The sequence below is a fragment of the Amblyraja radiata genome, chromosome 29, assembly GCF_010909765.2.
Source record: "Amblyraja radiata isolate CabotCenter1 chromosome 29, sAmbRad1.1.pri, whole genome shotgun sequence".
Classification (NCBI taxonomy): Eukaryota; Metazoa; Chordata; class Chondrichthyes; order Rajiformes; family Rajidae; genus Amblyraja; species Amblyraja radiata.
Genome location: NC_045984.1, coordinates 9247648 through 9319736, shown reverse-complemented (window position 1 = coordinate 9319736; position 72089 = coordinate 9247648). Strand labels below are relative to the sequence as shown.

The 72089-nt window shown below is 42.5% G+C and overlaps 1 protein-coding gene across 1 annotated transcript; it reads right to left on the bottom strand.

Annotated features, from left to right (window-relative positions):
* Positions 1–35753: 35753 nt before the first annotated feature.
* On the bottom strand, positions 35754–70172 carry LOC116989291 (basigin-like). The gene is made up of 9 exons (XM_033046517.1): positions 69973–70172; positions 56967–57314; positions 55650–55821; positions 52657–52745; positions 50206–50342; positions 48184–48457; positions 43458–43482; positions 43288–43370; positions 35754–37620 (listed from the first exon to the last, which is right to left on the bottom strand). The coding sequence occupies exons 1-8, from the start codon at positions 70043–70045 to the stop codon at positions 43310–43312; spliced, it is 1179 nt and encodes a 392-aa protein (XP_032902408.1). The 5' UTR covers positions 70046–70172; the 3' UTR covers positions 35754–37620; positions 43288–43309.
* Between the last annotated feature and the right edge of the window lie 1917 nt (positions 70173–72089).

Below are 72089 nucleotides of genomic sequence, written 5' to 3'. Positions count from 1 at the left end.
ACCACCAATCACTCACACACATTCACACACATTCACACACAGGCAAAGGTGGGTGAAGTGTCTTGCCCAAGGACACAACGACAGTATGCACTCCAAGCGGGATTCGAACCGGCTACCTTCCGGTCGCCAGCCGAACACTTAGCCCATTGTGCCATCCCTAATTGATTTTTGTCTGTCCAAATGCAGTTTGATCCTGTCTTTCAAAACCATTTAAAACCATGAGTACCGCTTATTTTTTATAATATAGGCATTTTTCTAGACATCAATATTCTTTTCCCTCAATTCCCTACCATTGAGCCAGCCTGTTACTTCATAACTAAAACCAAAGTAGGCATCAGCAATTGGAGATTATAGATGCATTTGTCCTCAAATCACTCAATGCATGGGATCCAATCCTGGAGAATTCAATGTTTAAGAAAGAACTGCAGATGCTGGAAAAATCGAAGGTAGAGAAAGATGCTGGAGAAACTCAACGGGTGAGGCGGTATCTATGGAGCGAAGGAATAGATTACCTTTTGGGTCGAAGACCCTTCTTCAGACTGATGTGGGGGTGGAGGGTTGGGAAGAAGAAAGGAAGAGGCGGAGACAGTAGGAGGGCTGGGAAGGGGAGGGGAAGGAGGTAGAAAGCAAGGACTACCTGAAATTGGAGAAGCCAATGTTCATACCGCTAGGGTGTAAACTACCTAAGCAAAATATGAGGTGCTGCTCCTCCAATTTGTGGTGGGACTCGTTCTGGCCATGAAGGAGGCCCAGGACAGAAAGGTCGGATTCGGAAAGTGAGGAGGAGTTGAAGTGCTGAGCCACCGGGAGATCAGGTTGGTTAATGCGAACAGTGCAGAGGTGCTGGGTGAAGTGATAGCCAAACCTGCACTTGGTCTCACAGATGTAGAGCAGCTGACACCTAGAGCAGCGGATGCAATAGACGAGGTTGGAGGAGGTGCAGGTGAACCTCTGCCTCACCTGGAAAGACTGCCAAGAGGGGGGAGGTAAAGTGACAAGTGTAGCATTTCCTGAGGTTGCAAGGGAAAGTACCAGGGGAGGGGGTGGTTTGAGTGGGAAGGGACAAACTGACCAGGGAGTTACGGAGGGAGCGGTCTCTGCAGAAAGCCGAAACGGGAGGAGTTGCGAAGATGTGGCCGGTGGTGGGATCCCGTTGGAGGTGGCAAAAATGTCGGAGGATTATCTGTTGTGCTTCACCCAACATTAACCAACCTGATCTCCCGGTGGCTCAGCACTTCAACTCCCTCTCCCATTCAGAATCCAACCTTTCTGTCCTGGGCCTCCTCCATGGCCAGAGTGAGTCCCACCTCAAATTGGAGGAGCAGCACCTCATATTTCGCTTGGGTAGTTTACCCCAGCGGTATGAACATTGACCTCCAATTTCAGGTTGTCCTTGTTTTTTCCCTCCTTCCCCTCCCCTTGCCAGCTCTCCCAAAGCCTACTGTTTTCGTCTCTTCCTTTCTTCTTCTCGCCCCCCCCCCCCCCCCCCCCAACCCCACATCAGTCCGAAGAATGGTCTCGACCCGAAACGACACCTATTCCTTCGCTCCATAGATGCTGCCTCACCCGTTGAGTTTCTCCAGCATTTTTGTCTACCCTGGAGAATTTAAGGGGATTTGGACAAGAGAATGGTTCTCTGGATAGTTCAAACCATTGGCCTTCAAAAAGCAATGGTGGTGCAGCAGTAGAGCTGCTGCCTCACAGTGCCAGAGACCCGGGTTCGATCCTGACTACAGGTGCGGTTTGGACAGAGTTTGTACGTTTTCCCCGTTTTCCCTGTGACCGTGTGGGTTTTTACTGCAAGTGCTCCGGTTTCCTCCCACTTTCCAAAGATGTTCAAAGGTTCAAAGGTTATTTTATTGGTCACATACACCTAGGTGTAGTGAAATTCTTGTTGCCAGTGCAGCACATAAAAAAAGAATACAAACATGACAATAATAAAGAACTTTAACATAAAAAACATCCCCCCACAATGGTTTCCATTATGAGGGAAGGCACTAAGTCCAGTCCCATCCCCATGTCCACCCATAGTCGGGCCTATTGAGGCCTCCACAGTCGCCTCTACGGAGGCCCGATGTTCCAGGCCGTTCTCGCCGGGTGATGGTGCTCCGGCGTCGGGAGAATCTTCTCAGCGGCTTGGGAAACCTGGAACGGCCGCTTCCTTACTCGAGACCGCGGCTTCCGAAGCCAACAAGGCCGCGCCGGATGGAGCTCCACTACTGCCGATCTCAGCGAGAGATCCCAGGCTCCCGATGTTAAAGTTCAGCGCCGCCGCCCGCGGCTGGCCGCTCCACAGACCCGCTGCTCCGCGATGTTTTTCTCGGCGGTCTCAGCTCCAGCACGGCGACCCGGGCAAGGCATCGCCCGCTCCGCACCGTGATAGCGCTCCAGCGCTGTGCTGCCGCCAAAGCCATGGTTCTGAGCGGTCCCCGACAGGAAACGCCGCTCCAGGCCCGCTGGTAGGCCGTGAGGACGGGTCGACAGTGCAGCCTGGAGAAAAGCTGCCTCTCCGACCAGGTAGGGACCCTGAAAGGTAGTTTCCCTCTTCCCTCCCCACCCCCCACATAAAAAAAACTAGAACTCCAGAACAAAAACATTTTAACTAACTAAAAATAAAAAAAAGAGTGAAAAACGAACAGCTGCAGGTTGGGCAGCCATACCATACAGGACGGCGCCCCCTAGCTCAGTATGTGTAGGTATGCAGGATAATTAGCCTCGGTAAAAATTGTAAATTGTCCATTGTGTGTGGGGTAGTGCTAGTGTACGGGGATCGCCGGTCAGTGTAGACGCTGAAGGGCCTGTTTCCGCGCTATATCTCTTAATTAAACTAAAAAACTAAACTACTTGAACAAACTTTCATGGTTACTGCCCCCTCCTTGATAGCTCTCTTACTGGAAAAAATGGCTCTCTGGCTAAAAAAAATGTTTTACCTCTGAGTAAACAAATTATAATTTCTGTTCAGTGAATCAACAGTTCACACTGTGAGCTGAAGTATTTGTACAACATTATATAGCCTATTCCTGGTCCTAGCTGTTTGTTCCTCGGTTTGATGCATTATCCGAAGCATTCAAGCGTGAAGTAGAAGTCAAACTCTGCCTCAGTAGTTCATGTGACGTGAACCCCAGTGATTTAGCACATGTTAATTATTAATTGCACGCAAAAATTCTCCTGCACTTACATTAGCCTCGTATTCTTTGTACTTGCTCCAACATACACTGTGTTCTTCAAAGGAAAACGCACCATGTTCTTAAATACAGATTCAGATTATTTTATTGTCGTATGCACCAAGAGGCAACAAAATTCTTTGTTCACAGAGTAAACGACACACATATAGTAATGATAAATACAACAAGAAATACAAAGACGAGTGCAAAACAGCAGAATGGAACAATCCTGAAAAATGCAAGATATAATAAAGTACAATAGTGGAATGAGGTAGAATTAAGAGTAAGAGTATGTGGCAGCACCTCTGGGAAGGCAGATTGGTTCAGGAGCCTGAGGGCATTGGGAAATAAGCTATTTTTAAGTCTGGATGTCTGGGCTTTCAAGCTCCTGCATAATAAGATCTCAGTGGAAAGCTGGGTGCTTTTGTGCACAAAGAATTGATCAGCAGTGCACTAATCATATCCTTGAGAGATATTGCTGTATTCAAATTGGAAAGTGCAATTAATAGCATCAATAAATGTATTGAAGCAGTCCTAGTCATAGTGTCATAGAGCATGAAAACAGGCCCTTTGGCCTAACTTGTCCACGACGACCAACATGCCTCAACCACACTAGTCCCACCTGCCAGCATTTGGCCCATATCTCTCTAAACCGATCCTATCCATGTACTTGTCCAAATGCTTTTTAAACTTTCTGATAGTACCTACCCAAACTACCTCCTGCAGCAGCTCATTCCATAAACCTACCACAATTTGTGTAAGAAAGTTGCCCCTCAGATTCCTATTAAATCATTTCCCCCTCACCTTAAACCTATGGTTTTTGATTTCCTACTCTGGGTAAAAGACTGTGCATTTACCCTATCTATTCCTCTCATGATCTTATACACCTCTAGAAGATCACCCATCATCCTCCTGTACTCCAACGAATAATGTCCTTGCCTGTGCAACCTCTCCCTATAGCCTCCAGTCCTGGCCTTGTAAATCTCCTCTGCAGCCTTTCCAGCTTACCAACATCTTTCCTATAATATTGACCAAAATTAAACAATGCACTAACTGTGGCCCCACCGATGTCTTATATAACAATTTTTACTCTTCCCTGCTGTTTTGCTCATGCACACTTTACAAAGCCAGGCCTAAGAGAGTTTTACCGTCCTCTGCTTACCCTCTCTAAATGGACACCCTCTTACAATTGTGCCTGTCATTTACAATTGTATTCAAGTTAAATTATAATGTGGTCTTCAAATGACAGTCCCTATGTTCCCATAAACAACTCCACAAGGGGGGCTCTTCTGAACAATTAACTCCTACAGAATGAAACTGATTTTTTTGTTTCTGATCAATGCCCTTTCATCAGAACTGGGAAGAGTTAGACAAGAGAAAATGTTAAGATGCAGAGAGAATGGAAGGGGAACTTATGGGAAGCCCTATAATAGGGTGAAAGGCAGAGAGATTAAATGACTAAAGGGGTGGTAGTACAATTTAAAAGTAGGTGGACAAGAAAACGATAATCAGAAAGAGTTGGCAATTGAGGAAGAAGAATATATAATGTGCGGTGCATGCTGGAAATCTGAAATAACACCATTAAATGTTGACCAAGCGCAAAGAGACTGGAGATGCTGGAATCTTGAAAAAAAAAACCCACAAAGCATTGGATGAACTCAATGGATCAAACACTATCTATGGAGGGAATACACAGATGACAATTCGGGTCAAGGCCCTTCAGCATTTTTTCTCTTTTATTGATCTCTGGATCAATATCGGGACAGGTGTCAGGGATTATGGGGAGATTGGAGGAACAGCACCTCATATTTTGCTTGGGCAATTTACACCTAGTGTAGAGGAACCAACGAGAGAGCAGGCTATTCTAGACTGGGTATTGAGTAATGAGGAAGGGTTAGTTAGCAGTCTTGTTGTGCGTGGCCCCTTGGGCAAGAGTGACCATAATATGGTTGAGTTCTTCATTAGGATGGAGAGTGACATCGTTAATTCAGAAACAAGGGTCTTGAACTTAAAGAAAGGTAACTTTGAGGGTATGAGACGTGAATTGGCCAAGATAGACTGGCGATTGATTCTTAATGGGTTGACGGTGGATATGCAATGGAAGGCATTTAAAGACTGCATGGATGAACTACAACAATTGTTCATCCCAGTTTGGCAACAAAAAAAAATCAGGGAAGGTATCAGGGAAGATGCAAATTCTTTTTTTTTAAATGCTGTTTTTTACTACATTTGCAGATGATTTCAAGGTAATCGTGGATAACAAGGGAAATCAGGGATAGTATCAAAACAAAAGATGAAGCGTACAAATTAGCCAGAAAAAGCAGCCTACCAGAGGACTGGGAGAAATTCAGAGACCAGCAGAGGAGGACAAAGGGCTTAATTAGGAAAGGGAAGATAGATTATGAAAGAAAACTGGCAGGGAACATAAAAACTGACTGCAAAAGCTTTTATAGCAAACGGATTTGAGTATAGGAGCAGGGAGGTTCTACTGCAGTTGTACAGGGTCTTGGTGAGACCACACCTGGAGTATTGCGTACAGTTTTGGTCTCCTAATCTGAGGAAAGACATTCTTGCCATAGAGGGAGTACAGAGAAGTTTCACCAGACTGATTCCTGGGATGTCAGGACTTTCATATGAAGAAAGACTGGATAGACTCGGTTTGCACTCGCTAGAATTTAGAAGATTGAGGGGGGATCTTATAGAAACTTACAAAATTCTTAAGGGGTTGGATAGGCTAGATGCAGGACAATTGTTCCCGATGTTGGGGAAGTCCAGAACAAGGGGTCACAGTTTAAGGATAAAGGGGAAATCTTTTAGGACCGAGATGAGGAAAACTTTTTTCACACAGAGAGTGGTGAATCTCTGGAATTCTCTCCTGCAGAAGGTAGTTGAGGCCAGTTCATTGGCTATATTTAAGAAGGAGTTAGATGTGGCCCTTGTGGCTAAAGGGATCAGGGGGTATGGAGAGAAGGCAGGTACAGGATACTGAGTTGGATGATCAGCCATGATCATATTGAATGGCGGTGCAGGCTCGAAAGGCCGAATGGCCTACTCCTGCACCTATTTTCTATGTTTCTATGGTATGAACATTGACTTCTCCAATTTCAGGTAGTCCTTGCTTGCTCCCTCCTTCCCCACCCCTTCCCAGCTCTCCCACAACCTACTGTCTCCACCTCTTCCTTTCTTTCTCCCGCCCCCCCCCCGACATCAATCTGAGGAAGGGTCTCACCCGAAACGTCGCCTATTCCTTCGCTCCATAGATGCTGCCTCACCCGCTGAGTTTCTCCAGCTTTTTTGCCTACCGTCAATTTTACAGTGTAACTTTATCCCAGTGGGCTAACATTGCAGATTAGCTTACTTTCACCATTCTAAAATGCAAATAACTCGACACTGTTGCAGTTATACAGCACCTTGGTCAGCAGGAAAAGTCCCAAGACACAACAGTATGATCGGGCAGAAAATGGCTCTGCACCAAAGATGGAGGTATTAGGAGGCATGATGAAGAGCTTGTTGAAAAGAAAGAATGATAGCCCTATGATAACATGATTATAATTTCTTTGCTCTGAAACCTAATTAGAGTGTAAAGGATGAAAGTTATCAACATATATTAAATGTTTCCTATGATCATTTTTCTCTTCCTTTTCTAAAGGCACTGCACTATTATAACTCGGGTATATGGTTTAAAGTTTTGGGAAGTTTTTAACTAAAATAGATTTTTACACATTAAAGGAACCCGCCTGAAGGCTCGGTGGACTGCAATGCAATCACTTATTTCAAGATGGCTAGAATACAAAAACAGGAATGTAATGCTAAGGCACGAAAAGGTGCTGGTCGGGCCACATTTGGAATATTGTGAGCAATTTTGCGCACCATATCTGAGGAAGGATCTGCTACCACTGAAGAGGGTCCAGATGAGGTTTATAAGAATGATCCCACGAATGAGTGGGTTAACTATTGATTAGTACGGGTGTTAGTGGTTATAGGGAGAAGGCAAGAGAATGGGGTTAGGAGGGAGAGATAGATCAGCCATGATTGAATGGCGGAGTAGACTTGATGGGCCGAATGGCCTAATTTTGTCCCATCACTTATGAACTCACAGCCATTCTGATACGTTTCACACCTACAGTCCGCACTGTTTATCTTCCAGTGAAGAGAGGGTCAATGAAAAGCAATTATATACTCGGAGCAGAGGTCGACTCTTTCTCTCTGTGCCTGTAGATAGATATCAGGCAGTCAATTTCAAGATTGTAGTGGAATTGACAGGATCACATTACAATCAGGATTGAAAGAGAGTCGAGGTCGAAAGGTGATAAAAAGCAAGAGACAATTAAAATCAAAGTACATTTATTCCTAGGTATTAAATAAAGAGGAGACACAATGAACTACAGATGCTGGTTTCTCAAAAAGACACAAAGTGCTGGAGTAATTCAGCAGGTCGGGCAGCATCTCTGGAAAACATGAATAAGACCCTGACCTGAAACGTTGCCTACCCACGTTCTTCAGAGATGCTGCCTGACCCGCTGACTTACTCCAGAACTTTATGTATTTTTTAGGTTTTAGAAACATAGAAACATAGAAAATAGGTGCAGGAGTAGGCCATTCGGCCCTTCGAGCCTGCACCGCCATTTGATATGATCATGGCTGATCATCCAACTCAGTATCCCATCCCTGCCTTCTCTCCATACCCCCTGATCCCTTTAGCCACAAGGGCCACATCTAACTCCCTCTTAAATATAGCCAATGAACTGGCCTCAACTACCTTCTGTGGCAGAGAATTCCACAGATTCACCACTCTCTGTGTAAAAAATGATTTTCTCATCTCAGTCCTAAAAGTCTTCCCTCTTATCCTTAAACTGTGACCCCTTGTTCTGGACTTCCCCAACATCGGTAATAATCTTCCTGCATCTAGCCTGTCCAACCCCTTAAGAATTTTGTAAGTTTCTATAAGATCCCCCCTCAGTCTTCTGAATTCCAACGTGTACAAGCCGAGTCTATCCATATTTTAAATAAACTTATTTAAACATTTTAAACTCATGAGTTTGTGCATATTTTATGTGCTTCAAATAGCTCAAGCAGCTGGCAACAGCACAAGGAGATTACAACTTATTATTAGAATTTGCAGTTGATTAGAAGTACACCACAGCAACTAAGATTTTTTTCAGGAGCTGTTTTCTGTTTATCAACAGTTTATACATTATGACACCTAAAATAGATGGATATGAGGAATTGGTTGAACTTGTGCCCACAGCTGTTTGCCGCTTTTGATAACCAGTACAATCAATGTTATTTTTCAAGGAAGCATGGCCCTAGTGACATGTAGATGTCTGCAGTAAGTATATATCAGGAGGATTATTCCCATCACCATCGGAGCAACCTGCAAAGTTAGCACAGCATTATTTTTGTAAGGAAGACCTAGCAATATCAATTCTACCTGGAGTAAACATGCCCTTGTAAGTTCCTGGAAAGGTCTGGATTCTGTATTTCATGCAGCAAGTGACTAACCCCCTTACATTCCAATCATAAAACACTTCAGATCCTCATTATTTCTTGCAGTATTTGTTTGCTGCAGTGATATCAGGTGAAGAACTCGCATTGTAAAAAAGACACAAAGTGCTGAAGTAACTCAGCGGGTAAGGTAGCATCTCTGGAAGAAATGATAGGCGTTTCGGGTCGGGATCCTTCTTCCGATCTTCAGTCTGAAGAAGAATCCCGACCTGAAACATCACCAATTCTCTTCTTCCAGAGATGCTGTCTTACCCACTGAGTTACTCCAGCACTTTTAAGTTTTTTTGTAAATCTGCATCAGAGGTTCTTTGTGACTACCTTTACTGCTCCGCTGTGAAATCACTTCTAAGGATGCCTATTTTTCCTCCTCTTTCTAACGGACATTCTGTGAGATCCTCTCTCACTCCCCCCCTCTGTGATTCCTACTGCTCTCCTGTTCTTTGACCATGTTGAGCCTGAAAAAGAATCCCCACCTGAAATGCTGCCTATCCAGGTCTTCCATAGATGCTCCAACACTACAGCATTTTTTTTTTGCAAACCAGCATCTGCAGTTCCTTGTGTTCATCATTATATAGTCATCTATTAGTTGTACAATTACTATTGGTAAATATAAGCAGTATCTGCTGATATAACTGTTAAGGAAATAAGATATCTTCACACTCTATGTGTGTGGCAGTCATTGGGAATGAACAAGTAGTTTGACCATGCTGACCTCCCTCCGTGTATCTTATGATCATGCACTCAAAGGGTTGTCGACAGGTTACCCGTTAAAAATGCTGAAGTGAAAATAAATAATCAAAAACAATTGGCGCAAAGACTTGTGAAAGATTAAGTGCTAACATGACAAAACATGCAACAATATGATCATAAAACATTTGCCATTCTGCGTCATTTCAGAGCTTGTGATATTGTCTGCTCTTAGCAACCCTGCACGTTAGGTTATAAAAACAGAAACTGTTCGAAGCACTTCACGGGTCAGGCAGCAGCTGTAGAAGGAGATAACGGAGATCCCTTGTCAGAGATGTTAACTCTTTGTCCAGGCGCGTTTAGTTTAGTTTAGTTTAGAGATACAGCATGGAAACAGGCCCTTCGGCCCACCGAGTCTGCACCGACCAGCGATCCCCGCACATTAACACTATCCTACACACACTAGGGTCAATTTTACATTTACACCAAGCCAATTAACCTACAAACCTGCACATCTTTGGAGTGTGGGAGGAAACCAAAGATCTCAGAGAAAACCCATGCAGGTCACGGGGCGAAAGTACAAACTCCGTACAGACAACACCCCTAGTCAGGATCGAACCCGGGTTTCTGGCGATGTAAGGCAGTAGCGCCACATGTTGAGTGTTTTTATTTCAGTTGTCCAGTTGCTGCAGGTCTAGTGTTATTTTCATTCACAGAATGTAAATTTCTGGTCCATGGATGAGATATGACATGCTGGCTGGTCTATGGGTCAATGATGTCTGTGTTAAATAAAAAGTTGTGCTCACTATACACAGGACTAATAGAAATTCCCAACAAATATAGGGGTCTTTGGCAGCTAATAATGCTTTGACTTTTGTCTTAAGTTTTAAATGGACGATGGATAAATAATTGGGAAGGCTCTATGCAAGATGAAGGATATAATCATTTGTCCAAATTTCTGTCTACAAATTAAATAAAAACTAATTAAAAAAAATTAGAAACTCAGACCTTATTCCTAAAACAATTACTCTATATTTTGATATTTTTTATTTGGTGGAATGATTTGATTAGATTAGTTCAATTTCAATGATACTTCAATGATTCTTTATTGTCACATGTACCTAGGTATAGTGAAATTCTTTGTTCTTTGCATACAATCCAGTAAAATTATACAGCAGATGTCATCTTACAAAACCAATGTAGAAAAACAGGTACATGCATCTGCAAGGAATGGTGTGAAATGGACTGTGTGCAAAGGAGGTTGGTTTAACTTGGCATCATGTTCATCCAACTTTCTCATCCACTTCCAAAAAACTAGGTGTATTTGCATAATAAACCTACAAACCCGCCCATATTGGGATGTCAGGAATGAACCTGAGTCCTTGGCACTGTGAGGCTGCAGCTCTACCAGTTGTGCCACACTGCCACCCAGGCTAAATGGCCTGTTCCTGTGTTGTACTATTCTATGTTTGATGCTCTATATTAACTCTGCCACTTCAATTGTAGATATCGGACACATTATCTTCCAACTTTCTATTGTACTGCATTTCAGGGGGTGGGGGAGGTGTGTGTGGGTGGGGGTTGTGGGGAGGGGTGTGTGGGCAGGTGGAGGGATATGGGTGGGGGGTGGGGGAGGGGTGTGGGGGCAGGGGGGTTGTGGGTCAGTGGGGTTGTGGGGTGGAGGGTTTTGGGGGAGAGAGGGGTCTGTGGACGAGGGAGAGGGGGAGAGAGCTCGGAGAAAAGACGGAGAAGAGCCATGGGGAGAGGGGGGTATCATGGGGGAGGGGTCAGGAGCGAGCGAGGGGGACCAGAGAGGAAGGGGCTGGAGCTTGCGGTGCAATGGGGACTCACAGCGGGCGCTGGGCGCTTTCTCCGCCGGGTTTAGAGTCTCCACTTTCCGTTCGCCGACTCAGCCGTCTCCGCGCCACTTCCGGTCCCTCCGAAAATTGTGTTCAGTTGGAGACCTCCGCCGGCCACCCTCAGCTCCAGTAAAGACACGGTGGAGCAGGAAGGGGCGGACCATCCCAGGGAGTGACAGGAGAAGAGACCAATCCGCATGGCGCTGACTGGCAGGAGAGGAGATCGATCTGCGCACATGCGGTTTTTAGGATTTTTAAACTTCGCTAACTTTTACAACATACCACCGATCGGAACGAAACTTGGTGCATTCGTAGCACCGGTGAACGGCCAGTGAGCTGACGAAAAATTGTAGGGCTATCGTGTACCATTTTTGCGCAAATAGAAAAAACGTGCAAACCGGAAGAGCACAAGATCAGAGTTTTAGTTATGTATAGAGTCTATGCCTATGCAGGACTCTACATTTTGCTACACTATACACTGGCCACTTCTTTCACTACGCTGCCTGCCCCACCACCTATTTTCATATCATCTGCAAACCTGGCCACAAAGCCGACAATTCCCTTATCCAAACCATTAATATACACGTGATGAAATGCTGTGTTTCAGGTGAGATATTAATTTAAGTTCCTGACAGCAATAGAGTCATCCTGGAGTCAATATTTTCTGATAGTGTTAGTTTCTGATAGAAATAGTGTTGACACTTCATTGAAGCTATTTGGAATTCATGAAAACAATTCTTTCTGTGAAATTATTCTATTCTTATGAACCTGAGACAACTTACAGGACCCAATCAATCGGGTTGTTGGGTGGAGACCATGGCAGCACAGTGGTGCAGTGGTAGAGCTGCTGCCTTACAGCGGCGGAGACCCAGGTTCGATCCTGACAATGGACACTGTACGGAGTTTGTACGTTCTCCTTGTGACCCGGAGGGTTTTCCCCGTGTTCTTTACCCCGGAAGACTTTAAACTAGAACGGTTGGGGGGAGGGACACAAATAGAAAAAGCTAGTAGACAGTGTGTGAGGCAGGAGGCAGAGAAGGGAAGCACTCAGATCCAACATGTAGGGGAGAAAGAAGAAAAAGATAATAAACAGAGAATAAGAGGTGGTGGGTTTCTTAAATGTGTGAGCCGAGAGACAGAGGGGTGTAAAATGAGGGTAGAAGCAATAGGTAGCAAGGTGAAAAGTAAAAGTGGCAGGCAGACAAATCCAGGGCAAAAACCAAAAAGGGCCACTTTTCAACATAATTGGATAAGGGGTAAAAGTGTTTTAAAAACAAGCCTGAATGCATTGTCTCAATGCAAGGAGCATTCGTAATAAGGTGGATGAGTTGAATGTGCAGATAGTTATTAATGAATAAGATATAGTTGGGATCACGGAGACATGGCTCCAGGGTGACCAAGGCTGGGAGCTGAACATCCAGGGATATTCAATACTCAGGAGGGATAGACAGAAAGGAAAAGGATGTGGGGTAGCGATGCTGGTTAGAGAGGAGATTAACGCAATAGAAAGAAAGGACATTAGCTTGGAGGATGTGGAATCGATATGGGTAGAGGTGGAAATGTGTCAGCCTCGATAACAATCAGCACGGGAGCACCTCAAGGCTGCGTGCTCAGCCCCCTGCTGTACTCACTCTATACCCATGACTGCGTAGCGAACTACAGTGCGAACTCCATCATCAAGTTCGCTGACGACACCATTATTGTGGGGCGTATCACTGATGGGGATGAGTCAGAATACAGAAGAGAGATCGAGCAACTGTCCATATGGTGCCAGCGCAATAACCTGGCCCTCAACACCAGCACAACCAAGGAATTGATTGTGGACTTTGGAAGGAGTAGGAGGGGGACCCACAGCCCCATTTATATCAACGGGTCAATGGTTGAAAGGGTCAAGAACTTCAAATTCCTGGGCGTGCACATCTCTGAAGATCTTTCCTGGTCCGAGAACACTAACGCAATTATCAAAAAAGCTCATCAGCGCCTCTACTTCCTGAGAAGATTACGGAGAGTCGGATTGTCAAGGAAGACTCTCTCTAACTTCTACAGGTGCACAGTCGAGAGCATACTGACCGGTTGCATCGTGGCTTGGTTCGGCAATTTGAGCGCCCTGGAGAGGAAAAGACTACAAAAAGTAGTAAACTGCCTAGTCCATCATCGGCTCTGACCTTCCTTCCATCGAGGGGATTTATCGCAGTCGCTGCCTCAAAAAGGCTGGCAGTATCATCAAAGACCCACACCATCCTGGCCACACACTCATCTCCCTGCTACCTTCAGGTATAAGGTACAGGAGCCTGAAGACTGCAACAACCAGGTTCAGGAATAGCTACTTCCCCACAGCCATCAGGCTATTAAACCTGGCTCGGACAAAACTCTGATTATTAATAACCACTTTCTGTTATTTGCACTTTACCAGTTTATTTATTCATGTGTGTATATATTTATATCATGGTATATGGACACATTTATCTGTTTTGTAGTAAATGCCTACTATTTTCTGTGTGCTCAAGCAAAGCAAGAATTTCATTGTCCTATACAGGGACACATGACAATAAACTCACTTGAACTTGAACTTGAAACACTAAGGGGCAGAAAACGCTAGTGGGAGTTGTGTACAGGCCACCTAACAGTAGTAGTGGAGTTGGGGATGGCATCAAACAGGAAATTAGAAATGCGTGCAACAAAGGTAAAAAAGTTATAATGGGTGACTTCAATCTACATATAGATTGGGTAAATCAAATTGGCAGAGGTACTGAGGAAGAGGATTTCTTGGAATGTATGAGGGATAGTTTTCTAAACCAACATGTAGTGGAACCAACGAGAGAGCAGGCTATTCTAGACTGGGTATTGAGTAATGAGGAAGGGTTAGTTAGCAGTCTTGTTGTGTGTGGCCCCTTGGGCAAGAGTGACCATAATATGGTTGAGCTCTTCATTAGGATGGAGAGTGACATTGTTAATTCAGAAACAAGGGTTCTGAACTTAAAGAAAGGCAACTTTGAGGGTGTGAGACGTGAATTGGCCAAGATAGACTGGCAATTGATTCTTAAAGGGTTGGCGGTGGATATGCAATGGAAGGCATTTAAAGACTGCATGGATGAATTACAACAATTGTTCATCCCAGTTTGGCAAAAGAATAAATCAGGGAAGGCAGTGCATCCGTGGGTAACAAGGGAATTCAGGGATAGTATCAAAACAAAAGATGAAACATACAAATTAGCCAGAAAAAGTGGCCTACCAGAGGACTGGGAGAAATTCAGAGTCCAGCAGAGGAGGACAAAGGGCTTAATTAGGAAAGGGAAAATAGATTATGAAAGAAAAATGGCAGGGAACATAAAAACTGACTGCAAAAGTTTTTATAGATATGTGAAGAGAAAAAGATTAGTTAAAACAAATCTAGGTCCCTTGCAGTCAGAAACAGGCGGATTGATCATGGGGAACAAGGACATGGCAGACCAATTGAATAACTACTTTGGTTCTGTCTTCACTAAGGAAGACATAAATAATCTGCCGGAAATACAGGGGACCGGGGGTCAAATGAGATGGAGGAACTGAGTGAAATCCAGGTTAGTTGGGAAGTGGTGTTAGGTAAATTGAATGGATTAAAGGCCGATAAATCCCCAGGACCAGATAGGCTGCATCCCAGAGTACTTAAGGAAGTAGCCCCAGAAATAGTGGATGCATTAGTGATAATTTTTCAAAACTCTTTAGGTTCTGGAGTAGTTCCTGAGGATTGGAGGGTAGCTAATGTAACCCTACTTTTTAAAAAGGGAGGGAGAGAGAAAACGGGGAATTACAGGCCAGTTAGTCTAACATCGGTAGTGGGGAAAATGCTAGAGTCAGTTATTAAAGATGGGATAGCAGCACATTTGGAAAGTGGTGAAATCATTGGACAAAGTCAGCATGGATTTATGAAAGTTAAATCATGTCTGACTAATCTTATAGAATTTTTCGAGGATGTAACTAGTAGAGTGGATAAGGGAGAACCAGTGGATGTGTTATATCTGGACTTTCAGAAGTCTTTCGACAAGTTCCCACATAACAGATTAGTATGCAAACTTAAAGCACACGGTATTTAAATTCAATTCAATTTATTGTCATTTGAACCCCTTGAGGTCCAAACGAAATGCCGTTTCTGCAGCCATACATTACAAACAAATAGACCCAAGACACAACATAATTTACATAAACATCCATCACATTGCTGTGATGGAAGGCCAAAAAAACTTATCTCTCCACTGCACTCTCCCCCCCCGATGTCAGAGTCAAAGTCAAAGCCCCCGGCGGGCGATGGCGATTGTCCCGTGGCCATTAACGCCACGCCGGGTGATGCAAGGTCGCACACCGGGTCTTGGTGTTAGAGCCCCCGGCGTGCGCTCGCAGCCCGCAGCCATTCCAAGCCGCGCGGGGCGGTGCTGTAAGGCCCCGCTCCAGGTGCTCTTCAACCCCGCAACTCGGGCGGGAGAAGTCGCCGCTGCGGAAGCCCCGAAAAGCGGTCTCCCTCCAGGGACCCGCGGGCTCCCGGTGTCACTGTCCGCCAAACCCGCAGTTGCAGCCACCGAATCTCCGGGGGTCGGGTCGCAGCAGCGTCCACCACAGCTCCACCCGCTCTGGACTCGGCCAGCTCCGCGACGGTGAAGTGAGTAGTCGGCACCACAGCCCCCGGTCTTCCTGTTGGAGGCCGCTCCTCGTTGCAGCCCCAACGACAACGGAGACCCGACAAAGAAAAGGTCGGGTCTCCCGTGCAGGGAGAGATTTAAAAGTTACCCCCAACCCCCCCACACCACCCCCACCCCCCCACACACATACCCCAACAAAAATAACAAAAACTACATAAAAACATAGACATAAAATAATAAAAACGCAGACGGACTGCAGAGGCCGCAGCTGACGAGAGTCGCGCCGCCTATTGAGGGTTCAGTATTGATGTGGATAGAGAACTGGCTGGCAGACAGGAAGCAAAGAGTAGGAGTAAACGGGTCCTTTTCAGAATGGCAGGCAGTGACTAGTGGGGTACAGTGCTGGGTCCCCAGCTATTTACAATATATATTAATGATCTGGATGAGGGAATTGAATGCAACATCTACAAGTTTGCGGATGACACAAAGCTGGGGGGGCAGTGTTAGGTGTGAGGGGGATGCTAGGAGGCTGCAAGGTGATTTGGATAGGTTGGGTGAGTGGGCAAATGAATGGCAGATGCAGTATAATGTGGATAAATGTGAGGTTATCCACTTTGGTGGCAAAAACAGGAAAGTAGACTATTATCTGAATGGTGGCCGATTAGGAAAAGGGGAGATGCAACGAGACCTGGGTGTCATGGTATACCAGTCATTGAAAGTAGGCATGCAGGTGCAGCAAGCAGTGAAGAAAGCGAATGGTATGTTAGCATTCATAGCAAAAGGATTTGAGTATAGGAGCAGGGAGGTTCTATTGCAGTTGTACAGGGTCTTGGTGAGACCACACCTGGAGTATTGCGTACAGTTTTGCTCTCCTAATCTGAGGAAATACATTCTTGCCATAGAGGGAGTACAGAGAAGGTTCACCAGACTGATTCCTGGAATGTCAGGACTTTCATATGAAGAAAGACTGGATAGACTCGGCTTGTACTCGCTAGAATTTTTAAGATTGAGGGGGGATCTTATTGAAACTTACAAAATTTTTAAGGGGTTGGACAGGCTAGATGCAGGAAGATTGTTCCCGATGTTGGGGAAGTCTAGAACAAGGGGTCACAGTTTAAGGATAAGGGGGAAGTCTTTTAGGACCGAGATGAGAAAAACATTTTTCACGCAGAGTGGTGAATCTGTGGAATTCTCTGCCACAGAAGGTAATTGAGGCCAGTTCATTGGCTATATTTAAGAGGGAGTTAAATGTGGCCCTTGTGGCTAAAGGGATCAGGGGGTATGGAGAGAAGGCAGGTACTGGATAATGAGTTGGATGATCAGCCATGATCATATTGAATGGCGGTGCAGGCTCGAAGGGCATAATGGCCTACTCCTGCTCCTATTTTTCTATGTTTCTCTGGTTTCCTCCCACAATCCAAAGATCTGTAAATTGTCCCTACTGTGTAGGATAGTCAGTGTACGGAGTAATTGCTGGTCGACGCTGACTAAGAGCACCCATTTCCTTGCTGTATCTTTCTAAACACCAGAATATTAGCAGCGAAATACGTGCAGTCTAAGGGAAAATTCGTACACTCCACGCAGACAGCATCCGCAGTCTCTGGAGCTGGAACAAGGAAATCGTTTTCAAAAAGAGTTATTTTGACTTTTGGCCCGAATGCAATATTAATTTATTATTCCCAATTTTCAATTCTACTGCGGCCCAATACAGGTACTGATAATATCTCATCTATATCCACCTGATTGCAAATCTCTGCCTTTGCAATTCAAATCTGTTTCAAGGTCAAAAGCTGTAAAACCAGTCTCAATTTACAAATCACAAAGACTGACTGATGTTCCGCAATTCAAACTTGGGACTTGGAGTCCCTTGGCTGCAATAATGGAAAAACCTATAACTGTCGGCAGAGTTCAATTTGTCGCAGTCTAGTTTTCACAAAAATTGGATCTGTGAACTGAAACTCAGTCTGATAATATGTCCAAGAATGGAAGCAGTAAAATCAAAATGAACACCTCCACCCCCAGAAAATGTGTATGTTCAATATTCCTCCTCCTGATAAATAGTTAACACCATAAATGGCACAATTTAGTTTTTTTTTAATTGTTCATTCACAAGGCAAGGGCTTTTAAGGCCTAGGTTCTATTCACAGGAATCCCTAAACTGCATCCCAAAACTGCCTTTGAACTGAGTAGGTTGCCAGGCAATTCAATCAGCCTCAATGGTTCCGGATTGAAGTTCGTAAGTTCATAAATCAAAAGAGCAGAACTAAGCCTTTCAGCCCATCAAGTTTATTCTGCCATTCAATCATGGTTGATCTATCTTTCCCTCTCAACGTCATTCTCCTGCCTTTTCCCCATTACCCTTGACACCCGTACCAATCAAGAATCCGTCAATCTCCGCCTTAAAAATATCCACTGACTTGGCCTCCACAGGAGAGCTTTCTCTCCAATGGTACGTCCTTTAATAAGTTCACAAGTTAAACACGACGAAAGTTTAATAAAATAAAATGCATTCATTAAATTAGATGGTCAGGCCCTTAAACAGCTTACGATAGAATGACGATCCACACCAAGTGCAAGAAAGGATATGCATACTGTCCACGAAAAAAGCACTGATGTCGTCCCCTTAATACATTTTTTTTTAAAATATGCTGATCCTGAAGTTGACTTATTTTGTTGTCTTTAGACTTTACTTTAGATTTTAGAAGTACAGCATGGAAACAGACCCTTTGGCCGACCAACAATCACCCCGTACACAAACGCTATCCTACACACTAGGAACAAATTACAATTTTTACCAAAGCCAACTACCTATATACTTGTAGGTCTTTGGAATGTGGGAGGAAACCGGAGCACCCAGAGAAAACCCACGCGGTCACAGGGAGAATGTACAAACTCCGTACAGACAGCACCCGCAGTCAGGATCGGACCCAGGTATCTGGCACATTAAGGCTGCAACTCTACCGCTGCGCTACTGTGCCTACTTAGAACCCTTCCAGACGCAGCAGGGGTTGCAGTGCCCTGAGGCACAAATACACCAAAACTTTTCAAACTCAGTTTTAAGAAACTAAACGTTCTGGACGGGTCAAACAAGACAAATTACAGGCTGGGATTTTTTAATTGTGGGAGGTGAGAGCCCAAATGGTACGGCAGGTTTAGTAAGACTATTTTTTTAATATTAAAATTAAACCATGCAAGGTACAACATGACGTGACCCACACGTTGTGCGTTGAAATGTGCAAGTTGTCAAATTCAAATCAGCATTAGTGACCAAGGCAGTGGATTAGGCATGGTTGAAATGTACCATTTAATTTGTCTTAGATTGATTAATACTCTAGCAAACATGTTCAAACAAGAGCTTAGCATCAAATTATCCATATCAGAATATATAGCTAATGAAACAGGTTTCAACAAGTGAGAAGTATATCACTAAACTGGAAAGAGCGTTTTTCATGAACAAAAGACTAACGTCATGCTATTGACTGGGAATATTTATAGCTTTTTCCTGCTTTGAACGTAAGTATGGTTTGATCACTGAAGAAATGTTGCCTTTCTGAAGCTCCATCTGGTGGATATAAAAAGGATCCCATAGACTGGAACTTTCCCCCCACCTTCTGCTAAACATTTCTCCATCAAGCAACACGACCAAAAACCCGCTCGTTCATTCATTCATTGTTAGCGAGGACTTGCATTGAATAATTTAACTACAAAGTTTAATTTAGTTCAATTTAGTTTATAAATATAACGTAGAAACAGGCCCTTCAGCTCACCGAGTCCGCACTGACCAGCGATCTCTGTACATTTGGACTATCCCACACACACAGATAATTTACATTTATACCAAGCCAATTAACCTACAAGCCTATACTTCCTTGGAATGTGGGAGGAAACCTGAGATCCCAGAGAAAACCCACGCAGGTCATGGGAAGAAAGTACAAACTCTGTACAGACACAGCCGTAGTCAGGATCGAACCCGGGTCTCTGGTGCTGTGAGGCAGCAACTGTACCGATGCGCCACTATACCACCCCATATTGAATTGAATGCATTTCAAAAAAATCTTCACTATTTCAAGCAAAACACAAAGTGCTTGAACCTGTCAGGCCACCATCTTGGAGGAAATGGGTAAGCAATGCTCTGGGTTGGGACCCCTCTACTATTTCCAATGTGCTCTAGAATGTCGAGAGGAGAGAGAAGGCGGGAGAATAACAGCACAAAATCGACAAAATATGTTTGCGACCTGTCGACTGTGGTAGAAGGGAAGGCATGGTTAAGAGAAATGAAAGGCACTTTACATGTAATCAAAATGTTTTAATTTAAATTATCCATGCTGCAACTTCCACAGGTTTTGCATTGAAATGTGCAACGTTTGAAAATTCAAATAACGTTAGTGGTCAAAGTAATCGATCAAGCACGTTGAACCGGCTGCTCAGACGGCATCTGGCACTGCACCATTTAATTTGTTAGATTTCTGAGGAATCTGTCAAACTTGTCCAAACAAGAGATAAGCATCCAATTATTCCTTTCAAAATATACAACAGAGTAAACATGTTTCAGCAGGAGAAAGTTATATCTCACTCAGCCAAAATAGTATTTTCCATCAACTGGAAGGATTAACAATGTAGGTTATTGACCAACGTACCAATATTTATGTGTTTAAAACTCTGCTACGAACGTGAGCGCATCCTTTAGTTGAGACTTCAGGCGTCACTGAAGGAGTGTTATATTATCACACAGATGATGTTTCAGAGACCCCACCTGGTAGAAATAAAGCGCTCCCTTGAACCAATGAAAGCAATAAAAGATTTTAATCTTGTGACCTGGTAAACAATTCTCCATCAATAAACACTGCCAGAATAGGTCACATTCATTTGCTGTCGATGAGGATTTACAATGTGTAATTTAGCTGCAATGTTTATAATAAATACGCTTCAAAAATTAATCTGAAGGGTCCTGACCCGAAAATTCACCTATCCATGTCTTCTAGAGATGCGACCTGACCTTGCGTTACTCCAGAACTTTGTGTTTTTGTTCAAATTTAATCCATTGCTAGCAACATCTCAAGAAATTGATGAAAAATTTCAAACATTGAAACATTATATGCATATGTATATTAAATTGAGTATAATACATGTGAATTATGTGTGTGAAGAATGTTCCAGCCCCGAAACATCACCTGTTCTCCAGAGATATACCTGTCTTCAGTGGCGGACTGGCCAGGGTGTCAACTTGCCCGATGGCAAGTGGGCCCCTGATGAAGTGATAGCAAGTGATGGCAAGTGGGCCCCTGTTAAATGATAGCATTGTAGTTGTGGGTGGGCCCCCTTTTTCTCCTGGCAACCAATATTTTTAGAGCCAGTCCGCCACTGCCTGTCTTAACTCCTTACTCTGGCAACTTGATCCATATCATATTATTGTTGAATGTAGACATTTTTATTCGACCGCATCATTACCTTGCAATGAAGAAAAGTCAAGGTTAATAAATTATGGTCCAAAATTCCAAGAGTACTTTACATTGAAACCTCATTTACATTGGACCTCATTGAATAGTGAAAGGCTTGGATAGAGTGGATGTGGAGAGAATGTTTCCACTAGTGGGAGAGTCTAGGACTAGAGGTCATAGCCTCAGAATTAAAGCATGTTATTTTAGGAAGGAGATGAGGAGGAATTTCTTTAGTCAGGGGATGGTGAATCTGTGGAATTCTTTGCCACAGAAGGCTGTGGGGGCAGTCAGTGGATATATTTAAACCAGAGATAGATAGATTCTTGATTAGTATGGGTGTCAGAGGTTATGGGGAGAAGGCAGGAGAATGGGGTTAGGAAGGAGAAATAGATCAGCCGTGGTTAATTGAATGGTGTAGACTTGATGGGGTGAATGGCCTAATTCTACTCCTATCACTTATGATCTGATGACAAGCCATAGGACATATCTGCTGGAACATTACCAACAAATGCAAAATTGATAGAAGTCCATATTGCTTGGAGGATCCCAGATTATCAACGATTATTATTGGCACTAATCATACAATTAACACTTTGAAAAAAGGGAAACAATAGTCTCTGATACCGATTGCTGTTACAATTGAGTAATTTACTAGATCGCTGTACGAGGCATTTGAAGTGTAATGTGGGTTTGGACACCTGCTGGGTATAGTGGGAGGTTTCCTTATCTGAAAGTTATTCGTGAAATAGCCAAGTATTTTAGAAAATTACAGCTCTGAGAAAATACCAGCCCACAGACGGCAAGATTTATTGATTTCAGTTTGACAACATGCTATTACAGGATTGATTTCAAGCAGAGATCACTGTTGTATGCACAAGTACAGTGAGGTACATGTACAATGAAGGATCTTGGTTGCAGCAGCATCACAGGCACATATAGTGCCCTCCATAATGTTTGAGACACAAAATAAAGGCAATTTTTATACATTTTGGTTTCACCGTGTAGAAATTACAGCAGTGTTTATACACATAGTCCCCCCATTTCAGGGCACCATAATCTTTGGGACACAGCAATGTCATGTAAATGAAAGTAGTCATGTTTAGTATTTTGTTGCATATCCTTCGCATGCAATGACTGCTTGAAGTCAGCGATTCATGGACATCACCAGTTTCCTCTGGTGATGCTCTGCCAGGCCTGTATTGCAGCCATCTTTAGCTTATGCTTGTTTTGGGGGCTATTTCCCTTCAGTTTTCTCTTCAGCATATAAAAGGCATGCTCAATTGGGTTCAGATCGGGTGATTGACTTGGCCACTCATGAATTGACCATTTTTTAGCTTTGAAAAACTCCTTTGGTGCTTTAGCAGTATGTTTGGGGTCATTGTCTTGTTGTAGAATGAACCGCTGGCCAATAAGTTTTGAGGCATTTGTTTGAACTTGAGCAGATAGGATGTGTCTATACACTTCAGAATTCATCATGCTACTACCATCAGCAGTTGTATCATCAATGAAGATAAGTGAACCAGTACCTTCAGCAGTCATACATGCCCAGGCCATAACACCCCCACCAGTGTGTTTCACAGATGAGCTGGTATGCTTTGGATCTTGGGCAGTTCCTTCTCTCCTCCATACTTTGCTCTTGCCGTCACTCTGATATGTTAATCTTCGTCTCATCTGTCCACAAAACCTTTTTTCCAGAACTGTGGTTGCTCTTTTAAGTACTTCTTGGCAAACTGTAACCATCCTATTTTTGCCACTAACCAGAGCTGCAGTGTAACCTCTGTATTTCTGTTTCTGAAGTCTTCTGCGGACAGTGGTCATTGACAAATCCACACCTGACTCCTGAAGAGTGTTTCTGATCTGTCAGACAGGTGTTTGGGGATTTTCTTTATAGCGATAATTCTTCTGTCATCAGCTGTGAAGGTCTTCCTTGGCCTGCCAGCCCCTTTGCGGTTAGTAAGCTCACCAGTGCTCTCTTTCTTCTTAATGATGTTCCAAACAGTCGATTTTGGTAAGCCTAAGGTTTGGCTGATGTCTCTAAGTTATTCTTATTTCTCAGTCTCATAATGGTTTCTTTGACTTTCATTGACACAACTTTGGTCCCCATATTGATAAACAGCAATAAAAGTTTCCAAAGGTGATGGAAAGACTGGAGGAAAGACTAGGTGCTGAGAGCTCTCTTACACCTGCAGTAAGGAGGCAATTAAACACACCTGAGCAATTACAAATACCTGTGAAGCCATGAGTCCCATACATTATGGTGCCCTGAAATAGGGGGAGGGGGGGACTATGTATAAACACAATTGTCATTTCTACATGGTGAAACCAAAATGTATAAAAATGGCCTTTATTAAAATCTGACAATGTGCACTTTAACCACATGTGATTTTTTTCAATTACAAATCCAGGGCTGCCGACCTGAGAACTGCAGCCATTCCCTGGGACGCGATCTGATCTGGGAATGGCAGCCAGTCCCTGGGCACGCAAAATGCCAACTTGATCATTATGGACAAATTGGGCCAGCCCCGTACATGTTGTATAACTCTGACTCTATGCAGATCTGAATGGGCTTAGAATGACCATTTAAGCAAAATTGCCCTCACTTTCCCCATTTTGATTCTTGAGATTAATATCCCTTTGCTCTGTTAACAGCATTAAAGTACTTATGAGGTCGAGTCAGGAAAGGGAACATGTTATTTTTTTTTAGTTTGCTTTAATTTGTTAGTTGATTTGTTGGTGACTGCCATAATTTCTGAAATGGTCTGAAAGTAACTTAACTGTTATAAAGCAGTAATAAGTGATGTTTGTCCAAACAATTGGAACTTGCATAAAATGTTTGCATTATTAGCAGGGCAGCCAACTCAAACGCATTGAGCGTGAGACTCACGCATTTCACAAAATTCTCATGCTCTCACGCTGATCACAAAATTTCTCACGCTCAAAAATCTGTGGGTGCTGAAAGTTCAAAATAAAGCAAAAATTGTTTTAGAGGTGAGTAAAAACCATGAGGGGAATATCAGGTGAATGCATAGTCTTTTTCCCAGGATATGTGATTCAAGCACTAGAGGGGATTGGTTTAAAGCAGGGCTGTCAAACTACTGGCCTGCAGGATGATTTTTGGGGGAAAAAAAGTTGTTTAGTTTCTCCCATGCAGATGGTGTGATAGGTGAGACACGGCGGCGGTGGTTCCAGCACCAACCCCCCTCCCCCTTCCCCCCTGAGACACGGCACACACCTCCCACCCTCACCTCCGGCGGTTCTATGTCCGTCAGCCGCTCTGACCACACCCCATGGAGTTTTAACCCCGGCCCGGAGCCTATTATGGGAGGGGGAACACCCCCTCCCACACCCTCCCCCCCTCGGTCGCTACGCTCCCTCGCAATTTCTCACTCTCAACTCTCACCGAATGTTGGCAGCCCTGCAAACACACACAGTTTGTGGAGTACAGAGGCAAATAAATAAATGATGGGTCTGTCCCAAACATTATGGAGGGCACTGTACACTTGGACAAATATACAAGAACATAAATTATACATAAAATTCTACAAGACAGGTAAAAGAAAAAAAAGAAATTTGTGCAAAACACAAAGAAAAAAAAGCAGCTCCATGTCTGTACAAGTGGTGGTTTGTATATGAGTCTTCCTATTCTTTTTCTCCAGAGATGCTGCCTGACCCACTGAGTTACTCCAACCTTTTGTGTCCATCTATGGTGGTTTGAAGTTTTCTATTCAGGACAGGGGTACATTGAGCCTATGCATCTCTATAGCACCATAATGATATTAATACACAGTACAAAAAACAAAATGCTGGAAGAACACAGCAGATCAGGCTGTACCTATGGGGTGAATGGACAGGTGACATTTCAGGTCGAGTCCCTTCTTCACACTCATTTAATATTCAGCATACTGAAACAGAGCCAACTCATACAGTCCCCTTCAATGTGACCAAAGCCAAGGTGGTCTGTTGCGAGTTAAATGCCTTTATATTAACTTCACCCAAGCTCCCATTTCTCCCCTCGTTTCCAGCTCCACTATGAATTACTGGGCAATGGCAATTAAAACCAGAGTCTGGCCCTGAAAACTGTTCAGAAGCACATCTGTTACAACTAGGGTTGCTTAAGAACCTACGGTGTAATGAATCTATTGACGCCAGTTCTATATTCATGTTTTAATTATCTAACACAATGACGCAACAGATGGAGCTGCTGCCTCACAGTGCCAGTAACCCGGATTCGATCCTGACTTTGGGTGCTCTCTGTGTGGAGTTTGCACGTTCACCGCATGGATTTCCTCCATGTTTCCTCCCACAACCGAAAGAAGTCCGGGTTTGTAGGTTAAATGGCCGCCGTAAATTACCGCTAGTATGCGAGGTGTGGATAAAGTGGGATAACATAGAACTAGTGTGAATGGGACGGTGTGGTCTTGAATGGTTAGTGTGGACTCGAAGGGCCGAAGGGCCTGTTTCCATGCTGCATCTTTCAATCAATCGATCAACATTAATTTTTCAAACTCAGGCTTTAGCTGCTTCTCAATCCATTGTCGTAATGGAGTATCAGAGGCAATTTATCATCCCACTGCAGCTCTTCACCATTTCTATGTCAGGACCCAACTTATAATAACATGCTGTCTTTAAATATCTATCTTAGGGGTTTCCTAATCTTGAAGTATCTGTCTGGAGTTACATTTGGACCAAAATGGATAAGGATATTACATTTCCATTTTAAAATGGCATTGGTGATCCAAGTGGGATTTAATATTCTGACAGTTTCATATTCAGTGTTTCATTCAGGTTAATTTAACACGCTGAATTCAAATTTCTCAGCTGCTACAGTGGCGTTTGTATTCATAGGTGTATGTTATTAGGTCTAGTTGCTGGATATAACCCAGGAATCACAAGGAAATGGTAACCCCCAAGAAATGACCACAGCGTGCCTTTCAATGTATGTGCAGTCTGTGGAAAGGAACAGAGACCATTGTGACATGTTCAAAATAATGCAGTGTTTAAGATAAGAGCCATACAGCGTGGAAACAGGCCCTTTGGCCCAACTTGTCCACGCCGACCTACTTGCCCCACCTACATTGGTCCCAACTGCCTGCGTTTGGCCCATATCCTTCCAAACCTTTCCGATCCATGTATCTGTCCAGATGTTCCTCAAATGTTGTGATAGTACCTGCCTCAACTACCTCCTCTAGCAGCACATATACCTGCCACCATTTACGTTAAGAGGTTGCCCGTCAGGTTCCTATTAATTTTTTCCCACCTCATCTTAAACCCATGTCCTCTGGTTCTTGATTGCTCCACTCTGGGTAAAAGACTGTGCATTTACCCTATTTAATCCTCTCATGACATTAAATGACCTCTACAAGATCACTCCCCATCTTCCTGCGCTTTAAGGAATAAAACTCTACCTGGTCAACCTCTCCCTATAGCTCACGCCCCGAGTCCTGGCAACATCCTCATAAATCTTTGCAAAGATAATTGGTAACTGATTTTTTAAAAACATGAGCATTCACAATGCGAGGTCATTTTAAAGTCTGAAGTCACATTCAGGCCACAGAGCAAGGACTTCAGATTTCCTCTCCTAAAGGAGGACTTAAGCTTCCTCTGTCCCCCACACTCCTCCCCATGCACCCTGATGATACCCCTCCTCCCTCCCTCCACTTTCCCTTGCCCCACTCTTACTGCGACACCGCATGCCCTGCCCTTCTCCCAGATGGTCCAATATCAAGTAATTGCCTGCCCCCTCCACCCTACATCCCAACCTCACCCCCACCGCTAAATTATTCCAGCACTTTAATTTTTGCTCAAGATTCCAACATTGCAAGGTGGAAGATTCTCATGCCAACTTCGATGACTACATTCCTGAACAATACGTGTTTGTACATAAATGCCTAAAGATTCATCTGCAGGCAGCAGCACTACCTTACACAATAAACATATATAGTTGCATTAGAATCTTGTAATCTACCTTCAAGATCATTCCCAGACATGACCAGATAGTAGGTTTAGAGTTACAGATCAAGAGAGTATATTTAGGCAATACATTTTAGCTGTAATTATTGACGAAAGGAAAATATGGCTCTGAATAAGTATTTAATTATTGTGAACTGCACCACCATCTATTTCTAGACACAAATTTGAAATAATCTGAAAGCCGGCAATAAGCTATTAAAATCTCTGTCTGTTGTACACACCCCTTTGTATTCTTGTCATCTAATTATAGCAAATGCAAGTGTTGGCAAGGAAATTTGACATGGATGAGATGAACTTGTGATATTCAAAGGATGTAAGCAACACACGACTTGAAACAATCTCGTCAAAGTAAATGGGTTTGAAAGAACAAAAGTTTCAATTTCTCATTTAGTCTTTTGGAGACACAAGAAACTGCAGATTGAATTGATTGAAAATCACAGCATGGAAACAAGACCTTTGGCCCACCAAGTCAACGCACATCATCGGCATCCGTCTGCACCAGTTTTATGTCATCTCACTTTCGGATCCGCTCCCTACACACAAGAACCATTTATCCGACAAAAACCGACACGTCTTTGGGATGTGGAAGGAAACCAAAGCTCCTGGAGGAAACCCAGATGGTCACAGCAAGAATGTGCCAACTCCACACAGACAGCAGCCGAGGTCAGGATCGAACCCAGTTCTCTGGAGCTCGCTGGCAGCCGCTCCTCTGTGCAGTCAGAGGCTGGAATCTTGAACAAAGCACAAAGGTAAGGAACTCAGCAGGTCAAGCAACATCTGTGGAGGGAATGGTCAGATGATGTTTTGTGTCAGAACCTTTCTTCAGACTGATTGGGTTGGGGGGCGGGGGAAAGGCTGGAAAAGAGAAGGGTGGGATGAAGCCTACCAAGTGATAGGTGGAAACAGGTAAGGGCGGAGCGGGGGCAGGGGTGGCATCTGAAATAGATGCAGCCTGACCAACTGAGTTCCTCCAACACTCTTATGTTTTGATTTTTGAGATGCAGGCTTGATTGTTCAAAAGCAACATCATGAATAGGAAGAGAAGCAGTATCTTGTTTCATTATGATTCAGCAGAAGGCAGTCTTCATGACAAAATAATAGCATTATGAAATGATAATTGGAGGCCAAGATACACTGGACGTGGAAAGGACGTTTCCAGTAATGGAAGAGCCTCAGAATAAAAGGACGTACCTTCAGAATGGAGATGAGGAGGAATTTCTTTAGCCAAAGGGAGGTGAATCTGTAGAATCCAATGTTACAGACGGCTGTGGAGGACATCATTGTGTATTTTTAAAGCATAGATTGATAGTTTAGTTTAGAGATACAACGTGGAAACAGGCCCTTCAGCCCAACGCATCCGCATCGACCAGCGATCCCCACACATTAACACTACCCTACACACATTAGGGACAATTTTACATTTATACCAAGCCAATTAACCTATAAACTTGTACATCTTTAGAGTGTGGGAGGAAAACGAAGATCTCAGAGAAAACCCACACAGGTCATGGAAAGAACGTACAAACTCCGTACGGACAACACACGTAGTCCAGATTGAACCCGGGTCTCTGGTACTGTAAGGCAGTATCTCTACTGCTACGCCACCATGCCGCCCCAAGAACAGGCAACAACAGGCAACTATCCCATCCAGATTCTTGATTAGTAAGGGTGTCAAAGCCTACGCGAAGAAGGCAGGAGAATAAGGTTGAGAGGGAAAAATAGATCAGCCATGAATGGCGGAGTAGAGTTGATGGGCTGAATGGCCTAATTATGCTCCTGCGTCTTATCTTCTGTAAGATAATTGGAAAGGAATAATGTTACAGTATATAAAACAATGCAATTTCTGGTTAATCCTTCCTAGCACGAACTGTATTGATTTTATAGTACTTAAATCACAAAGTCAGTTTATCAGTGAGGGTACTGTTGTTCATCTAGTGAATGGAATGCACAGACCACTAATGTTACCATGACCGTGGCTTTCTACATGACAATAATTGGATAGGCTTTATCCTTAATATTTAAATTATCCTTATACCCACAAAATTAAAATATATACATTTGGAGAAGCCCTTTAAGATGTAGTAAGAACATAAGAAATAAGGGGAAGAGTCGCTGTTAGGCTGCTAATTTTTTTAGCTGATTTTGCACTTCAATATTTTCCTGAACCATCTCAATATCACTCGATTCCTCTGATATCCAGAAATTATCATCAAACATCAAGATCAAGGAAAAAGCTTCAAATTCACTAATGTTCTATTTCTTGCAGCGTGCTGCAAACTCTTCACACTTTCCTCCCATACTGGATTCTCCCTGAACTCAATTTAATTCAGTCCGAAAGAGGACGGATATTGAAGTTCCTTTCTGATGTATGCTTAGAGATACAAAGAACACTTGTTTATTATCCATATAGACATGGGCATGATGTGTGGTTTTGTATTTGCCTGCATATATACATCAATCCTTTACTGTATTTGGGTAAGTTCATGAAAATATTTTGAGCTACCATGGTGGGACGGCACAGTGGTGCAGCAGTAGAGCTGCTGCCTACAGCAGAGACCCAGGTTCGATCCTGACTACAGGTGCTGTCTGTACAGAGTTTGTACGTTCTCACTGTGACCGCGTGGGTTTCCTCCCATACTCCAAAGACGCACAGGTTTGTAGGCTAATTGGCTTTGGTAAAATTGTAAATTACCCCGTGTGTAGGATAGAACTAGTGTACGGAGTGGTCGCTGGTCGGCGTGGACTTGGTGGGTCGAAGGACCTGTTTCCGCGCTGCATCTATATCTCTAAAGTATCTCGACTTCAGTGTAGTGAAGATGGAATGAGGCAAACGCAGTGGACACGGAACAGTGTTATGACCTTCAGTGAAATATGAGGGGACCTTCAAATTCTTCGGTAAATGCAACCATACCACTTTAAAACTGGGCATTTGAACACATGCAGTACATGAATAATAGGGGAACAGTGGATAAATAATTTGGAGACACGTGGAACTACAGATGCTGGAATTCTGAAACTATGCCTGTCCATTCCCTCCATGGATGCTGCCTGACCCTTTTGAGTTCCTCCAGTACTTTGTGTGTTGGATAAATAATTTAACTATATGCCCGCTAATTATCCCGTTTACAGGACTTTGAGTTCTTACAGTAAAAAGAGGGCAGCATCATTCAAGGTATCATTTTGTTTTGTTTGTGTGTGGATATTCTTCCAAACCTAATTATCCCCAGATTATTTAACCAAACCCATTTCTCACATTGAACTTATTGTAAGCAGAAGTTAAGAATGTAATTAAATCTTGGATCAATGTAACCAGGAAACAGTCATACCCCAAGACAATGTCTTGGCAAAGATCCTTTTATTCCATACTTTTTCTTGGAAGATTCCTTATCTGTAGAGTGAACACTAATTGTTAACCACCTTATCAGCTCTTCTCCAAAGAACCGAGTTTTTCGAGAGAAGCTGTGGACAAAAACATCCACTGAAGGTCAACTGTTTGGTCCTCCATTAGCAAAGTCACGTCAGATAAGCCCAGAATCCATAAAGTTTCTACTGAAAATGGTGGCCCACCCTACAATCATCTTGAGCCACATGCAATAATATTCAGATTCGGGATCCGAATCCATTTTCAATGCAACTGTCTTGTTTTAAAAAAAAATTCAGATGTTTTCCTGAAAATAGCAACCACCTCTGATAAGGTGGTTAAGAAGGATTGCACTACATTGACCTCTGTCAGTTATGCCCCTGTCCCACTTAGTGAACGAAAACCTCTGGAGACTTTGTGCCCCACCCAAGGTTCCCGTGCGATTCCCGGAGGTTGCAGGTAGTGGAAGCAGGTAGTGAGACTGACAAAAACCTTGGGTGGGGCACAAAGTGGGTGGGGCACAGAAACCTTGGGTGGGGCACAAAGTCTCCAGAGGTTTCTGTTCAGGTTTCCTAAGTGGGACAGGGGCATAAGGGTATTCAATATAGAAGTTATGGATGTTATGTTACAGTTGTACAAGACATACTTGTATTGTATTGTATTGTATTCAAATTTATTGTCATTGTCTCAATTAGAGACAACGAAATGAATTTCCCTTTAGTCAGTATCATAAAAATAAATAAATAATAAAACATATTAAAAATAAAATAGAATTTAAAAAAAAAGCACAAACACAGAAAGTCCACGACACAACATAACACAATGGCACCAAGGTGAGGAAGGCACCATAGTCCAGCCAGCCTCGCCTCCGATCTTCCCAGATGTTCACCCGTGGTCGGGGCCTTCCGAGCACCCGCAGTCGCCGCACCGGGCGGCCCGATGCTCAGGCCCTCTCGCCGGGCTGATGGAACGCCGATGCCGAACCCTGACGGTGAAAATCCTCCTCAGCGGCCCGGACCTCCCAATCAGCCGCCTCCCACCGGAGTCCGCAGATGAGGCTGTAAATGAGGCTGCACTTGTTCAGTTTTGCTCACCCTGTTATAGAATGTTGTTAAGCTGGAAAGAGTGCAGAGATTTACGAGCATTTGACAGGACCTGAGGGCCTGAGCTACAGGGAGAGGTTGGGCATGGTAGGGTTTCATTCCTTAGAATGCAGGAGGCTGAGGGGTGATCTTAGAGGTGTACAGGATCATGAGGAGAATAGATGAGTGAGAGAATAGGTGAGTGCACAGAGTATTTTACCCAGAGTAGGGGAAATCAAGAGCCAGGGGGCATTGGTTTAAGGTGAGAGGGGAAAAATTCAATATGAATCTGAGGGGCAACTTTTTCACACAGTTGGGTGGGTATATGGAATGAGCTGCCAGAGGAGATCATTGAGGCAGGTACTATAACATTTAAAACATCTAATAGGCAGGTACATAGGTAGGAAAGGTTTAGAGGGAGTAAGTTGAAAATATCTGCAGATGCTGGTTTCTATCTGATCTTAGCGGGTCAGGCAGCATTCCTTGTAAAAAAGGATAGGTGAGGTTTCCGGTCCTGACCCAAAACGTCACCCATCCGTTTTCTTCATTGATGCTGCCTGAGTAACTTTGTGTCTATCCAAACTTTAGACGGAGGCAGGTGGGACTAGCGTGGATGGGACATCTTGGTCGGCATGCACAAGCTGGGCTGATGTGCCTGCTTTTGTGCTGTAGCTCTGAATAAGATTGCTTAGAAGAATGTTTGTTCTATGGTGTTGCTTCAATTATCTTCATTCATTTTTCAGAACCTGGGCATTGTCAGCAAGGCCAGAACCTATTGCTCACCCCCAATTATTTTCGTGAGGTGTTACGGGAGGAATTTCTTTAGTGAGATGGTGGAGAATCTGTTGAATTCATTGCCACAGAAGGTGGTGGAGGCCAAGCCAATTGATATTTGTAAGGCGGAGATATTCTTGATTAGTACGGGTGCCAGGAGTTATGGGGAGAAGGCAAGAGAATGGGTTAAGAGGGAAAGATAGATCAGCCATGAGTAGACTTGATGGGCTTTATTTCTTTTGCTGTAGGCACCTCGGTAGTGCAGCAGAGGAAGGTCCTCCTGTACCGAAAAAGAAATAACTCTGTATATTTCCAAGTTAAGATGACGTGCTACTTGGATGAGAATCTGCCAGTAATGGAGTTCCCACAGCTAAAGACCAGGCCCTTCTAGACAGTAGAGGTCATGGGCTGGGGAAGTGCTCTTAGAGTAAAGTAGGCAGGAAACTGTACTTTGTCTTGTTATTATTTAACATCCAGTCCACTGCTGTGGTGTCATCTGCGAACTTGTAAATTGAGTTGAATTGGTATTTGGCTGCATAGGCATGAGGGCAGAAGGAGTATACTAGGGGGCTGAGAACACATCCTCGTGGGGGACCATTGCTGAGGATTATTGTGAAGAATATGTCACTTTTCCTCACTGTGGTCTGTTGGGCAGGAGGTCGAGGATCCAGTTGCAGAGGGAGTGCTGACTCCAAGTTCCACTGGTTTGGAGATGAGCTTGGCTGGGATAATAGTATTGAATGTAGTCTATGAACAGGATTCTGATGTAGGTGTCCTTCTTATCCAGGTGTTCCAGGGACGAGTGCAGGACCATGGCATCAGCCATGCACTTATTGTGGCAGTAGGCTGTCAGTGGATCAAGGTTGCTTGGAAGGCAGGATTTCATGTGTGCAAAGACCAGCCTCCCGCAGCTCATCATAATGGTGGATGTCAAGGCCACTGGATAGTAATCATTAAGGCATGAGATCATGCTTTTCTTTGGCACCGGCCTGATAGCAGTCTTCTGGAAGTAGGTGGGTACCTCAGAATGGAGTAGGGACCCTGGGAATATGCACACTTGGGTCTCACCGGACAAGAGTCATTGCCCTGTGGCCTGCTGCTCAAAATGAGCATAGAATGCGTTAAGTTCATCAGGGAGGGCTGCACTATCACCAGTGATGCTGCCTGACTTTTATTATATTATTCAGAAAGAGTAAAGTAATATTGATTTCTGTAAGAATCAGCCTTCAAGCAACTTTCAAATGCAACTCACAAATAGTAATCAGTTTTGAAATTACAAGGCAGCTGCATTAAAAAAACACTACGGTCTCAGATTCGGGCTGCAACAAATTTACTTATTTGCATGAAGCTCAGAGTAAACAGTATACATTATGATAGACATGACAAACACAAAATGGTGCAAAGATTACAGACAAATAAAGATATAAAAGTAATAATGGAATAACTGAATGAAGTAGAGTTAAGTGTAGATAAGGGGGGGGGGGGGGGGGGAGAAAGATTTAACAGGAATCATAGTGGCAGATTAACATAAAGGGTGGTAGGTATATGGAACGAGGTGCCAGTACATGCACAGGATAGGTTTGGAGGAATGTGGGCAAAACACGCAGGTGGGACTAGTGTAGTTGTCGTATGTTGGTCGGTGTGGGGGAAGTTGGGCTGAGGGGCCCGTTTCCCCACTGTACGACTCGAAGGAGTAATAAGAAACACTTCCATCAGTGGGGAAGTAGTTCTTAAGTCTGGCAGTCCAGGCTTTCAAGCTTCCTGCATCTTCACGCAGAAGGTAGAAGACAGAAATGGAATTGGCCAGGATGCAAGGCACCCTCGATAATACTTCCAGCCTTCCTGATGCTCTGCACCATTAAGACAGACTGGGCACTATTCATCTCTGCAGGTTGAGGTGATCTCAAGCAGCGCAGTTGCCATACCCAGCTGTGAATGCATCCCATCAAAATATGTTCCATTGCATAGAGGTTCAAGAGAATCCTCGAGGACATGCTGAATCTTGTCAAGACATCTAAGTAAATACACCGATGCACTTTCGACATCACTGCTCCATTGTAAAGGAATCAGGTTAGGTTTCTGGCGATATGGATGCCTAGGAATTTGAAGCTAACACCTCAATTGAAAAGGACAAGGCTGTGCTCACCACCCCTCTTCACCCCAACACTGCCTTCTTACACCAACTCGTTTATCTTGGTGCTGATGGCTAGGTTGTTGTTTTGACAACATTGCACAAGGTTCTCAATATCAAGCCTGTCATTGCTCATAGAACACCTCCCTGAACTAATGCTCCTGACTTTTTAAATACTGGTTGTGTGGCAACGAGACTATTTTTTTGCTGACGACCATGATGAAAGTGCCTGATGGATCTGTTGGATATTTGGTATTCCATTTTAGTGCCACATATGATAATGGGCACTACCAATGTGAAGGCCTCGTTTTCAAAGACATTACCGCCAGTGGTTATTGCCCCCTAGGTTATGATAGACACATAGCATGTAGCAATCAGGATTCATTCAATCAGTCTGTTCATTTATTCATCGTTTGATGCAGATTCCACCTGCCAGATGCACATCTTTCAGGACTTGGCCAACTTGGTTGGTGATGCTACTGCCAGATTATTCTTGGTGGCAGATGTTCTTCCAAGCCTTGCTGAACATGAAGGAACAATGATTTTGAGGGTGGCATTGTGGCGCAGTGGTAGAGTTGCTGCCTTATAGCACCGGAGACCTGGGTCTGATCCAGATCTGTTGTCTGTACAGAGTTTGCACATTCTCCCTGTGACCATGTGGATTTTCTCCAGGTGATCCAGTTTCCTCCCACATTCCAAAGATGTGCAGGTTTGTAGATTAATTGGCTTCAGTAAAAAGTGTATATTGTCCCAAGTGTGCAGTATAGTGTTAGTGTACGGGGATCATCGGTCAGCAGATCCAGTGGGCTGAAGGACCTGTTAAAACACTGGAGGGGATCAGTAATAAGAATGGCAAAAAGGCCCTTCGGCCCAACTCATCCACGCCAACCAAAGTGTCCCACCTAAATTATTCCCAATTTGCCCAGATCCCTCTAAATTTCCCTATTATTGTATCTGTCCAAATGTCTTTTAAATGCTGTTCCTGCCTCAACTACCTCATCTGCCAGCTAATTCCATATACCCAGCATCCTACCTGCCAAGTGAAAAGGTTTCTCCTCAGGTTTCCATTAAATCTTTCCCCTCTCACTTTATGCCAAAGTCCTCTGGTTCTTGATTCCCCATCCTGGGTAAAAGACTGACACAATGCGAAAGAATGCACAATTTACAGGTTTACAATTTACAAAGAATTTTAATGATGTAACTTCTGACAGGCATTGCATACCGTTGAGGCAGTGTGGTAAAATGAATTTGAAAAAGTAATCTAATTTAAATTTAAAGAATTATTCTTCAGCAATAAAGATTTAGCAGGAAAAAAAACATAGTACAATTAATAGTATAATTGCCAAATACTGCAAACTCATTAAAAAACCCATACATTTTCAAATCACTTACATTTCCATTAATTTTGAACTGAGGACTTCACCAACTGCAAAAGCAATTTTATTGATTTCCCAAAAATCACAGAACATAACATTAACATGCAGTGTGTCCAAGGCCAACATATTTCAAGCTCTGATGAGCTGATCCTGCAGGGGAACATTTAAGGTTATAACAGGTAGACACCACAAACAACAAAAAAACACCATGTTAATTGGGCCTTTTCTTTCCTGGACAAAGAGGCAGCAAATATATTGGCAAATTAAACTCCAACAACAATGGCACTAACAGTACAGTAGTAATACACTGTGCTATAAATATATTCACCTGCAGCAAACTTGAAATTGCTGTCCACCAAGCAAGAAAATACAATTAAAGACCACAGTTCATGCGCAATCTTATCCGTAATACTGAGAAGTAGAAAAATATTGATGTGAATAATGGAGCATGAGCAAACTCAAGTATGCTTAACATTTTTAAACCCTCATTACAGCATGAATTGTCAACAGAAAACCCAGTTGGTGAAAGCTTGCAAGTCTGGGAATCCCAGTCATTGTTTGAACAAAATCAAATTAGATGGCTCTAGCAGATTAGATTCAGGCCAACTTGGTGTAATCTGATTCTTTGAACCAAAGTGGTAGCAATCTAGATTTTATTTCTTTATTAGAGCTGTATAAACAATAATTTTCTCAAATTACCGACAAGGGCACTAAAATATTGACCAACAGGTTCCACTGAACATACACTTACAGCACAGTATAAAATTGGTATTCGACCGCTTTGTCATTAAACCTCAAAGTATATTTGTGAATTGCTGCCCTCATTGAGTAGGATCCCAAGTATAAAATTATACAGGTGGCATGAAATCAGCAACTGAACAACACCAGAAAAAAAATTATTGTATTAATTTTAACTAACATTCTATCTGACCATCAGAAAATGGCAGTTTCATCTTATTTCCATGATACCCATTAAAATGTAAATTGGATAGACTAGGGTTTTATCCCATCACTTTCCAATGAGCTCAACATGGAAGCTAACAAAATACTTCTCTATTCCACACATCCAAACATTGAATTTAACCATACACTGTGCAAATCACCACTTTCTTGGGTACACATCAACCGAGTCTATAACACTACCCTCACATTATGTACGTCAAAAGCCAATTTGTAAATTTAAACATGCAAGATTAAAAATATGAGAAAAATGAGACTGCATCATAACTGTTGACCTACATGTGATAAATTAAGAGTGAAATATTTGTATTTACAAATTCCAACCACAATAATTATGCTAATCTGTAAATAAAGCAGGATGATAAATATTAAATTACCGCTTATGTTTGACAGAACACACCGGTTTCAATCTAATAGTTAAGAAAAAGCAAATTGTTTACCAAGAACATTTTAGTCCAGTTTATACAGGCAAGATTGGCCAGAAACTTTACAGGTTCCTTTAACTGAGTGACTGCTGGTGCCAATGACATTACACTGTTGTTGAAAGGCACCAGCAATTAAATTATTGTTTTTTTGTAGATCCAATTGCTTTAGGATCTGTGAATAGATCAAATACTTGAATCATGTTGAAGGTGGCATTCTCTATGCCAACGGGAAACCCCATCCATTTTGCAGTCTTGCTTAAAGTTGTGTAGGTCTCCTAGGGAGAGAAAGTGATCTTGACTAAATAAATGTGATCAAGAAAAATGAAAAAGTAGATGGATAGCAAGCTTTGGTGACATGAAGAGTCATAGATCTCCAGTTCTGCACAATAATGTTCAAAAGACTGTCACTCAAACAAATTTATTAGCAACCCAAATCCCAACATACAAGTTTGAATGTTGTTCCAACAGTTCTCTATGCCTGCATGGTGATATAATTGCATTTACAATGAGCTTTAATTCTGAATATCAGGTTACATGAATGAGCAGAATTACTCTCCATTAGTCCATCATTGTTTCATTGTTCTGCCACCTCAGGGCACAATTATAATGTCCCCTATTTCTGAATGCAGGGGACCCAACATTTGTCTTCATTGACCTCTCTATAGAAGCCGTTTCAGTTTTTTATTTTTTATTGCTCCACGCTAAATCACTCAATCTTCACCTTCCTTTCCTCATACAAACTTTTTGTCTACGCAAATGCTCCTTGGGCAAGCTGTTTTTTTTTGGCAATTGTATGCCTTCTCTGCATCTAACATTATCTCATTTTCTTTGTGACCTGGAGTTAGCATTCCTGATTATTTGGTTATTTAAAATTATTTCAAAAGTACCCATCATCAATTTATGGTCAATTCATTTTGTATTAAGTCTTAATTTATCGTTGTCATCTCAAGCCCCATGCCAGCCACTTTACCATCATTCTTCCGTTTGAGACCACACATGGGGCTTTGTTAAACTCTTTCACGTTCGGCTATCGATCGGATTGATTGAAAGATACAGCATGGAAAATGGCTCTTCGGCCCTTGAGTACATGCTGCCCAATCATCTATTAGCACTTGTTCTTTGCTATCCCACTCTTGCATCCACTCCCAAGGAGCAATTTTACAGAGGCCAATTAACCTGTAAACCCATATACCTTTGGGATGTGGAGGAAAATGGGGTTCCCAGAGGAAACCCACACAGCCACAGAAGAATGTGCAAACTCTACACAAACAACCAAGGTCACGATCAAACCAGGAACTCTGGCACTGAAGCAGCAGCTCCAGCCAGCTGCACCAGTGCCTTTGCTGTTAAGAATACTTTGCATTACATTTTACAATTGTTGCTTCTCATTTTTCATATAGCGTCTCTTTGCTGATACCTTCCTTACCTTTCATTTGAACTTCCTGTAATCAACCTAATTATCTATATTACTAAAAGTCTGTTCTTGACCGGTTTTGGCCATCTGTGCTGCGATTTCCGAGAGAACGCCGCCACCTACGGCCGTCATTTTTGGCCACCTTGCTCAGAGCCCCCCTCCGCCGCATGTGTGCTGAGGATTTTCCCCGTCAATTAAAAATGACAGAGATATTCATGTTTTTACAAAGTTCCCCATTCTCTCTGCTGCCCCCGCTGGCGGCAGGGACTATAAAACCAGGAAGTGGTGTGCCACACAGTCTCTTCAAGATGGAGGAAGGCAGAGGGCCACGTTTCTCTGAGCTGTGATTAAACACTGAACACATGTCAACTCAAATGTAAGTGCCCTTAGTGGTTCTAAAATGCTTGCAGAAGGTTCTAAAGCTTTTAGTGGTTCTAAAATGCTTGCAGAATGTGTCTATTGGTTCTAAAGCTTGCAAAAAATGTCTATTGGTTCTAAAGCTTGCAAAAAAAATGTCCATTGGTTCTAAATCTTGCAAAAAAATGTCCATTGGTTCTAAAGCTTGCAAAAAAATGTCTATTGGTTTAAAGCTTGCAAAAAGTGTCTCTATTGGTTCTAAAGCTTGCAAAAAATGTCTATTGGTTCTAAAGCTTGCAAAAAAAATGTCCATTGGTTCTAAACCTTGCAAAAAAATGTCCATTGGTTCTAAAGCTTGCAAAAAAAATGTCCATTGGTTCTAAAGCTTGCAAAAAAACGTCTATTGGTTCTAAAGCTTGCAAAAAAATGTCCATTGGTTCTAAAGCTTGCAAAAAAATGTCTATTGGTTTAAAGCTTGCAAAAAGTGTCTCTATTGGTTCTAAAGCTTGCAAAAAATGTCTATTGGTTCTAAAGCTTGCAAAAAAATGTCCATTGGTTCTAAAGCTTGCAAAAAAATGTCCATTGGTTCTAAAGCTTACAAAATGTCTATTGGTTCTAAAGCTTGCAAAAAAATGTCTATTGGTTCTAAAGCTTGCAAAAAAATGTCTATTGGTTCTAAAGCTTGCAAAAAAATGTCTATTGGTTTTAAAGCTTGCAAAAAAATGTCCATTGGTTTTAAAGCTTGCAAAAAAATGTCCATTGGTTCTAAAGCTTGCAAAAAAATGTCTATTGGTTCTAAAGCTTGCAAAAAGTGTCTCTATTGGTTCTAAGCTTGCAAAATATGTCTCTATTGGTTCTAAAGCTGGCAAAAAAAATGTCTCTATTGGTTCTAAAGCTGGCAAAAATATGTATTTATTTGTTCTAAGCTGGCAAAAATATGTCTATTGGTTCTAAAGCTTGCAAAAATATGTCTATTGGTTCTAAAGCTTGCAAAAAAAATGTCTATTGGTTCTAAAGCTTGCAAAACAATGTCTATTGGTTCTACAGCTTGCAAAAAAAAAGTCTATTGGTTCTAAAATGGTTCATACTAGCGCTCCAGAAAGCCTCTCTCCCCCACCCCCCCCCCCCTCTCTCTCCTCCCCCCCCCCCTCTCTCTCCTCTCCCCCCCCCTCTCTCTCCTCCCACCCCCCTCTCTCTCCTCTCCCCCCCCCCCCCAGTTGGCTTGGCTTGGGTGTGTCTTGAAATTGAAAAGCACTACTTACTGCAAATGGTGGCATGAAGTTGAAAGGCACTACTTACTGCAAATGGTGGCTTGGGAGCTTTGGCTTGAAGTTGAAAGGCACTATTACTGCAAATGGTGGCTTGGTTGCTTTGGCTTGAAGTTGAAAGGCACTACTTACTGCAAATGGTGGCTTGGGAGCTTTGACCTTGAAGTAGAAAAGGCACTACTTACTGCAAATGGTGGCTTGGGTGGTTTGGCTTGAAGTTGAAAGGCACTATTTACTGCAAATGGTGGCATGAAGTTGAAATGCACTACTTACTGCAAATGGTGGCTTGGGTGCTTTGGCTTGAAGTTAAAAGGCACTACTGTAAATGCACTTACTTCCTGTTTGCACTGTATATTGATTTTAGATAAAATGCTACCACTTACGGCTGTGATTTTTGGCCATCTTACTCAGTCCCCCTCTGCTGAGCAGGTGCAGAGAATTCTTCCCATCAATGAAAAATAAAAGTGTTATTAGTTTTAAAGTTCAGTCTCTGCAAGATGGAGGAGGGAGAGGTCACGACTCGCTGTCTTTAGTGGCTTTGTACCCTACTTCAAATGGTATGAAACTGCACTTGAATTTGGTAGCCTTGCACCCTGCTAGAAGTGGTAAGAAACTGCACTTGAATTTGGTGGCCTTATACCCTGCTTGAAATAGAATTTCAAGGATTAGCCGTGAGTAAACTACCAGCCCACCAGCCGTGAGTGAGTTGCCAGCACAACAGGCTTGATTGACTGAGACGCCAGCCCAAGAATCCATTTGGCGCACAATTTGCATACTAGCCCTCTGGAAACCAGTCCCTTTAGCTCACAACACCCATACTAGCGCTCCAGAAAGCCCCCCCCCAACTGGCCACCTATATTAGAATTGGTGGAGAGATGGAATATTGTGTTGGATGACCAGCCCTCCTGTGTGATGCTGGGACCCAACGGGTCCCACTTAGTCTAGTCTATCATATAATTATCTAATTATCTATCATATACTTATTTCAGTTCTATTTTACATCCAAGGAACTTCAGCTTCAATACTTCATGGAGTGTTCTCAGAATAGAAACATAGAAAATAGGTGCAGGAGTAGGCCATTCGGCCCTTCGAGCCTGCACCGCCATTCAATATGATCATGGCTGATCATCCAACTCAGTATCCTGTACCTGCCTTCTCTCCATACCCCCTGATCCCTTTAGCCACAAGGGCCACATCTAACTCCCTCTTAAATATAGCCAATGAACTGGCCTCAACTACCTTCTGCGGGTAGAATTCCACAGATTCACCACTCTGTGTGAAAATTTTTTTCCTCATCTCGGTCCTAAAAGATTTCCCCTTTATCCTTAAACTGTGACCCCTTGTTCTGGACTTCCCCAACATCGGGAACAATCTTCCTGCATCTAGCCTGTCCAACCCCTTAAGAATTTTGTACGTTTCTATAAGATCCCCCCTCAATCTTCTAAATTCTAGCGAGTACAAACCGAGTCTATCCAGTCTTTCTTCATATGAGAGTCCTGACATCCCAGGAATCAGTCTGGTGAACCTTCTCTGTACTCCCTCTATGGCAAGAATGTCTTTCCTCAGATTAGGAGACCAAAACTGTACGCAATACTCCAGGTGTGGTCTCACCAAGACCCTGTACAACTGCAGTAGAACCTCCCTGCTCCTATACTCAAATCCTTTTGCTATGAATGCTAACATACCATTCGCCTTCTTCACTGCCTGCTGCACCTGCATGCCTACTTTTAATGACTGGTGTACCATGACACCCAGGTCTCGTTGCATCTCCCCCTTTCCTAATCGGCCACCATTCAGATAATAATCTACTTTCCTGTTTTTGCCGCCAAAGTGTATAACCTCACATTTATCCACATTATACTGCATCTGCCATGCATTTGCCCACTCACCCAGCCTATCCAAGTCACCTTGCAGCCTCCTAGCATCCTTCTCACAGCTAACACTGCCCCCCAGCTTCGTGTCATCCGCAAACTTGGAGATGTTGCATTCAATTCCCTCGTCCAAATCATTAATATATATCGTAAATAGCTGGGGTCCCAGAACTGGGCCTTGTGGTACCCCACTAGTCACTGCCTGCCATCGTGAAAAGGACCCGTTTACTCCTACTCTTTGCTTCCTGTCTGCCAGCCAGTTCTCTATCCACATCTAAAACTCCAACTGAAAGTCTTTTGAACCCTTTTTGTATAAACGTTTGATTCGAGGCCTTTTGGTTCAGAATAATGGAACCAAGTGCATATTAGACAATGTCCTGCTTTGTTTCGAAAACATACCAATAAACACTCTGTAGCATCAGGTGCCCATTTATGATGACATTGCAGGCAAATGCTAAAGACCATGTGTTCAAGAAGGAACTGCAGATGCTGGAAGATCGAAAGTACACAAAAATGCTGGAGAAACTCAGCGGGTGCAGCAGCATCTATGGAGCGAAGGAAATAGACGTTTCGGGCCGAAACCCTTCTTCAGACTGCTAAAGACCATGTTGTGCAAACAGCTATACCTCTTGTTCGACAGTGACTTCAAGCAAGATCACTAAGAATATTATGGTTGTTCGCATTGCTTTTCTGTGGGACGTCATTGTGCACAAATAGGTCGCCATCTTGCCTATTATAATGCAATTTGCTTGCCTTGTCTGAAGTTCAAAAGTAGCCCATTAACAATAAATATATCTTAAGCAGAGTTAAAAATCTTTGTCATATTAACAGAAAGAAAGCTTACATTCTCTTTAAAATAATTCACGAATGCCCACATCAAAAGTGACAGTTCTGATGTTGAGCCATTTTAGAAGAGGAATAGATCACCAAGATTAGGCAATGATAGGGAACATGAAACTGGAACTTTGTGAAATAGAAAATTAGCTTCAAATGATGGGGATGAATGTTGCCATTCATGGACGATTTACTGACCTGTCATGAAGGACGAATCAATTCAGTTGGAGTTGCGCTGCCTGATATTTTGATCCTTATGATTTGTGGATGAATTACTTTTCCTGTACAAGAAATGAAGAATTTGTTAAAGACTGCCAACTATGACTAAATTAAAAAACATCTTAGATATAGAAGTTAGGTAAACTTACAAAGGAGCAGATCCTTGTTCATCATCTGTTCAGCATCAAATTCACATGCAAAAACAAAATAAGGTTTAGTATAGGCGCAAAGATATTTAATACATTTACTTTTGGCATTTAACTTTTCAAAACGTGTTTGGTAATGTTTGTAAAAACGAGCTTCTCTATAAGCAGCAGTTGGAGATTTGAGTCAAGGTGAAGTCACGTGATAACAAAGTGGGAGACTTTTACAACCTCTTTGGTGTTACAGTACAGATATGAATTATTAATGTTTAAAGATGAAACACTGGCATAAAAATGCCCATAAGATTCCGTCCCAGTCCTTCACATACTCATTCATCCTTATTTTTGAATTCTAGTCGTGTGAAAAATGCAATTCTTAGCATGATTCCTCTCATTTTGCAGGTCATATTTCCAAACTTCAGAAACCAAACACTGCATCTTTACCTAATAAAATATTGTTTGTAAAGTTTTGAATTCATACCAGCATTTTTATTGGAGTTCCCAAACCTATTTTTCCAAGTCTGAAAGCAGAAAAGCAGCACTTTCTTGTTTCTAAATTTAACACTAAAATAAGTAGATCTCTTATCGACACAAGGAGCTGCAGATGAGCAGTTTGTACATAAGGCACGCTGTTTAGCCTTAGCAACATAGAAATTAGGTGCAGGAGTAGACCATTCGGCCCTTCGAGCCTGCACCGCCATTCAATATGATCATGGCTGATCATCCAACTCAGTATCCCGTACCTGCCTTCTCTCCATACCCTCTGATCCCCTGATCCCCACAAGGGCCACATCTAACTCCCTCTTAAATATAGCCAATGAACTGGCCTCGACTACCCTCTGTGGCAGAGAGTTCCAGAGATTCACCACTCTCTGTGTGAAAAAAGTTCTTCTCATCTCGGTTTTAAAGGATTTCCCCCTTATCCTTAAGCTGTGACCCCTTGTCCTGGACTTCCCCCAACATCGGGAGCAATCTTCCTGCATCTAGCCTGTCCAACCCCTTAAGAATTTTATAAGTTTCTATAAGATCCCCTCTCAATCTCCTAAATTCTAGAGAGTATAAACCAAGTCTATCCAGTCTTTCTTCATAAGACAGTCCTGACATCCCAGGAATCAGTCTGGTGAACCTTCTCTGCACTCCCTCTATGGCAATAATGTCCTTCCTCAGATTTGGAGACCAAAACTGTACGCAATACTCCAGGTGTGGTCTCACCAAGACCCTGTACAACTGCAGTAGAACCTCCCTGCTCCTATACTCAAATCCTTTTGCTATGAAAGCTAACTTGTTCTCCTTAAATTAAATCTACTTAGGCACAAGGTTTTGACAACATCCATTGATTTTTTTAATGCCTAAAATACAATTTAAAGACCATTTTTACAACCAATTTCACAGTTAGAATTTTGTTGGGAAGCAAGCACGAGAAGGTACTTTCAACATAGACCCAGTACACATAAATGAGCCTTTATGTCTTGTTTAAATTTTAAAAAACAAGCATGACTGCCCAAAACTGACTCGTTAAACAAAAACCTAAGCCTGAAGATTCTTCGGCATACAATTAATTACTTTTTATATCCAACAAAAATATTCTATTAACAATTTAACTCAAACAAATAGTTTTGCCAATTTGGACCCATTGTATTCATAACTCATTGGTCGCTCTTGGCCAAGTTCATAAAGATAGCAAGTCAGATGGTGATGAGACACGACCCTGCAATTTCTAACTGAACATTTACAGAACTAAGGAAAAACCAAGGGAGGGAAATTAAATGGGTAATTCTACTGTAGTACAAGAAGGTACAGAGGCTTCCTTCCGTGTTACATAATTGCATGGTTGAATCATTAACCTTTCCTGCCAAGGCTGGAAACAGATGTGATAAGATTACCACCCGGCTTTTCCACTTTCAACAATTTCTGATCTTCGGGTAATTTTCTTTGTACAACTATGTTACTGGAGTTATTGTTATTGCCCAAACCAATCAGTTATTTCAATCATAGAAAAATAAACCAAATTACATTAAATATATTGACATAAATTCTGAAAGCGAATTAGACCTGCATTACCATAAAATTTACAGGATGATCACATTTCAATAAACATTTATCATCTGCGGGGAGTGCATTTTATACGATTAACAGTGACTTGTTGAAAGATGGGAAATGCTGCATTCCATTGACGTACAGATTTGTAGGTTAACTGGCTTGGTATAAGTGTAAATTGGCCCTAGTATGTGTAGGATAGTGTTAATGTGCGGGGATCGCTGGTCGGTGTATGTCTAAACTACATTAAACAAAGTTGAGACATTTTAGATGGTTTTGAATAGAGGAATTAAAAAAGGTACTTATGTTTGACATTGCACCTTTTCAACATAGTTCGCATCAAGAGTGGCTATAGTAAATGACTACAACCTTCAGGCATAAATGATGGAAAAGGGCCAGTTCAACCAGCAAGTTATTCGATGTACAGTAAACTAATACTAAACCCATGTATAGCAACAACTGTGCAAAGACGGCAATAACCTGAATTCTGCGCAACCCATCCATTGGAGTATGTTACTTGTGACAACATGCATGTTATTCTACATTACCGCAGGATATGAACCAACAGTAAACGAGTAAGAAAACATTTTACTTGAATTATGTAAAGACCTTGTACGATGCATGCCGGACACCAGTCAATAGAAGGCTTAAAATACCAATTCTCCACAAAATTCCTTAACAGCTACACTAGTCACACCAGGTACTCAAACAGCCTGGTGATGGAATTGATCTTTGCCAATACCAGGAGGCTCAACAGAAACTAACAATCTGCTTTACACTATGCATCATTTTTTCTTCCTCTGAATTGAATGGAAACTCAGATGTCCTGCTTAATCTGAGCCATCATGTCTAATTTTAACCCTCCTCATTTACTCTACAATGCCATAGATTGCCTCGTTGACACGATGATCAATATCACAAAGTAAATTGGTAAGCATATTCCTGCAACTCTGGCCACCTGGTCTTTAGTTTAGTTCAGAGATACAGTGCAGAAACGGGTCCCTCGGCCCAATCGGGCCCACACCGACCAGCAATCCCTGCACATTAACACCACCCTACAAAAACTAGGGACAATTTTTACATTTACCAAGCCAATTCACCTATATACCTGTACGTCTTTGGAATGTGGGAAGAAACCCAAGGTCTCGGAGAAAACCCACGCAGTCACAGGGAGAGCGTATAAACCCCGTACAGACAGCACCCGTAGTTGGGATCAAACCCGGGTCTCTGGCACTGCAAGTCAGCAACTCTACCATTGCGCCACTATGCCGCCCATCTTTGTTTCCTTGTAAATACCAGAATGGCCTTGAGCACAGCACAGAAGTTAATCAAGTGCCCTTACTGATAATTTGATGTAGAACTCACTCTTTGGTCTGCAGATAAGCAGGTTACAAAACAATGTTACATCCAATTTTATTCGATTTTAAAATTACTGCAAGGGTGATTTTGCTATTTACGAGAAACACGATCCTTCACACTAGCTGGCTACTTTCAAATTTCTTGAATTTCACTCTTTCAGATTATCAGTTACTGGTTTTATTTCAAATCTACTGCTGACAAAAATCCCAATATAATGAGCTCAAACAGTTAAGAAAATGCTAGAATCCAACAAAATAAAACTGGATTGTGTTGACTCAAAATTAGCGACACTGCACCAACATACACATAAAGACTTCTGTTTCTGTTCAGACATGATCAAGCAAGATCCAAAAAAAATGATGCATGTATCACGATTTTCATTGCTGAAGTTTATATAGAGGATTACTAGTTCAAAATATTGCAAGTTCAAAACATTGATAAGATTTGCTGATTTGTTATGTCATGACTCTACTTCAGTTAGTTGCAAAAACACCACTCTTAAGTTCCTATCTTAAAAAATTCCCCTCTCAAACTTTGAGCTTCTATAAGCTAAAATAAGGCTCTTTGACCAAGTCTGCTGCAATCTGAAATAATAACATTATGCCGGAAATACTCAGCAGGACAAGTATCCCGCGTGGAGAGGAAAACCGTTAACATTTCATCGGCAAAGTCCTTTTTAAATTAAAATCATTAATTGGCTAAAACGTTAATGGTTTATTACTTGAGAGACTTGGCAAATCAACTGGGCAAACATTTCCAAGATTTTCTGGTAGATTTGAGGTTTATAACATCGGTATTTTTCTTTGGTGTAAAGTCATTAATCTAATCCATGCTTGTAGCATCCAGAGCTGTTTGACGACTAAGGGCGCAATGCAAAAAAAGTTGCGACTATTTGCCCTTTTACATACTAATATGTCAATCATTTGTGCAGATTCTCTCAACTAACCACCCCAATCTCAGAGGAATCTGATCTTCAATATTTCAATTATTTTAGTTGGTTAAAAAAGGCACATCATGCCCAGCATTAAGAACTGTCAAGTCTCCATTTTGCTGGTTGAGTGATTGCAAATACATTCAATGCATTCACCTTGCACTGAATGGTTTACAATAACATTCAGTCAGAAATACCACTGGTAAAGAACAAGTCAAAAATATCAGAGTTAATTGAAGGATGTCCTGAAAATGTTGGTTCTTCAGTAGATTCTAGGTATCAGTTTGGAATTTGCCAGTGTGATTCCCTGGGTCAGTTCTAATTATGAAAAGGATATACCAATATTCTTGAACCAGCAATACATTATGCAAACATAAACATAAAAGAACAAAGTTATTAACTTACCATCTGAAATTTCATCAGGCTTTCTCCTTTTCTCATAAATGAAGATAATTGCGACAAGCACAATCACCTCAGCAACAATTCCCAAGAAAGGCCAAACAGCAGCGTAACGGCCACGAACTCGAAGATGAATAGTCTCAACTCTTGCACCTATTTCATTGGTTGCGTTGCAGAAATATTCTCCTTGGTCTTGCTCAATACCCAGCTGTGAGATGCGCAACTCAGTCTTATTTCCCATGTTCTTGATGTGAAAGTTTTTTGTTCCATTGACAATAAGCTAAAATTGAAATAAGTATTTTAAAATGTTCCAATAAAGAATAAAAGTACTCCAGCTTTCTTGCTTTGTGCAGCTCTGATGAAGGGATTCTAAGCAAAATGGCAACCAGAGAGAACTCACTTTTGCCTATACAGTGCCCTCCATTACATTTGGGACAAAGACCCATCATTTATTTATTTGCCTCTGTACTCCACAATTTAAGATTTGTAATAGAAAAGAATCACATGTGGTTAAAGTGCACATTGTCAGATATTAATAAATATACATTTTGGTTTCACCATGTATAAATTACAGCAGTGTTCATACATAGTCCCCCCCATTTCAGGGCACCATAATGTTTGGGGCACATGGCTTCACAGCTGTTGGTAATTGCTCAGGTGTGTTTAAATGCCTCCTCAATGCAGGTATAAGAGAGCTCTCAGCACCTAGTTTTTCCATCACCATTGGAAACTCTTATTGCAGTTTATCAACGAGGACCAAAGATGTGCCAATGAAAGTCAAAGAAGCCATTATGAGAAACAAGAATAAAACTATTGAGACATCAGCCAAACCTCAGACTTACCAAAATAAACTGTTTGGAACATCATTATGGAAGAGAGCACTGGTGGGCTTACTAATCGCAATGGGACTGGCAGGCCAAGGAAGACCTCCACAGCTGATGACAGAATAATTCTCCCAAAAAGAAAAATCTCCAAACATCTGTCCGACAGATCAGAAACGCTCTTCATGAGTCAGGTGTGGATTTGACAATGACCACTGTCCACAGAAGACTTCATAAACAGAAATACAGAGACTACACTGCAAGATGCAAACCACTGGTAGGCCGCAAAATTAGGATGCCAGGTTACAGATTACCAAGTACTTAACAGAGCAACCACAGTTCTGGAAAATGGGTCTTGTGGACAGATGAGACGGACATAAACTTATATCAGAATGATGGCAAGAGCAAAGTATGGAGGAGAGATGGAACTGCCCAAGATCCAAAGTATACCACCTCATCTGTGAGACAGTGGCGGGAGTGTTATGACCTGGGCATGTATGGCTGCTGAAGGTACTGGTTCACTTATCTTCATTGATGATACAACTGTTGGTGGTAGGAGAATAATGAATTCAAAAATTCATAATGAAACCAAAATATATAAAAATGGCCTTTATTAAAATCTGACAATGTGCACTTTGATCACATGTGATTGTTTCTGTTACTAATCTCAAATTATGGAGTACAGAGGCAAATAAATAATGGGTCTTTATCCCAAACATTATGGAGGGCACTGTAATGCCCAGCAACTCCAACATTTTCCCTTATTGATAGATTTTCTTGTTGATCAAAAACACAGGTTATTTTTAGCAAGAAAAAAGAGACTGGATAAATGGAACAATAGACCCCCCCCCCCCCCCATTAACTGCTTACTAAAAATTATACTTTGCTTATTACTAAATATTGCTTTTTACCAACCTAAAAATGATCATGTCAGAAAGAAAAAAAGAACCAATTCGAGTATTAGACTTTGTTATAAAGTGTAACAAAAATAGGCCAAATCATGGTAATCAGACTGTCACCCTTAAAGCTTCTGGAACTAATCAGTGACTGTACTCAACCACATAAAATAAATATTTGAAGAATTAACCAAAATTTTAATTGGCGAGAAACAATGCTGGGTTCCACATTTTTTTTTTTAAATCACATGAATGATGCCAAACCTTTGTCACCCACAATAATTAGTTGGTTGCTTAATGGTGCAAGTTACCTCAATACCAGCTTTGGTCTGCCGGGACCATGACCAGTTCTCAACCGATGGAAAGCCAGTGCTCCGGCATATCAATACCCCATAATCTCCCTCGTTTCCATGTTCGGATTTCTTCTCAGCGTTCACACCAGGTGGAGCTGGTTAAAAAAAGTCACATTTTCAATCAATCCCTGCTGTTTTCCCTTCACAGACATGTTCGTGGGTAACGTAAATGGGCAGCACAGCAGTAGATTTGCTTCTTTACAGTGCAAGAGACCTGGGTATGATCCCGAGTACGGATGCTTGCCTGTAGAGTCTGTATATTTTCCCCATGACCAAAATAGGGTTTCTCCAGGATCTCTGGTTTCCTCCCACACTCCAAAGACAAACAGGTTTGTAGGTTAACTTAGCATGGTATAATTGTAAAATGACCCTAGTGTGTGTCGGTGGAGCCTGTTTCCACACTGCATCTCTAAACTAAACTTAAAAGATAAGGGTTGGATTCCGAAGCTGTTTTAAGATATTGTAAGTCAAATTACTTGCTCTTTAACCTCTAGACATAGTTTAGGCTCAACACAAAGCACACCCCTTTATGTCATCTTCCAGCTCTTTATCAAGTAGCCTTGACTACTCATTATGGGCAAGAGCTCACCCAAAATTATAAACTTATAAACATTCTCACAAGATTACAATTTTTTTTGTTGCAAAAGTCAAGAATATTTAATTGTTGTATGTACTGGCATTGGAACAATGAAATACTTATTTACTCAACATTTATAAAACCAAGAGATTCTTTGATTCTTTGCTGCTGCACTACATGGCCTGAGGTTGGCCAGAAGACTCCCATTTGTGCTCATTTTCATCAAGCAGTCTTTAGATCATAATCAGGTACGCGCTATAGAGTGTAGACAAAAGTGCTGGAGAAACTCAGTGGGTGCAGCAGCATCTATGAAGCGAAGGAAATAGGAAATTGCATATTTCCTTCGCTCCATAGATGCTGCTGCACACGCTGAATTTCTGCAGCACTTTTGTCTACCTTTGATTTTCCAGCATCTGCAGTTCCTTCTTAAACACTCACTAGAGAGTACCTAGAGTCTCCTATTGGAAGTTCTTATATAGTAGGCAAATGACAGTAAACCAGTGCAAAGAAATAGAACAGAATAGAAATAAAAAATGTTCTATTTTAAACAAAAAGACTTTGTCAATACTGTACATTACGTTAAAAGTTTAATGGTAAAGTATGGAAGCAGGCCTTCGGTCCACCAAGTCCATCGATACACACATTAGTTGTATAGGTGCATCTCCCTGCACATTAGGGACAATTTTAAGAGGCCCATTAACTTACAAACTCACACATCATTGGGAGGAAACCGGAGAACCCAGAGCAAACCTACGCGGTCAGAAGTAGGTGTAAAGCCCGAGGTCAGGAACGAAACCAGGTCTCTGACACTGTATCGCTCTTATACTTAAGCTTAAAGGCTTTGGAGACGTTATTCCAGGCAGGTGCCATAAAAAGCCAACACAATACATAAAGCACGCACGCCGAGTGCATTGCTAGAATAGCATATGTAAATTGAGTGTTTCCGATCAACCAGGGGATCATTCAGTAAACTACATTCTACATTTAATTTACTGGCTTGTCTTGTGGACTTCCTATTCTGTGCTAAGGGCCTGAAATATGACCTAATCAGATAAATGCAATCAATTCCAATTACATGTGTGATCAGACACAGGAACACGATACAACTCATCTAAGATGACATCTAAACCTTGGTATGCTTGCTTGCCAAAAGGTAAATGAACCTGATAGATAAAAATACTGTTTAGCTTAGTTAGAACTAAGCCACTTCAATACCCACTGTACTTTTGAAATTACCTATACACGCTATACTTTTGAAATTACGTGCTCAAATTTACGCATTTGCTTATGCTTACTTTGCGCTATTTTGAATTGCATACTGCTTTTCAGGAACGAAACCCCGTATAACACGAGAGGTCCCAGAATACAGGAAATGAGGCAGCCAATCTGCACATAGTGATCTCCTGCAGACAATTACCCAGATAATCTGTGCAGATGATGGTAGTTGAGAGAAAAATATTAGCTAGGATGCTGAAAGGAAGTCTTCTGCACAGAAAATAAACATTCCAACTGACCAAACTAGATTAAAAACATGCTTGGTGTGTGCACCATTAATCTACTGGCATGCAACTAATTTAGTTTATGGCAGGTATTATTCCTTATCCTCTTACTCACTCCCATCTATGCTTTCAGACAAACTGGTGAATTCAACAAGTAGAAAGTAAAAATCATCCAACAATCACAAGCAAACAAAAGTAGTGTTAGTGAGCCATGAAGCAGAGATTATCTTGCCTTTTACTATAACCTCCATTGCTTGCAGAATATTCTTCAATAAATGGAAATGCTTTTATTTAGGCTGCTCAGTTGACATAAATTGTTTTAACACTCCATACCTTTCACAAAGATGGTATCATTGACAGCAGGCGTTGTGAAGAAATGGCAAGTGTACTCCCCTGAATGTTTTGCATCAACAGCATCTAGTCTGAAAGAATAAACAGTACAGATAAACGTATCACATCTGATGCACAAACCAAATCATATTTACAAGAAAAATAGTAACGGCATTTCTGAAGCAATTTTGTAACCAACAAGATGCCATTTTCTACTAGGAAACTACCAAATCTTAAAAATATGGCTACATAGCAAAAAACCTAAAAGACAAGAGACTACAGCCTTTGGGTGATCTAATGCCAGAAATATGCTCTATAATAACTGAAAGGCAATTTTAATGAAATGTTACTGAGATGAGCAACTACAGAGCAAATGATTAATAAAATCTTTATGGCTTACAAAGAGTTAACTGTGACGTTAATCACACCATTAAACAATTTATCTTCTTTATTGCTTCCGCTGCTCCACTACCTCCCAATTCTCGCTGCGTTGGTTGCTACCAAACCTGCAGCATCCTAGTCTTTGAGTGGATCATAATGTGATTCCTAACAGCTTGTTTCAGTTCTGGTAGAAAATAGTTTCTCCGAACTGCTTTTCTAGGGCTCTTTTTAATAATATTATACCCTTGCCTGAGATCGGACAGTTTAATAAGTCTTGGCAGTGGTGGGAGGGTGGTCACCTGGTAGATGTTCAGATTTAGAATCGATCAGGGCAATTTAAAAAACAGCTACGGCCCCACGAGAAGTGAATTAGCTTCTTGCAGGTCTTTACACAAATATCATATGATGTCAGTGTAGCTATAGCTTTCTGCTACTTATCAAAATGTACTCTGCTGCACACATCAGATAACTTAAAATTATCAGCGATATCATAGCTAGTAATACCGATAATCCCTTTTCCATCTAGGTCAGCCAGTAGTGTTTAATATTGCAAAACACATCCACCATCACTTTCCACATACAAATCCTCAAGCAGATAATCCCACAGCAAAGCCAACATAGAAATGGGTTTATTAATGATTAGCAGCTCCTGCAACTGACAAAACAGGAAGCTGGTGGAATTCTGTGGGAACAGCGACCATGGCATCCTCAATAATACATGAAGATCAGAAAATATTCAAAAATAGATGATTTACAGGAAGGGAAAATAAATTACGTACTCCCACAAGGATCAATTTATTATATTCAGTTAATGGTGGACTCTAGTTATGGTCATCAAGAAGACTTTTAAATACTAAATTTGTGAGCATAATCCAAGCAAATGTGAGGTGTTGTACTTTGGGAAGTTAAATGTACAGGCAACGTACAAAATGGCGAAGGCGTAACCCTCAACAACATTGATGTACAGCGGGATCATGGGGTCCAAGTCCAGTTACCTGAACATGGCAACACAAGTAGATAAGAGCAGTAAAGCAGGATGTCATGATGCAGATTTACAGGACTTTGGTTTGGCCACATTTGGAATATTGTGGGCAGTTTTGGTTGCCCCATTCGAAGTGGCGGCTTTGGATATAGTGCCGAGGGGATATACTAGAACGATACCTAGATTAAGGGATATTAGCTAGGAGATGTTTGATTGGTTTGGGATTGTTTTCGCTGGAATGCCACAGGTTGCGGAAATAGATATGGTAGACAATCTGCTTTCAGCTTAGTGGGTCAAAGTTTAAATTAGATGTGCGGGGCAAAAAGGGTTGACCCTGTTTTAACCCTTCGAGTAAAGGTGGCATGCAACTTTAAAATAGTTTTAATTACTATCGTCTTCCTTGTGGTATTGTATATTTGTTCCCTTTATCAATACAATCTCTCTTGTTATCATACAAATATTAACGGTCAAGTCGGATACATGCTCTCTTCTTGCTACCCTCCACTCTAATTATTCCAAAATAGTCAGCAAGCATAATTGGTGGAATAACCATTCCCTTTCTTCTACAAAATAAGAGTCAACTGGGTGCAAAATGTGAAAGTGTGAAATCAAAAAATTGATGTACTGTCAACCCTTGATTTAACAGATCCCTTTAAAACTGATTTTCGGTTATTAGATGGACCCGCTGACACCACCTTGGCCACCTACACAGACCCATCACGCAAGGTGTGCCCGTCACTCACCAGTCAGATTGGGATGTCTATTGTTGTGGCTCACATTGTAGCCACTGGGGACATTTCCTTCAAGCCGCTGCCACCGACAGGAGGCGTGGGGTCACCGTAATGCCACCTTCCTTCCCACCTTCTGGTATTTCTTCCTGTTGGCCGCTGCTTTGTCCTGCTCCCCACTCGACCGCCTCTTCCTCCTCCTGTCACTCTGTCCATTTGGAGCATGTCCATTTGGACCATGTCCTGTCCATTTGGACCATGGAGTCGCCAACATGCACTCCCTTGGAAGCGGCAGCATTTGAAGGGGAGGCCCCCACAATGACACAGCATGTTTTGTCGGTGGCAGCAGTCTGAAGAAAACACTGTCACCATGGGGCTACAACATGAGCCACATAAATAGTTATATTCGGACCGTGCGGTGTGTGAAGTGCTCGCTGGCGCAGACCAGCGGCATCAACATCTAGTTTTAAAGTTAAATGACACCAAGTGCTAGAGAAACTGAGCAGGCAGAATCAGCCCTATCCATGTTCTGCAGCGAGACTGGGCGACCTACTTTATTTCAACTTTATAGAAGTGATAACTTACTCAGTTATAACGCACAGCATTCCTCTCCCTCCCCCCACATGGTCTGTTGTAACGAGGGTTTACTGTATAGCCAAAGTGTTGGAGCAGTTACCCGATTTATCTTTATTAGTGATACCAATACTTCACTAAAAATTCTGGTAGGTCGAAAACTGCACATCTGTAGCAGGAACCAAAGACTGTTCAGAGTATAAATAAGTTGAATAGCAAGAAGAATTAACCACAACAAATGCTATGAAAATATTTAAAGAAGGATCGTGGAGCCTGACTATATTACAGCAACTAAATAAAACAAGCAGTCTAGCAGTTGAAAATGAACATACTTGTATTCCATGAATGGCGATGAATTTGAATCCCTCGTTGCTGGGATTTCCACATCATCTTTTTTCCACACATGACCCTCAATAGGAGATGGTGGATCTGTCAGGTTGCAGCGTAGAATGTTTATATTTTCACCAGGTTCCAAGATTCGTGGATCCTTGACAATTGTCGGGTCTAACGACAAAGAGGAACAAGTATGAGCTTAAATGAAGATAAACTGAATGGAAAGGCATCACGGCCAACACAGGGAACTACAGATGGAATCTCGAGTAATTCTGAGTGTTGGAGTAAATCAGTTGGTCATGCAGCACCGATGGAGAGCATGGATAGGTGGTGTTTCAGGTTGGGATCCTCCATCAGAAGGGCTCTGACCCGAAACATCATCCATTTATGTCCTCCAGAGGATGCCTGATCTGCTGAGTTATTCCAGCACTGTGTTTTACACAAAGGCAATACTGCTCTAAATGCAAGCAAGTCATCTATCAAGCCTAATCTAGGTAAATGTTACAAAGATGCCCAATTATCAAAAGGTTTAGAATCCTGTTTACCGTTTCTTGGACCCAATGCCCATACCAAACCACCACTGAAATATTCTGCATTATAAAATTCAGCATTATTACACAACCATCAAAATACAAGGGCACCAATGCATCGTCTAAGGCAAGGAAAGATCAAAGGAGGCTTCAACATTCAAAGCTGATAATGTAGAAAATGGCAGCCATTGTACAAATCAGTACAGGAGTCACAATAGTATAACCAAGTACAGAGCTTGGTCAGGAATTATGAAGTATCCAATTCCAGCCTATAACACGAGAAAGCCTTCAGGTGCCATCTTCTGATCATAAAGGTAAAACTAAAGACCAGTTACAGAGTGTGAGATTGCAACGTGACCAGAAGACAATCTACGTTTTTCTATGTTGTATTGCTGTAAAGATTGATAAGCGAGATGCCTAATATTTATGCTCATGAAGTTAAAATATCTGCTAATACTAATTAAACATAAATGTAAAGCATACATTCCGCAGCAGTTTTCTAAATTGTCATTTCACATCAGATACAAACAGCTTTACAGCCGATCTACATGGTAAGTAAAATAACTTAAAATCCAACATTTTGGAAAGCAATCTCACAACCGTGTAACAAGTCACAGGATAAAAACAGAGCAGGATAGCTACAAGGAGTAAAACGGGTTGGAGTAACCTTAATCGTACGAAGGGGGTCTTTTGGAGGGGTGAAACAAAAGGGCAGAAAAATGCATACCAGGTGCTTAAACTAAGCGACTGGTAAACATCTGACTGGGCTTGTCTACCACCACTCACGTTCAATGACAATTACTGTTGCCTGAGAACATATCCACTTGACTTGTGGGATCATTTTTAAATCATTGCGGTAGGGATCATTACTGGCTCTGCATTCATATCTGCCAGTGTCTTCGATGTTTAGATTCATGATGCTGATGGTGCTCTTGGCATCAAGGTCATAGATGAAGTTGATGTTGACCCGCTGTTGTCGTGCACCATCATAGAGCTGTGACATGACTTCAGTGTCATTTCCCTCTACAGCCCACCACTGAATTTCAGGAGTGGGCTTTCCAATTGCATCACAGTGCAATTCTATACTGTCTTCAATTAGCTTCACATCAGACAGCGGTGCCTTTATAAAACCAGCTGCAATAAAACAAATCATTTGCGACAAAAAAGAAAACTGAACAAATTAAAGTTTAGGAGTAAAGAAAATTCTTATACTTTCCTGTTCACAGTTCAGACTCGTCAACAAAAGAGCCTGGCAACACAAAATTACCAACTTTAAAAAAAAATACCATCAGTGTGTAGCTTTGAAAGCTCAGAAATGTGCAAAGCATGCGTTGGACTTAGGCCCCACAAAATACTGCAATGTCAACAATAGACTTTTGACACAAATTAAGTTAAAAAAATATATTGAGCTTTCATTTGTGACATACTCTATCCAGGAACTCAGTAATCATACAACCACACAGATTCAGTAATACAGATAGAAAATCTCACAATCCATTAAACGCTTATGATTGTTATGAACCCGTTACAGCAATGAAATAACACCAAAATACATATGGTTAAATGTTAATAAGAGGCTTGGAAAAATCTTTTAAAATTATTTTCCCTCTTATTTCATGTGATAACATCCTAAAAGAAAAATTATTGTATGACCAGGATAGTCATCATATCAGATTAATAATGTGCAGGAAAGAACTGCAGATGCTGGTTTAATTCAAAAGTAGACACAAAATGCTGGAGTAACTCAAGACAGGCAGCTCTGTGGAGAGAAGGAATGGGTGACATTCGGGTCTGAAGGGCCTTGATCCGAAACGTCACCCATTTCTTCTCTCCAGAGATGCTGCCCGTCCCGCTGAGTAACTCCAGGTTTTGTGTCTACCTATATCAGATTAATAATGTTGTTTAAAATATTTTGCATTTTAATGCAATGCAAACATTTAAGACTTTTTGCAGATTCAAGCCACATCCAATAAACAGGCCACTATTTTAAAAGTAATTTTCAGTAGCCAAGAATGTTCGGAATTATCCCATTTTTGAAGTACAGTTACTGAAGACATGCCAATTATGGATCAATTCTCAACTTTCAACCCTCGTTGAGAATTGAGCGAGTTACCTGAAATGAAATAAACAGTTAATTATAGATCCACAAGGGTCAGTGCCAGACAGCTACACTTCACCTTGTATACGATTTGGACGGGGGGATTGAAGGCTTTGTGGCAAAGTTTTCGTATGATACGAAAATTGGTGGAGGGGCAGGTAGTGCAGAGGAAACAGGGACTCTGCAGAAGGGCTTGGACAGGTCGGGAGAGTGGGTAGAGAGGTGGCAGATGGAATATAGCGTGGCAAAGTGTGGAGTCATGCATTTTCAAAGTAGGACTAAAGGTGTATACAATTGTCTAAATGGGGAGAGAATCCAGAAATTAGAGGTGCAAAGGGGCTGGGCTTGTCTACCACCACTCACGCTCAACGACAATTACTGTTGCCTGAGACCATATCCTGCTGGTGCAGAACTACCAAAAAGTTAATAGGCAATCAGTTGTAAAAAAAATTGTTAAAAAAGCAAACTCAATGCTAGCATTTAATTTAAGAAGGCCTGTATACAAAAACAAGGATATAATGTCAATGCTCTATAAGGTGATGGTATGGTTGCATTTGGAATATTGTGAGCAATTTTGGGCACCATATCTGACTCAGGAGAGGGTCCAGAAGAGGTTCACAAGAATTATCCCAGGAATGAGCAGGTAGCCAATGATGAGCGTTTGTTGGCACTGGGCCTGCACTCGCTGGTGTTTAGAAAACTGAGGGGGGACCTCATTGAAACATACAGAATAGTGAAAGGCTTGGATAGAGTGGATGAGGAGAGGACATTTCCACGAGTGTGAATTGTCTAGGACTAGAGGCCATAGCCTCAGAACTAAAGGACGTTCTTTTAGGAAGAAGATAAGGAGAAATGTATTTAGTCAGAGGGCAGTGAATCTGTGCAATTATTTGCCACAGAGGCTAATTCAGTGGATATTTTTATGGCAGAGATAGATTCATGATTAGAACAAGTGTCAGAGGTTAAGGGGAGGCAGAAGAATGGGGTGAGGAGGGAAAGATAGATTGAATCGCGGCGTAGACTTGATGGGCCGAATGGGCTAACTCTACTTAGAATACAGACTTATGTGGAGTTTGCTAGGGAGAAGGAGGCACTTTTTGACAGGTGGTGCGCTTCTCAAGGAGTGAAGGATTTTGAGCTACTGCGGGCCTTGATAATTATGGAGGACTTTAAAAACTGTCTCCCTGAGAGGGTTACTACTTACCTTAATGAGCAGAAGGTGAATGAGGTGTCTAAGGCTGCGGTGTTGGCAGATGAGTATGTATTGACTCATAAATCTGATTTTGTTGGGCGATCCTATAGTTTTGGTGCACGGCCGGTTGATCGTGGTGGTGTCGCCGGTGGCAGTGTCAGAGCTGTTTCTGTGCCTGCAAGTGGCAGCACGTTGATACAGAGGGAGGTCCGAGCTGATAAGGTTGACGGAAATGAGAGGACAAATGAAGGTCCTGTGTGCTACTATTGTAGAAGGAGAGGGCACATGTTAAAGTCGTGTCCCGTTCTAAAGCAGAAAAATGCAAAGCCTGTGGCTTTGGTGGGTGCACAGAAGGCACCTGTCGTACCTGAGGTGCCTGAGTCTGATGAGTGTAGGAATTATTCTGCGTTCATCATGAATGGTTTTGTTTCTCTAGAGGATGGGGGTGATAGAGTTCCAGTATCCATCTTGCGTGATACTGGTGCTACTCAGTCCTTTATATTGGATGGTGTACTGCCGTTTTCTGGGGAATCATCGGTTGGGTCAAGTGTCCCAGTGGTAGGATTCGGGATGGATGACATGGTAGTGCCTTTGCATACCGTGCGTCTCGAGTCCGAGTTGGTTTCAGGCCGGGTAACTGTTGGGTTACGGCCGTGTTTTCCCGTTGGGGGAGTGTCTGTGATTTTAGGGAATGACTTGGCAGGAGGTAGAGTTTTAGTCACTCCTGAGGTGACGGCTGTTCCGATGGTGCAGAATCCTGATAGATTGGCTATGCAGCATCCAAAGGTCTTCGCAGCTTGTGCTGTCACGAGGGCTATGGCTAAGAGCCAGGCGAAGTTTGAGGATGTGGTGGACCTGAGTGAGAGCATTTTTGGGGATCGGGATGATAGATCCTGTGTTGTGAAGGGTGTTTCTCCATCTCAAGATGGGATAGTGTCTGGAAATGTGCCGGTGTCACTGTCACGTGACCGGCTGGTTGAGGAGCAAAAGAGTGATCCAGGTTTATCTGATCTGTTCGACTGCGCAGTGCCTGAGGGGGATATGGATTCCACAGCAAAGGGGTATTTTCTAAGGGATGGCTTACTGATGCGAAAGTGGTCTCCCTTGGATATATCTGGGCATGATGATTGGAGCGTGGTTGATCAGATTGTGATGCCTCGTCGGTATAGGGACGAGATACTCTGTTTGGCTCATGATGGTCCTCTGGGTGGACATTTGGGGGTCAATAAGACGTATGACCGCATCTTACGGAATTTTTTTTGGCCAGGGTTGAAAAAGGACGTGAAACAGCACTGCAGGTGTTGTCACATTTGCCAGGTGGCAGGAAAGCCGAACCAATCGATTGTTCCTGCGCCTTTATATCCAATCCCTGTGGTCGGTGAGCCGTTTGAGCGGATTCTAGTTGATTGTGTGGGCCCTCTACCTCGGACAAGGGTGGGCAACAAGTTTTTATTAACAATTATGTGTGCGACTACCCGCTTTCCGGAGGTGGTCCCTTTGCGTAGAATTACTGCCCCTGCAATTGTTAAGTCTCTCACGAAGTTTTTTTCGTTGTTCGGTTTGCCCAAGGTTGTGCAGAGTGACCAAGGTACCAACTTCATGTCGAAGGTTTTTGGTCAGGTAATGAAGTTGGTAGATATTAAGCATTGTTACTCCAGTGCGTATCATCCTGAGAGCCAGGGAGCTCTCGAGAGGTTTCACCAGACTTTGAAATCTATGTTGAGGACTTACTGCCTGGAGTTTGAAAAAGACTGGGATGAGGGGGTTCATCTAGTTATGTTTGCGGTGCGTGAGGTCGTGCAGGAGTCATTAGGGTTCAGTCCTGCTGACCTGGTGTTCGCGCATACTGTACGTGGTCCGTTGAGGGTCCTGAAGGAGAAATGGTTGCAGGAGGATACAAAACGTAGTATTTTAGACCACGTCTGTACTTTTCGCTCTAGACTGAGGAGGGCATGCGAACTGGCAATGGGTAATCTTGCCTCTGCTCAGTCTAGGATGAAGGACTGGTTCGACAGGAAGGAGCCTGTGGAGGTTGATGGGTCGGAGCTAAGTCCTTCTAAGCATGTTTTGGCTGCAGTGGTGCTGCCCCCTGACACGGGTGGTGATGTGGGGGAAGCACGGTTGTCTGTGGCAGTAACGCAGGGAAAGCTGAGTAACTCTGAGGCTTTGGAGACGCTTCCCTTGCGGTTGTCTCATTTGACTGGCATATCCATGGCAAGGATGATGTATTGGCTGATGCATTGTCGCGCCAGTGATGTCTGTGTTACTGAATAGTTGCTGAAATTTGGTGGTGTTTTTTTAGTTCATTTTCAGAAACTTATTCAGTATCTTTGGGTGGGGGTGTTAGGCACTTTCCCCCCCCTGGTGAATGCTATGTACTTACTTCTCTGTTTCTATCCCAAGTACAGGCCTCGTGGCTGTGAGTCTGGAATCGAGGGGTTAAAGGCTCCTGTACCCGATTGGCCCAGCTGCGTCAGGTGACGGGTGACTCATCTGAAGTATAAATACGAGAGCTTCCCAGAATTCTTTCTCTTCGTCGTAGACTCTGACTAATGAGCAGACTGTTGGTGGGGGCCGAGGCAGCCGGACCACATGGCATAGAACTTTGTGTATTTTCACCATTCCTTGTTAACAGATATTGTATTGGGACGGATAAGGGCTGACCTTAAGAGTTTTCGTGTATTTTGGTTTCAGGGTTGTATCTCTTTGGGCAGGTTTTGGAATCTCCGGTTCGACGGCCCATGGTGTGGCTGGCTGGAGCATTGTTAAATTGTTTGTCGGTTTATCCATATCCCTGACTGGGTTGTTTATATCAGGTTTGAGTTTTGTGTTCCAGTGAATAATTAAAACTGTTTTTGAACCTGAACCTGGTTTTTGACTTGTGTTACGTGGCTCTGAAGTACTTGCATTCGGGAGTCGTAACACCGAGCCTCCGAAGTCAGCCTCGCGTTGGTAAGTCCTGGCTAGCTCTGCCTCCGGAGCCTCGGTCCCAGTTGGAGGCCGCCAGCTCCGCCATCAGGTCTCAGCGCAGACGGAGGATACGACAAGAAAAGGTTGCATCCCCCCCCGAAGGAAGAGACTAAAACAAGTTTCTCCCCCCCCCCCCCCCCCCCCCCCCATACACAAACTAAAATAAACCGAAATAAACTGTAACAACGGGACAAAAGAAAACAAAAAAAAAAGACAAACGGACCGCAGGCCATTATGTCTATCTATGTTAATATTGGCCAAATTAGAGTTATTATAAAATGGAGGATCTTTGCATTTGCAAGCCCTGCTTGGTCTTTTTCTGTTTAAAGCTACAAGTCGGTGCCAGAAAGTCTAGGTGCTAGATTGATCTGCCAGATAAGGTGAGGGCCAGATGTCCTCCCCGTTGTTAAAATGTATGAGGACTTTGCAGAGCGGCTCAGGTGTTGCAAATGCATGATCAGGATTGGCCAGCTGCAAAAGGGTTTTAAAGACTGTTAATAATGTTGCAAAATGTTTGTGGTGCTGTTTGGTGATTGGCTGAAGTGTGAAGCCTTGTTTGAATTGTTTATATTCCCTGGGAAAATGTTGCATTACTTGGTTAGCTGACTTCCTTCCAGAAGCTTCTGTAGAAACATTGTTATGGGGCTCAGCTAAGATCCTAGAAATTTCGGAGATACAACCTGGAAACGTGCCTGTCAGCACCAGTTCTATGTTATTTCAACTTCACACCCACTCCTTACACACTAGGGGTCATTTACGGAGGCCAATTAACCTACAAACGCACAAATCTTTGGGATGTGGGTGGAAACCGAAGGACCCAGAGGAAACCCACACGGCAACATACAATCACCACACAGAAAGCATCCAAGGTCAGGATTGTGCAGAAACAGCTCTACCAGTTGCACCACTACGTCACTCAGATAGAATTTAACCATCGATTAAAGATAGAAAAATAGACCAAGCTGATTGAATCTGAACCTTTATGGTGTTATAAGATATCTATACAGATGTAGGAATTAAAAAAAAAAAATTGTACTTGCAAAATTTGTCAGTTGCCAATGCTTAAACAAAATATGCATGTTAATAACATAAACACATTTATATAGGATTAGAAGTCACATGCCGATAAATTTGTCCAGTGGCATACTAACCCTTTCTTTAAACTGCCGTATCATTTGCCATGAACACAGAAGTTTGAATCATAAGATCAAATGTGGGCGAATTTTAAAAACAAATTCTGTTCAACAGAGCCATAAATGGGACTAGCAAAAACAGGGTTCCTGCACGGCTGTTTTTCTAACCAAACTACATTGCCACACTACCATCATCAATAAAGATCAGGTGATCAAATAGAATTTTCAAACGTGTATGCAATGTTTTGTATAACATGATCAAATCGATGGAGCTAAGGGTATCAAACATTTTCTGTGCAATTAAGGGAAAAGGGACATGTTGATTATTGTAAAAACACTCAAATAGAATTAGCAACTGAAAAGGTGTTTTTACGACACTGTCCCAACTCAAAAAATCAGTAAAACCAGCAAAAAGTCTAAGAAGTGTTTATGCAAAAGATGACAAGGGACCAGAGGGCAATTGCAATCCAGTCACCAAAAGGGCAATTGCAATCTAACCAAAACGACGTCTCAAAGTCAAAGCTATAATAAATTTCAACACCATTGTGCTTTTAAAGCACCTTTTAAAGAGAGCTCAAAATTAAGTCCTTTCTTTGGACTCTCCTCACAAGTCAGCTGCCAGCCAGAGCTTTTGTTTTGCTACTGTGAAAGTCACCTTGAACACTCATCATGAACAAGGCTACCATTTCATATTAGCCAATACAATACTATCGCAGATTCAATTGATTTGTTTAATTTTGAATAAACCAAATATTAAACAATCTGCTGTTAGCTGTGTGGTGGAACTGGATGGTTGACAAACAGCACCAAGAATAAAAAATAAACCATGTTCAAGTTCTGAAAAAATTTATAACGCTTGAATTACAATTTAACATGTGACAGCAATCCAGAGCCATAATTTTCCATTCAAATAAGGATTAACTCCTACCTAAACAAGAACCCCGACCCGCTACAGTTCGCCTACCATCCCAACAGGTCAACGGAGGATGAGATCTCACTGGCTCTCCACTGGACCACTTGGACAATAAAAACACTTACGTCAGGCTGTTGTTTATAGACTACAGCTCGAGTGGCGTTCAAGAACATCATCCCCTCCAAGCTGGTTACCAAGCTCATGGAACTGGGTCTCTGCGCATCCCTCTACAATTGGATCCTCGACTTCCTCATCCACAGACCAGTCTGTTATAATTGGCAGAAACACTTCTTCCTCATTGACAATCAACATGGGAGCACCTCAAGGCTGCGTGCTCAGTCCCCTGCTCTACTCACTTTATACTCATGACTGACTGTGTTGCCGGTCACAGTGAGAACTCCATCTTTAAGTTTGCCGACAACACCACCACTGTTGGACAAATTACAGATGGCGATGAGTCAGAGTATAGAAGTGAGATTGACCAATTGGCCAATTGGTGGTAGCACAACAACCTGGCTCTCAATATCAGTAAAACCAATGAACAGATTGTGGACTTTGGAAGAGGAACGATGAGGACCCACAATCCTGTTTATATGGTGGAGAGTCAAAAACTTCAAATTCCTGGGAATGCATATTTTCAAAGATCTTTCCTGGACCCAGCACACTGATGCAATTATAAAGAAAGCGCATCAACGCCTCCACTTCCTGAGAAGAATACGGTGATTCGGTATGTCAAAGAGGTTTCTCTTGAACTACAGGCGCACAGTGGAGAGCATCTTGACTGGTTGCATTGCGGCCTGGTTCGGCAACTTGAATGCCCAGGAGCGAAAAAGACTGCAAAAAGTTGTGACCACTGCCCAGTCCATCACCGGCTCTGACCTCCCCACCATCAAATGGATTTATCGCAGTCGCTGCCTCAAAAAGGCAATCAGCATCAGGGACCCACACCATCCTGGCCACACACTCATTTCACTCCAGCCTTCGGGAAGAAGGTACAAGAGCCCGAAAACTGTGACGCCCAGGTTCAGGAACAGCTTCTTTCCTACAACCATCAGGCTATTAAGCACTACAACCTCAAAAAAGCTTTGATATAATAATAATAATAATAAATACACACACACATGAGGAAATATTATATACTAGAATTGCTCGGATAGTAACTTTCGGATTTTGAACCTATGTTAAGTTGTAAGAAAAGCTTAAGGTTTTCAGAAACACATGCATCCTAAAGAAATAAAGCAAACAGATGAATCAAAACATAGAAACTAATCTGAACCTGCATAGCTTAGTTTATTGCTTTGAGGCAATTATAACGTTGGAGGAAATAGTATTTGATATGATTTTGTGTTGAAGAATGGATAGCTGAATAGTGCCTTTTCTTAGGCCAGGGGTCATTTGCTCTTTCTCTGTGGCACATTCTTGAGCTGTGAAGTTAATGCTGAGTTTGCAACAGAATTCAAGGCTGAGAGATGATAGACACTGATGGGGGGGGGGGGGGGGGGGGGGGGGGGGGTGAGGAGAGGGTGAGGAGAGGGGCAGAGAGAGATATCTATCACTTTTGGTGCTCTCAAAGTATCCTCCTCACCATTGGCAGAGCCCAAGTGCAGACTAGGCAAACACTTCACTGAGCAAAATGCACTTTGTCCACAATAGCAAACTGGTACTCCCAGTATCAAGCCATTTTAATATCATCATCTCTCTCAATCAGTCTGAAAGGTCTCGACCTGAAACGTCAACCATTCCTTATCACCAGATATGCTGCCTGTCCCGCTGAGTTACTCGAGCATTTGTCCAACTCTCAAAATCTCTACGATCTAACTTAATGGTAATTTACTAATTTTACTAATGAAACCAGGGCAAGGCAGATATTCAAATCTGCAAACTCAAGGCTTGCGGTAATAGACCAATTCTGCCAATTCCCAACTGCCACTCCGTTAAAAAGAGCCATTTCAATTCTTCCTTTCTGAAACGTGTCTCGTTGAATAAAGTTCTTTGATTATATATCCTCTATCTATTCACAATCCTATTCATAGTTTCTCAGCCTTCTTGACCTCTGAACTAAGAACGTCCTTACCAGGACTTAAACATCTTCTTATATTTCTATTCGTGATCTAACTCTTTGCAGGCCTTGGGGACTTTTTAAATCTGTATTTTATCTGCAGCTGTAACATTTGATTTTTTTGTTCTCTTTGACGGAGTGTACGTGTACAGCTTGTTTGTACACATGTATAGTATGATTCAGCATGCAATTGTGGCACATGATAATAACCAATGCTATACTAATATTTCCTGACACTGCAAAGGCGTTCCAGCATTAAAAAGGAACTAGTCAGAGGTGTGACGGAACCTTTACTTGCAGCTCCAATGGTCGGGCAGCTCGATTGCAGACCAAACAAAGATGCCAGCTCAACTGACACACCAGCAATCACCTTCTACATTAATTGCTTTCACCACTGGCACATCTTGACTGAGACAAAATGGAGTATAGTTACCCTGACAAACCCATGACTTCCATCACCAGATATATGGAAGCGGCACCACCTGCAGGTTCCATTCCAACGCTGACAAAATCCTGATTTATAAATATATTGCTGTCCTTCATCTTCACTGGGTGCAATCCGGGAATTCTTTCCCCAACACCAGAGGAATAGCTTCACCAAACAGACTGCATCATAGGTTCAAGGTGACAGACCATTACTTTCTGAAGGACAATTGGGGATAGGCAATAATTGCCAGACTGGCAATCAATGATCAAATATTGAAAAATTAAATAAATGGTCTAAACAGAATACGATTAAAAAAAAGGCCACATTCATTCAGCCTAGTCAACGCAAATTTAAATGAATATTGAACAACATAGCAAGTCAAAGCTGAGTGCAAGATTCTTTAAATCATTAACATTAGATTTACAAATTGTAGTATCTTTTTCCATATTTGAAAATTGAACAGGGATTCAAACTCACCAACATGTAAGGGTCAAAACCATAACTAATCAGGACTGAATACAAAAATAGAACTATATCACTTGCCCTCTAGTTACTTATTATGGTATTCCTGAGCTGACTAGTTAATCAACTCTAAGCACCACTACAATCTCTCACTATTCTCTTACACGCATCAATGAAGGCTGGGTATTTTTCATAGATATTCATGAAATGTTTAATCCCATACAATATTGTTTGACAACTGAATAAGTACAGCTAATGTTAGGTTAATAAGAATGCATTTTTCCCCAATGCAACTAAAATAGAACAATACATTGTGTCTGAGTTCAAAGCCCAGCAAGCAATAACACATGAAAGCAAAACTCAGTAAGGGTTTCATAAATCAACTCAACATCTTAAAAAGTAACCATTTTTAAAAGTGTGAGCAACAGCAAGCACATAATGTTCCAACCCTTTTATTCGGGGAGGGTTGATGTTGTTATAGCTTCCAATGCTAGTTTATAATCTGTGGACCTTCACACAAAAGGAGTACTAAGTAAGCCTGCCTGCATTGAAGCTATTATTAACCTAGTTTTGATTACAAGTCAGAACATTCTGTGCAAAACATTGCCTGCACAGAACAGTAATTGTGGCAAAATAAAAGAGAATCACCATGGAAAACCAAATTGCATCAGCCGATTCAGTAGTCAGCAAAACACCCTGAAGCAACTGAATGCTTTGAGAACTTCCTGTGTGTCTGTATGGCAATGCATCAATAGATGGTTTCACTCAGTTCCCTTTTGAGAAATACCCCAAATTTTAGACAAATGAAACAAACTCACTTCTACACCCAAAGCTATTTTCAAGTTATTTTCCAGAAGAATGTCACAGCAAAACTCTGCTTCTTAGACCTGTTCCTGGTGAATCACAATTTAGCAAATAAATGCCCAATCAAATAAAACAAAGTTCTGGAGGAACTCGTGCAGCATCTGGGGAGCGAATGGACAGACAATGTTCCAGGTCAGGATCGTTCTTCAGACTGAATGATTTAGGGGGAAGGAGGCTGGCAAAGAGAGCTGGGGGTTGGGCAAAGCCAAGCAAGTGATAGAGGCACAGAGATGAGGGGGAGGTAATTAGCAGACAGTCAGGAAATGTAAGTGACAAAGGCTTGAAAAGGAGACAAAATGATACCACATTATAGGAGTGAAATGTAAAATGGAGACATGGGCAACCAAAGAAGCTGGTTTAAAAAGAAACAGTGCTGGAGACTCCAGCACTTTGAGTGAAATGTAAAGCTCAAAGGCGGGATAATGGCATAAATGGACTGGCGGAAGAAAATGGATAAAAGGAAATGTGGGATTCAGGGATAGGGGATGAGCATACAAAAGAAGGGAAAGGAGTAAAATGACGGGTGATGGGAGAAATGTGTGTGCACCAATATTGGAGACAGTGTGGTTGAGAGGAAGCTTATTGGCAGTATTAGTTGAAATTGTATAATTCGGTGTTCATACTGTTGAGTGTAAGCTACCAAGTACGAGGTGCTGTTCTTCCATTTTGCGTGTGACCTCAATCTCGCAATGGAAGGGGCCAAGGACGGAAAGGTCAATATGCGAAGAGGAAGTAAATGTATCAACCATCTTAATAAGTGACCCTAAAACCAGACTTCCACGTCGAGGTTTATAGCCCACAAGGCTTGACTGGAAACACAAAGAAACCCCAAAACCTTAATATTCCGAGCGCGGAAGAAACGTGCTCCGCCATAAGGCAATGAATTGGCCATAAAATTACAGGCTTACAAGAGCAGAGGTTAGACTCCACGTGTCGAATTGTCTTCGGTAATCTCCCTCGGGGTGTTTTTAAATTAAATCATAGGTGCTGAATTTCATCCGAGCCTGGAATATTAAGGTTTGGGGATAGACACAAAATGCTGGAGTAACTCAGCGGGACAGGCAGCATCTCTGGAGTGAAGGCATGGGTGGCGTTTCGAGTCGAGGCCCTTCTTCAGACTATTACGCATTAAGGTTTGGGAGTTTGTTGTGCTTCCAGTCAACCCTAGCGTGCAAATAACCAACTCGACGTGGAAGCCTTGTGTTGGGGTTACTATCATTAAGATGGTTGGAGCATTTACAAATTGTTGTTGACAACGAGAGTGCACGTTTGGGACTCTTTCCCTACACTGGCGGTCAGCGAACCCCCCCCCCCCCGTACGACACCCACACTCCACAGGAGCAACAACTCCATAGCACCACCACCCTTCACCACTCCCTCGGCTGCCGTCCCTAGAAACAGGCTCAGACCAGTCAGCCCGGCAACGGGCAGCGGCCGCTCCCTCCCTCAGGCCCGGCCTATTTACACAGAAATCTGCCACTATTCCACTTCGGAATAAGGTAAAAGTACAAAGTTGTTTTCTTTTAACAAAAACCCCGTCGAGGATGCGGGGGAAGCGCGAACACTGGGATCGGGGTGCCCGTTTTCCTTGAAAATTTAAAAGCAAACACGACGCCGAATCGTTCATCCCTTTAACCGAGCCGTCGAAAGGGGGTTTAAAATGGCGCGGTTTACCGGTGTATGCGCTGGCGCAGTCGAGGAAGAACAGCAGCAGGATGCCGAGGAGGGAGGTGGTGGTCGCCGCCATTGCCCGTCTCTCAGAGTGCGAGGATCGTCTTCGCTTCGATCCCGCTCGGCTCGGCCGCCCGCGGGAAGTGAGTGTGTCCTTTAGCTGCTCTCGGCGGTCACGCCAACCGGTTGCCCTCGCGCATGCGCACGGACAGGCCCCGCCCCCGCTGCGTACGTGCGTGCGTGCGTGCCCGGGCCCGTCCGGTGATCGACGGCCGGGAGGCGGGGCCGTCCACTTCAGTGATGTATCCGTCTGCTGGATGGAGGGGAGGAGGTGTGGAAGTGGGGGGAGATATGGGAGAAGGGAAGGAAAGTAGACGAGGAAGAGAAAGAGGGATGGAGATGTAATAGAGAGCTTCTATGATCTTTGGTAGAGAGAGGGGGTGGGAGGGAAGGAGATGTGGGAAGAGAGGGAGACTGGAGAGGGAGACGTGGAGTGAGTGAAGGGGTGGGAGTGGGAAGGAGAATTTGGAGGTGAGGGAGGGAGAAAGTGAGAGAGTGCAGAAGGGGATGGAGGAAGTGGGGAGATAAAGGTGAGAGGGAGGGGTGGGAGAGGGAAGGAGCGAAGGAGGGGAAAGGAGAGGGAGGGAGGCAAGCTATCAATAAACCAGATTGGCCGGTTGGGATGGGATGGCTGCAACTGGGAGCTTCATAAGAGGTGATGGACACAGAAGTGCAACGATTGTGCCTTGCTGACGGCCGGGATTTAGGTGGACTACATATTTTCACATATATTGTCACATATTTTCTGACGCTCCTTTGCAGAAAGCTACAGGAGCCCGTGGTAGTTTAGCCCAGGACGATTTTCCGTATTAGAACGGATAGAGGGAGAGTAGGGAAACAACACATCAGAAGGGCTCCAATGCTCCAAAATAGCTCAAATTGTCTGTCTCGGTTAAGCATTATGTTTACGTTTAATCCTTCCCATCTGTTGTTTTATATGGTAATAAAAAATCAGGCTATGTCGCAATTACAGTGTTTCCTCAAAAACAAAACAAAAACGAGCTGCTGTATGAACCCAACGGATCAGGCAGCATCTGTGGAGGGATTGGGTTGGTAATAATTTGCCTCCATGATGGATGATGCTCAGTTCAGTTTAGTTTATTGTCAGTGTACCGAGGCACAGTGAAAGCTTGTGTTGTTCAGTGAAAAGCTCCTTTGCCTCCTCAGATCCCACCTCACTGCGTTCCACCAGCAACTCGTTTTTTTGTACCAGATTCAAATATCTGCAGTATCCTGTGTTTATATTTCCTCCACACAGTATTGACTACTTTGGTCATGGCTCTAGTGACGTTATATAATCGTATGCATTGTATTGACGTGTGTGTTCGCACACAACACCCTCTGTACCGTCATCGAGCGTAGTTTTGTCTTGCCAGGATCTCCTCACTGTGGAACTGCGCCCTTCCGTATAAACCGCTATAAAGATCCGCTATAAGATCTTTGGTCTAAACTTCCGTTTGCAGCACATAACCCAAAACCAAAGGTCCTATAGCTCCGCTATTCCACCTATTCCAGTTACTCCAGGTTTTTGTGTCTATCTTCGGTCTAAACCAGCATCTGCAGTTCCTTCCAACACATTAAAATACTCATCGATTTTCTTAACGCTTTCTCCAATTTTTCCTTTCACTTTCCAGCAAAAATACATTTCCAGTGCTTAATAAAAACCGCAGCATTGAATGGGCCGGGTTGCATTAATTGCCAGAGAATGCAATCAACGGTATGGAACATATAATATTTTGAAAACAAAGACTGGCATTTAATAAAACAGTAAGACTTTCAAAATAATTTAAATGCTGCTACATTTTTATGTTGTGTTGTTGACATTTTTAATGTGAATGTAAAAATAGCTTTTCAGTTAAGTGGAACCATATTTAGTAAACTTCAGTATTCAACAGACAATAATAAACCTAGTAAATTCTCATCTGTATAAATTTCCAGGGTTTTGTTTTTAGATGATCTAAGCATACATTTATGTATAATTAATAAGGTATACAGAGGGAGTAGCTAAGGACTTCTCTCTAGTTGTTGATAGGATGGTTCAATTGTCTGTACCTAGGTAA

Bases quoted from the DNA above. Each gene is read 5' to 3' on its own strand.
- LOC116989291 (XM_033046517.1), bottom strand. From the start codon at position 70,045: ATGGCGGCGACCACCACCTCCCTCCTCGGCATCCTGCTGCTGTTCTTC. The intron at 57,315-69,972 runs GTAAACCGCGCC...GTTTTATTGCAG, and splicing joins CTGCGCCAGCGCATACACCG to CTGGTTTTATAAAGGCACCG. The intron at 52,746-55,649 runs GTATGTTCATTT...TTATTCTTTCAG, and splicing joins TCGCCATTCATGGAATACAA to ACTAGATGCTGTTGATGCAA.